General features: G+C 37.0%; 1 protein-coding gene across 5 annotated transcripts; it reads left to right on the forward strand.

Annotated features, from left to right (window-relative positions):
• The first annotated feature begins 4077 nt into the window (after positions 1–4077).
• CPSF6 (cleavage and polyadenylation specific factor 6) lies at positions 4078–36874 on the forward strand. Of its 5 annotated transcripts, none has more exons than XM_006064271.4 (11): positions 4078–4297; positions 12201–12410; positions 13789–13892; positions 17594–17739; positions 18644–18817; positions 18947–19057; positions 19505–20009; positions 22327–22442; positions 23234–23387; positions 25211–25403; positions 25484–36874. In XM_006064271.4, the coding sequence occupies exons 1-10, from the start codon at positions 4238–4240 to the stop codon at positions 25398–25400; spliced, it is 1770 nt and encodes a 589-aa protein (XP_006064333.1). In that variant the 5' UTR covers positions 4078–4237; the 3' UTR covers positions 25401–25403; positions 25484–36874. The 5 variants fall into 5 exon arrangements, with proteins under 5 accessions (XP_006064333.1, XP_006064331.1, XP_006064334.1 ...); XM_006064269.4 differs by having other exon boundaries at positions 4079–4297; positions 32091–36874; XM_006064272.4 differs by having other exon boundaries at positions 4083–4297; positions 25214–25403; positions 32091–36874.
• Positions 36875–52123: the final 15249 nt, after the last annotated feature.

Consider the following 52123-nt stretch of genomic DNA (forward strand, 5'->3'; position numbering starts at 1 on the left):
CTGTAAATGGGAAGTAACCTTTAAAAGCTGTATATGAAAATTCCCTGGCAGTTCAGTGGTTAGGATGCCACACTTTCACTGCCAAGGATAAGGCTTCAGTCTCTGGTCGGGGAACTAAGATTCTGCAAGCCACTCAGCATGGCCAAAAAAATTAAAATTAAGAAAACAAAACTGTATAAAAATTATTTTTAAAAATAAAATAATCAAAAAGCTAACCAAGAAGTGAGTTAGGAATTACCTGACCAAGAAGCAGAAGGGAATAGTGTCTATACATTCACAGTGCTTTTGTCCTAGGGGACATTTTAATTTAATTTTTGTTTCTTTCTTTTTTTCTTTTATTTCTTCTTTTTAAAAAATTTTTAATTTTTTAAAACTTTTTATTTTATGTTGGAGTCTAACCAATTAACAATGTTATGACAGTTTCAGGTGCACGGCAGGAGCAACTCATCCATATATATATATATGTGTATTCATTCTCCCCTGGGGAACATTTTTAGATTCAAAAGAGATGACCGAGAGGTTGAACTCCACTTTTGACAACTAGAAGAACAAAATATGGAGTCTTGGATCTGTCAAAAGTGTAATTCTGGACGCGTCAACAGCGGGTGATTTTTGGGACTCCCCTGGTGTCCAGTGTTTGGGGATCTGCCTTGCAGTGCAGAGGACGAGGGTTTAATCCCTGGTTGAGGAGCTGAGATTCTACATGCTATGAAGGAACTAAGCCTTTGTGCTGCAATTATGTGCACCAACCTGATGCAGCCAAATAAATAAATAAATATATATATGTATTTAAAGTGATGATCTTGTATACCATGTTTTGGGCTGGTCTTCACAAGGGCAGTACCCTGGGAAGTAAAGGCCAGCAAAACTAAAGCAGTCTCCCCAAGGTCCCCAATCACCTGGGTTAGGGTGATCGTGTTTGTTGGTACTGCAACATGCCTCAAAGAAAATGAAAATCTTCTTCCAATCATGGAAGAAAATCATATACATCTCACATTATTTCTTCAAATGTTTCAATTACGATGCCCAGCTTACAGTCAGGTAACAAGACAACATGAGTGAGAATCAGCACAATGAAGAATAACTAGAACAATGAAGCAATAACAAATACAACAAGACTCCAGATAATGGAATTATCAGAGACCAAAACCATATACCAGTGATGCCTACTATATACAAAGAGACAAAACCTAAGATTGACAGTTTGAGCAAAAAAAATTTTTTTTTGATGCCATTAATATGAACCTAAGTTTTAAAAGAATCAAATAGAAGTTCTAGAACCTAAAATTAAAAAAAAATTAAAAAACTAAATTACAGTTCAGTAGATGAATTTAACATATAGGAGAAAGAATTAGTAACCCAGAAGAAAAGGAAAAAGCTATTCAAAATGAAGCATAGGGAGATAAAGATGTAGAAAATAAAAGAGAGAAGGTAAGAGAAATAGTGGATAGAAATGATCTAACATTTAAATGGAGTTATATGAGAGAAGAAAGAGTGGGGCAGAAACAATATTAGGTAATATCTGAGAATTTTTCAAAATTCATGAAAGGCATCAATCAATATATTCAAAAGGCCCATTGAATTCAAGGCATCATTAAAAAAAAAAGAAATACACCTCCAGACATACATAGTAAAAGGGCGGAAAACCGAAGTCTAACAGAAAGAAAATCTTTAAAGCAGCCAAAGGGGGAAAAAACTCCAATGACCTTCAAAATAACAGTCACACTAAGAGCTGACGTTTCACAGGTAGCAATAGAAGTCAGAATCTTGAAATGATTTTTAAGTGTCCTGAAAGAACAGAAACTACTTTTAGCCTCATGGTCTCCTCAGACTCTTGACTTGCTCTTTCACTTGTAAGGACTCTTGTGATTTCTTTGGGCCAACCCCAGGAAATCCAGAATTCAAGGTTCTTGTTTCAAGGTCCTTAACTTAATCATATCTGCAAAGTCTGTTTTGGAATGTAAGGTAACATAGTCCCAGATTCTAGGAATTGGGATGTGGACCTCTATGACAGGCCATTATTATACCTACCACATTACCAGTCTAAAAAGTGCTCTTGCCTTTTATCAGGAGTGGTTCTTTTTTCCTATAAAGCCCTTTGGAAAAAGAAGAAACTAAGTGTTTCCAAGAAACAAAAGTGGGTAGGCATTTTTTTGTACATTAAACCACTATCAACCTTCAACCTTGATGTGGTAAACATTACCACCCCAATTTTAAAGATTCTGAGATTGAACCTGAGAACCCGTAGGTATCTTGACTGAGGTCATCTAGCTGGTAAAGTAGCTGACTAGAAATTTGTATCCAGATCACCAGACCTGTCTCTAAAACTTCAACGAACCAAGGTTTTCCACCATATCAAGTACAGTTATCACTTTTGCTTACCACTGTATCAGTAATTTCTGGGCAGGATGTGTCTTATAAACCCACTCTAACTTGGTGGGTTTTTAAAAGGATGAAAAAGAATAGGAGGAGGTTTCAAACTGGAGAGACTAAGGCGATGGCACCCTACTCTAGTACTCTTGCCTGGAAAATCCCATGGACAGAGGAGCCTGGTGGGCTGCAGTCCATGGGGTCGCGAAGAGTCGGACACCACTGAGCAACTTCACTTTCATGCATTGGAGAAGGAAATGGCAGCCCACTCCAGTGTTCTTGCCTGGAGAATCCCAGGGACGGGGGCGCCTGGTGGGCTGCCGTCTATGGGGTCGCACAGAATCGGACACGACTGAAGCGACTTAGCAGCAGCAGCAGCAGTCTCCATTTGGGGCTTCTCAGGTGGCTAGTGGTAAAGAACCCCAGAAGGGATATGCTCCAAGACCCCTAGTGGATGCCTGAAACTGCTGCTGCTGCTGCTGCTAAGTCGCTTCAGTCGTGTCCGACTGTGTGACCCCTGAGACGGCAGCCCACCAGGCTTCCCCATCCCTGGGATTCTCCAGGCAAGAACACTGGAGTGGGTTGCCATTTCCTTCTCCAATGCATGAAAGTGAAAAGTGAAAGTGAAGTCGCTCAGTCGTGTCCGACTCTTAGCGACCCCATGGACTGCAGCCTACCAGGCTCTTCCGTCCACGGGATTTTCACACGCTGCAGTAGTACCCAAAGCTAAATATAACATGTCTTTTTTCTGGACTAACAGGTAGTGTATAAAGGGTGCTAGACAAAAAGATGATTCATTTCCAGGGATGGTTGGTGTAGGACGGCTAAAGATTTCTTGGATGCTACTCAGAACTATAGCTACTTAAAACTTAGAAACTATTTCTGGAATTTTCCATTTAACATTTTTGGACTGCAGTTGACCCCAGGCAACTGAAACTCTCTCTCAGGACAGACTACTACATTGGCTGGCAAACGCTTTTTTTATTAACCACGTGACTCCTGTTAAGCCACTTAAGATTCTTTAGGCCTCATTTCCCTTTATCATCTGTAAAATGAGATGTTTGGACCTAAAGTCATCTTTTCTAGTTCCCTTCCTTCTCTGACATTCTATGAGTCTAAGAGAGGAGTCCCCTCGTCTGAAGATACCTCCATTTTATAGGGCGGGCCCAACGGGGACCGCATTCAAGTTTGAGACTTTTAAACTATCCCAGGAACAACCAACTGCAGCTCAAGGAGGTTAAAAATGACGGGTGATGAAAAGGGGGCGGGGGGAGGAGATGAAAGAAGACGATGCAGAAGATACAGATGGAAAGATAAACGGTATGCAAATGACGTAAGTAGCATGCAAATAACTCAAGAAAACCATCAACCGGTAACTAGCATTTACGAGGCAGACGAAATTCTGCTGGTCTTTTGAGGATGCAGAGGTAAGACATCCTCTGGAGGCGCTCACGGAAAGCCGGGCTACATTTTTGGTGTTTCATCTAGACATAAAACTTCCACCTCCCTAAAAGCCCTGGCTGTGAGAAAAGTAAGAAAAACTGAGAAATGAAAATATCACAAAATGCTTAAGTGTGCCAAAGACAACGTGGAAACTGTCTGGAGACAACTGGGACCACCCCTGCCCCGCCCCCCCAAGCCTAATCCAGACACACAAAAGAAACCGCCAGCGCCTTCGGAGACGCAGTTTCTCTTCTCCGCCAGCCAAGCAAGCGGTGGCGGAGACCCGCGCCCCCGGCTGCCCCCGCCTCGGTCCTCGGGCCTCGGAAGTGACGCAGCGCGCCCCGCCCCCGCCGCTAGATCCGCTGCTGCTGCCGCGGCGGGCGGACCTGCAAGAGGCGGCGGCGGCGGCCGAGGCCGAGGGAAGATGGCGGACGGTGTGGACCATATAGACATTTACGCGGATGTGGGCGAAGAGTTCAACCAGGTACGTGTGGGCCCGGGCTCACGCCGCCGAAGTGGGCGGTGCTGCGGCCGGGACGCGGACCTTGGGCCAGCTGCGGGCCACGAGACGGCGCGGCTGCAGACCGTGCGCCCTTGGCGCCTTGGGCCGCGCCGCCCGATCCCGGCGCAGCGCCCGCCTCGCCCCTCGTTCTACCGCGTCGTTTCGTGGGCGGCGGGCGCTGCCACCCTCCGCGGGGCCCCGAGCGCGGACGCCGGCTACTGTGCAGCCGCCGCCGGCTCCTCCCTCGCCGCCGCCTCGCTCCCCATTGTTGGAGGCCGGCGGGCGCTTCCCGCCTTGGTAGGCCCGGGCGGCGGGGCGGCGTGTGCGCGGCGGGGAGAACGGGCCGCCCCTGCGCCCCATCCCCCGCGGCTAGGTCGAGGAGGAAGCCCAGCGGGGCGCGCGCCGGCCTTCTCCTTGCCCCCGGCCCTGCCGCTCGGGCTCCGATTCCTTCGGTCGGTCCATTTTGTGTCTCTGTCGTCACTCGGTCGCCTCATGGAAGGCCGTGTTCACGGCCCTTTGTATCCCGCGCGCCTAGCTTCCTGAGCTCCCCTGCCCGCGTTTGCGACAGGTTTCGGCGTGGCGCCATCCCTCTCCTTCTCTCACTCTTTGGGAAGACGGCTTCGGTGCGGGCACGTTTGCAACAAGTCCTTTGACTTTCGGACCCATGGATCGTGTTTTGAAAGTCGGTGCACTGGCCGTACCTCGGTGGTCGAGGGCTTGCAGTGCCTCCGAGGCCCAGTCGTTCTCGGTCTTTGTGATGAAAATATCAGTGAAGATAGGTGGCCCGGGCCAAAAGGAAGACTTGGAAGCGCGAGGGTTGGATGGAACAAAAAAGGTGGTAGCTCACCAAGAGAAGGGATCAGAGTAGTGATTAAAGAATCTCACCCAAAATTCACATGGTGTTTGTTAGTTTTATAGCTGTTTCCTGATTTCCGAAAGCAAAATGTTTACTGTTCTCCAAGGGGTTTGGAAAGGCTGGAGAAAGTGAGAATGCAAGGTTTTTCCGGTATCTCATAGGCCACAGTTGCCTAGAAGGACTAGCCGCGGAGCTGTGATGTCTGATGTGCATCCTTGCAAAAGGTTGTTACTAGAGCAGTGACGTTTAAGCTGTAAGCATTCTGGTCACATCTGCTGTCTTTTATATAGTAACACATTTAAAAAAAGCAAATTGTAAAAAAAAAAAGCAAATTGTGTTTAACTGCAGTGTTCCTAATAGCTTTCTTACATTTTCCAGGTCCATGTGAGAAGCTTAGTAAAATTCTGGTTAATGTGTTTTTGTGGGGTTTTTACCCCTCCGTTAAGGATTTTATTTGTGCAAGGAGTTTAAGAATTTTTTTAAATAGGGAAAACTAGAAATCCGGTTTTTTTTTTTTTTTTTTTTTTGAGGGATGATGGTGCCCTTACGTTTAAATATTAGAAGAAAAGTTCAATTAGCTTTAAATGTTTTCTAATCCGTTAAAAAAGAGAGTATATTTAAACGTAACTCATTGTTATCAAATGTTAAGTTTTAAAATCTTTATTGTGTTGCGCTTAAAATTTTTTGCTATGCCTGAGTTGTGTCAGTGACAATTTAGAAAGTTACCTTGAGTGCTGAACACAGTCGGATTCTAATGCTTTTTTTAAGGTCAGTAAACAAAGACCTCTGGGAAATTTCTTTTCCTTTTATTTATCAAATGAGTGTAACATTCCATCGACAGGAGGTCCATACCTGCAAGTAAAAAAACAAATGTTCAAGGCAGTCTTCATTAGCTCTCTTCCAAGAAAATATATTTCCTTCTGTCTTTCTAGTCACAGTAAAGGAAGACAGAAGAGCTGGATTACAATTTTAGAAGTTGAGCATTGTTCACAACTTTTTAATGAAATAACTTCTTAGGCTTTTGCATACTTAATTTGGGGTGGGCATTTTTGTCATCTGTGTAGCTGGATGGAGTGATACTTGCTTATCCCTGTGCACCAGCTAGTGCTGACTGAACAGGAGGTAAGAAGAGATTAAAATTTGGGAGCCCTGATGAACTGCTTAATAGGGTTCTTTCAAAAATAACATTTTGTGGATTTTACCTATAGCATTATATTGCACATGTATTTGAATGGCATTAAATAGAGGGTTTGTTTTTGTTATTATTTTGTGTATCACTGGCCTTTGTAATCTACTGCTTGCTGTGATAATTCCTGTTCACAATATGGCCATAAAAGGATAGTTGATGGTTCTTTAAGGTTCGTTCTTAATTTTTAAAAATGTTACTAGTATTGAAATATTTACCTGAAATTTTATCAGAATTAGAAGCAACTACAAAATTGTTGGTGGATTTAATTTGCATTCTTATTAGCTGGTGACATTACTTCTATTGGTTGCTAAACTGACTTTATTTTGTTGTAGTTGAGTAGAATGTTTTGCTAAGTATAATGGGTTTTATTTCGGCTTCTAAACTGTTGTAAACATTAAAAAAAATCTCTTCATTGTGAGCTGTAGTTTTAATTGCATTGTGTACTTTGAAATTCTTTGTAATATATGTGTTTTTTATTTTTTCTGTTTTAAATAGTTATACTTGTATGATGTTTATTTCATGTATGTACTTTGGTAAAGAGCAGTGTAAACCTATTTCAAAAAGTGAGACATTCAGTTGTCTTAGAAACTGTAATTTGGAGATGGTGTGAGAAGAAAGTTACTGAAGCTATAGAACAGCCCCTTTCTTCACCAGATGAATTTAGAATGAAGAATAAAATTGGAGAAGGGAAGAATGCACAAGGGCCTCAGTTATCCTTCATAGCTGCTCTTTAGTTCTTAAATTGAAGATCTTTGGATGGAACCAAATTGAGAACAGTTGCTCAAAGTGGAAGAATTTGAACTCCTTCCAAACCTCTATATTACTTGGATTTGGAGTTGAAAAGAAAGCTGTTGGTTTCAGTCTCTCACACTGAATTGATAGTGTGTATCAGTTCAGTTTGAACTGGAATTTGTACTTGAAGGTAGTAGTTACTAGTCTCATATTTAATAATTACAGACTTTTATTTTGACCTAAACTAAACTAAATTTTTTTTAACTCAGTTGAGTATTTTATATGCCAGCAAGGTAGGGCTTCCCTTGTGGCTCAGAGGTTAAAGCGTCTGCCTGCAATGCGGGGGACCAGAGTTCGATCCCTGGGTCAGGAAGGTCTCCTGGAGAAGGAAATGGCAACCCACTCCAGTATTCTTGCCTGGAGAATCCCATGGAAGGAGGAGCCTGGTGGTCTACAGTCCCCAGGGTCTCAAAGAGTGGACAGACTGAGCGATTTTCACTTTCACTTTCAAGGAAGGATACAAAGTATATATAGTGTCTAGACTAAGTGCACTGTAGTGGGATTACATGAAAAATATGACACCCGGACAGGTCATGTGTTACAGAAACCACTCTTTTATGTCTGTCTCTTTGTGTAAACTTTTGTTGGCAGAGGAGAGGAGAGGGAAGTCAAATTCTGAACTTCAGGAAAGCTTAGCCTGGGTGCACTGAAGTAGTGTGTATTTTGCTTGTTTGGGGAGCAAAGCCCCTCATGTAGAATGTAGTTTTTGATGGACCTGGTGGTAGGTCACTGAGAGCAGTGCTCATTCAGTGATCTGACAATCAGACTTTAAAATGAAAATGTATGTAGATAGTGGGAAAAAATTCATTCGGAAGTTACAGACGTAGACATCCTTATAAGTGTACTTGTCTTTATCATGACTCATTATACTTTACATTTAGTTATTGTGTGTCTACTATAGCCAATGTTTAGCTAATTTTGGAAAATAAATTTTATTAGGCAGATATCTGTGAAATCTTATTTCTGCCAAATTTATATTGAATAGAGAACCCTCTAAGATAAGGCATGTAAGATGGAAACTGAAGTAGGTAGAGACTGAGGTAGGTAGAGACTGATTCAGAAACTTGGGTAGAAATGTTTAGGGGAGCTGTAACTCTTAATTATTTTATTATTTATAAGTAGTTCATTCTGTTGTTCACTTTGTGATTTATGTGCCGTATTTGTAGTACCAAATTGGCTTCCTTACCATTAGTTGAGCTTTTAACAGGGATTGGAAACTGATTTTAATATCTACTTGAAATGTAAACAAAATCAGAAAGTGAAATATTTTCTAAAAAGATAGGTATGTATTAGATTATCTGTTTTGTGGATTTTGTGGGTTAGTGTATTCTCTTCCATGGTATAGAAAACATTTTGTAAGTGCAAAACTTGTATTTTGCTTGTATTTCTCTAAATGGAAAATTTTTTTTTCCAATAGAGGAACTGTGAACAAGTGGCCCTTGCTGTGACATTGGTGGCAGTAACATAATGCAGGAGCGGCATTCATTCATTCATTCATTAATACAGTTGTAGGGGCACCACAGGTAGTGTTGTGCCTGTCAGGAAGCGCGAAGGTTACAGGACAGCTACCACAGTCTTGCCAGTGATGTACCGGATATCTGACATTAAAATTACACGCGAGGTGATTAACAAGAGTGTCCCTCTTCAGAGCAAGGGCATGGTGATAATGAAAAAAAGGTTGAGAAACACTGCTCTTAAGAGGAGCTAATTGAAATTTGGTTATTTTACTATCTGTCTTAATTTGAGTACTGTCTCTGACCTGGCTACAGCTACTCATTTGTCATGAGGAACATGATCTTGAGATGCAGAATCTTGAAAGGCTACCTTGCCTTTAAAATGATTATTGTAATTAAATGTAGAAAATGAAATAACTTAGTGGATTTTTTTTTTAACAAACTCTTAAGAGCTGTTGCCTACTGGAAGTTAAATATAGTGTATAGTTCTATTGGTTATTAGTTGCTGTGAACAAATTGGGCAATATTTGGTAATCTAAAATAATTAGGGGGTAATATTGATTATTTTTTGTTTTTGAGTAGCTTTAAAATTTCCCAATGGCAATAATTGAAAAGACTGCATATAGAACTTGACACTGTTGACTGTTATTCTTTGACAAAGTTTGTCCAATAGACTTTCAGAGCTCACTTTCTTTGTATGTGATCTGTGGTGGTATTGTTGTTGTTTAGTCCCTAAGTCATGCCCACCTCTTTTGGGACCCCATGGATTGTAGCCTGCCAGGCTCCTCTGTCCATGGTATTCTCCAGGCAAGAATACTGGAGTGGATTGCTGTTTCTTTCTGGGGATCCTCCCGAACCAGGGATTGAACCTGGGTCTCCAGCATTGCAGGCAGGTTCTTTACCACTGAGCCACCAGGGAAGCCCTGACTTGTGATACTCATTTTACATAATTTTAGAACGTGCATGTTTTCCCCCCTTTTAGAGTGGGAACAGAAAGTAGGATATGTTCTGTATATAATTATTTTTTTAATCTGGAGGATAGGTGTGATATGGTGAAGTTGAAAAGGAAGGTTACTGATACTACAGAAGAGGGTGTGTTTTAAGTTGCCTCTTAGTAATGGTGGTAATGTATTCAAATTCATTAATATTTTTTCTCCAAGTCCAAATGCATACCATGGGGCTAAAAGTACAGGCTGTGGCCTTGGAACTGAGCAAAGCTAACTAGTCTACTTGGAAATCAAACCCCAGGACTGTGGTCTCGGTTAGCATCGTATTTCAATCAGTTGGAAGCAGTCCAACTACCAGACCAAGTGACTGATAGTAAATATTGGTAGAATCATATCAGTATGGAAAATTGATTAGTATCAACATAGGAATTCATGGAGGGACAAAAATAGTAAGTTGTGACTCACCAGGTTAGTGTAGCTGCAATTATTATGCCTGTAAATTATTGTCGACTTATGTGAACATTTTCCTAGATTTATAACTAGTGAAAAATCAAATAATATTTCATGAAAGTATAGATTGAAATACTTTTAGTGCTACTATTAATAACCCTTGCATTCTGTTTTACTCTCCTTCAAACCATATATTGTGACTATAGTCTCTGCAGAGGAGGATGGAAATAATTGTACTTGATGTGCAAAACTGGATTGCGAACGATTTCAAAGTGCCTGCTACCCCTTGCAGGAAACTTTGGTATCTTAAGTGTGTGGAATCAACTGCTGCAGCCGTGCCACCTGAAGCTTTAGCTACACTGAAACTTCTTAACAAAACTCAATCTTCTTTTTTCTAATTTTTACTATCACTGCTTTTTTCTAACTTTTTTCTTTTTTCTAATTTTTACTGTCACTATCACAATTTTTACTATCATGTTCCTTGGTTTCAAAAAACTCAGTTCTCAAAGGTTATTTTGGTACTGCTGTGGAAACAAAATTATGGCATTATTCAGTGATTTGTGGTCTTAGTTTCTGCCCATTGCTAAAGAGGGCTTTCTTCTCTGACGTACCTTAAGATTTTGTCCCTTAATAAATAAGTTACATACATTCAGCCTCATAACAATATTGTTATGTAGAGATTCTGTTGCATAATCAGCAAATTGGATAACTTCATTATGCAGAAGATTACCTGATATGCCATGTGTTATGAACTGATAAGTGGTATATTTCCCCTTCTAGATTTTTTTTTTCTTTTCCTGTTTCTTTAAAAAAAAATCTTTTTCTGGCTTCCTTCTGAATAGCAAAACAAGAGCCATGTTCCCTTGGGACTCTTATTATAACAGTATTTTGTTGATCTGTTCATAGTCATATTATTCATGCCTTTTTTCAGTGTCATTCTTTATCCATAAAATGGTTAGTTCCTAAAACTATTAGTTTCTCCTTATCTGCCATTTGTGTTCATTCTTACTGAATTGTAATAATGGAGAAGATAAGAATTATATTCGTTTTCTAAGTGTAATTGCCTCTCTTTTATTACCTTGACAGAGGAGCCTGGTAGGCTACAGTCCATGGCCTTGCAAAGAGTCAGACAAGACTGAGCGACTTCACTTTTCAGAATGAAATAGTTCACATCCATTTAGATACTTTGTGGTGGAAAGGAAGATAAAAATAGAGCTTTTCCTCTGTTACTGGCTAGTTAAGCCAGTGGCCCAGTAACTGTTACCAAAGGCGATTTAAATGATGATCAGTGTTCTGCCACTACCTGCATTTCATTTTTCTTGTGCTTATTTACAGGTTGAACCCTATTTTTCTATTTTTCTCCTGTTCACATATTTGCTTATTTTTCATTTTCCTCTTACTTGCATATTACTTAGGCATGTAAGTGGCATCTACTAGCCTTGTTTTAATTCTGCTGGTGACACTCCATGGCAGAACTTTACTAGATTCTTCCTTGTTCATGTCCCCTTTCTCTTGACCATGTAGATGTTTTGCTAATTGACTATATATCTAAGAAGTCAGGTAAGCATTAACTCTTTGTTGACTGAGAATAATAAAACTTAATATAGATACTAATTTGGATAGTTTAACCTGTATTTTCTCTTTCCCTTGTTCATTTGTTGTGACATATAGAATCATTACCTAGCCATATTTCTTTATCCCTTTCCTGTGGCTTAGCTTACTATGCTTTTTCTAAAACTAACAGCTTCCACAGAATTGGGAAGCATGATCCTGAATACTATAGAAAATAATAGTTGTATTTTTCTGCAGTTAAAAATATTATTAAAGATTCATAATGGCTCTGATTTCTGTTTGTGATATTTGTGTATTGAAAATTTGTAGTCAGTGTTGTTACTTTTAGAGTATTTCGCTTCCATGAAAAGTTTATTATTTTATTTTGTCTACATGTTATTCTGTTCCTAGAGGAACATTAGTTCCTATAATAAGTATCAGTGGGGAAATAGGATTCATTGTATAGAAATTCACTTTATAGGCACTGTTCAAGAAGTGCCATAAAGTGAAAGATTTGTACTGAGATCTTTGACCTATGTCTTCTACCAAATTTTTAAAAGAAAATTGTTGAATAAATTTGCATTCACATCTGTTTTAGAAGTCGTCTGACTATTGTATAATCTAGAACATTATTTCTGTATCTCAGGAAGCTGAATATGGTGGGCATGATCAGATAGATTTGTATGATGATGTCATCTCTCCATCTGCAAATAATGGAGATGCCCCGGAAGATCGGGATTACATGGATACTCTCCCACCAACTGTTGGTGATGATGTGGGTAAAGGAGCAGCACCAAATGTTGTCTATACATATACGGGAAAGAGAATTGCATTGTATATTGGGAATCTAACATGGGTAAGTGACTTGATTTGAATTAAATCCTTGGTGATTGATTTCAAACTATTCCAGTAGTTAATTTTTTCTCCAGTATATAAAATAAGAATTTCAAGTTATTAAATTGGTTCTACATGCTTTGTTATGCACCAAGGGGGGGACATACATGTACCTTTTAAATATAGTAAGTACCAGAATCTTCTAGTTCTGAATTTTGTAGACATTCAACTTGTTTTGGTAGAGATTCCAGTTAAATGTAGTTCAATTATCTTATCTTTTACTACTCCTACACTTCAGCTATCTCAGTTTACAAAGGAAAATGCTCACATAAAGTCTCAAACCAGGATTCAGTAATGTAGAAGGAGAGAAAATACACAATATGATTCTTGTTTTTAAGAGTTTTCAATATCCAAACCATAATTACATACATGCTGAATTTCATTTTTGCCCTTAAATTTGAAATCTGATTTACAGAAATACTGCTATTATACATTGTATTTTAATTTGTTTATGATACTGTAGGTTTATTGATTGGAGTTTCATTAGCTGAATGTTTAGTAGTAGTATTATCTGTGTTTTATTAGCATTGAATCTTAAATATTTACTAAAATAGTCTGGTAGAGTTTTTGCATCTCTATTTAAAAACGTTTATTACACATACTTGAAAATTTAAAAATTTCCTAGAAATCAGTTGTTACTGTACATTTCCTTAATAGTATTTTATTTTAAATGTTTGCATATTTTAAAAACTGGCCAATCTCCCATTATCTGAGCAATTTTTATAATGTTGGAGACAGTAGCATTGTAGATAAAAAGAGTGTGGTTGCTAAGTAAGACTGAGTCTTGGCTCCTACATATGTTTTATAACCTTGGACAACTTCTTTAACCTCTCTATTGCATAGAGTGTAAAATAGGAATTATATGTAAAATGGGACTTCTATGTTTTGAGAATTAAATATTTGGTAAAAGGGTATGGTAGGCACTGAATACACGTTAGGATTTTGTTTTGTATACTTAGAAACATAAGGTGGAGTTTATTTCCCCAAATAATTTCTTTTAAGAAAAAAAGCGGCAGGTGAGATTGGTTTACTGAAAATTTAAAGTCATAGCAGTTGAAAGCTGGAAGAGACCAAAAACTCATTAAGGGTTTTCTTTTTTTAATTCTATATTCTCTCTGAGGATATGTACCTTCTATTTCCAAAACTCTTATCAAGGGACAAAAGTATGTCTTCAGGTGCTTTTGTGCTATTTAAAAATTGGAGACTGACTGGCGGTAATTGTACATAGTTTGCACTAAGGATTAATTTTGTCTGTCCTGAGTTTACCCTTACAAACTAAATTGAAACAATAAAAATCTTAGCTATGTTATGATGGTTAATGAGGGGGAAATATCTTGCAGTGGACAACAGATGAAGACTTAACTGAAGCAGTTCATTCTTTGGGAGTAAATGATATTTTGGAGATAAAGTTTTTTGAAAATCGGGCAAATGGCCAGTCAAAGGGGTAAGAATTTTGTTTTAATTCTTTTTTTTTTTTCACCCAATGGGAGTTAGTAGCTAACAATTACAATTTTAGGGGTGACTTTCCTTGAAGTTAATACTTATCTACACATGGGTAGGATGTTTCTTTTCTACACTGACAGGAGGTTCTTGGGCAAAGATTCATACTCGTTTAATGTATCCTGTGATCTACCTCCTTAAAACTAGTGGAGCTGGGAGATTAGGTCTCTTTTCCAATTTTCCTGCGTTTTCTCCATTGTGGTTGAACAATGACAGTTTGAAGAAGCATCACTATCCCTGTGGTTAAGGGGTATTGGAAGATGGGCCACTGAAGAATAATGTAGCGTGGATGTTTTGCATTGTTTGTTTAACTATTAAACTACACAGATGAGGTAGGATACTTATAAAATCCAGATGTCCAAAAGTAAGAGAGTAAAAAAATAGAATGTCATCATCTGTAGGTGATTACTCTTGTCATTTTAGTGAATATACTTTCAGGTATTTTCCTAGTGCTTTATTTTTATTGCAAAAACAATAGGATTGCAATTTACATTTTATAGTGTGTTTGATATGCGGTAAAAAAAATTAACAATAAATATACATCTTCTCCGAAGAAGGCAATGGCACCCCACTCCAGTACTCTTGCCTGGAAAATCCCATGGACGGAGGAGCCTGGTAGGCTGCAGTCCGTGGGGTCGCTAAGAGTCAGACACGACTGAGCGACTTCACTTTCACTTTTCATTTTCATGCATTGGAGAAGGAAATGGCAACCCACTCCAGTGTTCTTGCTTGGAGAATCCCAGGGACGGAGGAGCCTGGTGGGCTGCCGTCTCTGGGGTCGCACAAAGTCAGACACGACTGAAGTGACTTAGCAGCAGCAGCAGCAGCAGCAGCAGCATACATCTTCTCTAATGTATTAGTTCTTTCCATCATACTTTGCTACTGTAACTAATTTTACCATTCTTATTTTTGGTTATTTGAGTTTTCAGTTTTTGTCTATTAGAAATAATGTTTTATTTAAATCTCTGGTATAGATTTTGGATTTTTTAAAAGATAATTTGCTAACTACAGAATGATAAAGTAAAAATATATGCTTAATGTGCTTATTTTATATCCAGTGTGCCAGTGTGCAATAACTAGGAATATTTTCAAACATGTGCAGAGTCTGACTGCTTTTCATGAACTTCACTCTACTGCCTGGTCCAAGTCACTGTTATCTCTTACTTGAACAGTAGCTTCCTACCTGATGTACCTGCCTTCACTCGAATTCTGTACAGTCTATATAGAGACATAGCAGAAGTTGAAAAAAAAGTGACATCAGTATTTGTCTCCTGAGAATGTTCTATTGATTATCCGTTTTATTCAGAGTAAAACCCAGAATCTTCACTGTGGTCTGTAAGGCACAAAGACCTGTTTACCCACTACATCTCTGACCTTATCTCCTACTGCTATTTACTTTGCTATGCTGCTTCAGCTACATTAACTAGTATTAGTTAATGTATCTTTGCTGTTCCTCAGACATACTGCTACTTAAGACCTTTACACTCTTTCTTCTGTTTGACTTACTTTTCCCCAAAATATCCACATTTGGGATCTTTTCACTTCAATCAGGATTCTCCCTGAATTCCCCTTATCTGGCCACTCTGTGCAAGATCTTTGGCTCCTATCACTGTTTCCTTTTTCCTCCGCTTTTCTTACATTGTATGTTATTCGTTTATGGTCTTGTCTCCTACTAGATTTAGATTGTAAATTCCAAAAGAGCTTTGTTCACTGTTGTATTCCCTAACCCTAAAATGGGGCATGGCATATAGGAAGTGGTGCTCAATTAAATTAGTGAATTAATTAAATTTTTTCTAAATGTTGTGACCCAAGGTAATCTTGAATCAAACAGCAGACTTTGTTGACCAGGATCTAATTAAAGGACCATTTTGAATACTAGGCAGTAAAGGCTCCTAAGAGACCTTCTGAGAATAATTTAGAATATTATATAATTTTATGAATTGACATTCATTCATTTTTTTCTGTTCTAAATTTATTTTTCCTAGTGAGATACAATTCACATACTATAAAATTCACCCTTTTAAAGAATTCAAATCAGTGGACTTTATTTATAAAGTTGTACAACCATTATTATTGTCTATTTCCAGAATGTTCTGATCACCCCCAAAAGAAATCCTGTGTCTATTAGCAACTGTCTTTGTGGATTTGCCTGTTCTGAAGTGGTATCATAAAGAATGTGGTCCCATGTGCCTAGCTCCTTGCTTTTAGCATAATATTTTCAGGTCTCATCATGTTGTAACATGTGTCAGTACTTATTTTTAAAAAATATTAATATTCCACTAAATATTACACTATGTGAATACATCACATTTAAAATGTCAAAAATTTAGAAATTCTGAAAATTTCATCCATCATTTGGTGGACATTTAGGTGGTTTCCATTTTTGCTATTATGAATAAGGCCCCTATGAATATTCATATATGAGTTTTAGCATGAGCATTTTTTTTAAGGAAATTGTTTCTTTTATCTAAATGGATTACACTGTAGTTCCCGTATGATTTGCAGCTGTTCCAAAGCCACCCTTTTATATAGACAGAAAAATCTTCAGTGAAAGAAGTTAAATTTATCAACATTTATAAAAATTTCTAATTTTGTTCTTAAGAATACTCCTCCTCTGTATTCATGTACCAGTTTGTATGAACATAATATTTTCAGTCAGTTCTGTTAGGTACATGTATACACTCAGGAATTTTGTTTTTTTTGCTGCCATAAGGCTTGTAGGATTTCAGTTCCCTGAGCCGGGATTGAACCTGGGCCATGGCTCTGAAGAAAGCTCCAACTCCAAACCACTAGACCGCCAGAGAATTCCCAGGAGATTTATTGGATCATATTTTAACTCTCTTATATTCAACGGTTTAAGAAGCTGCTGGGATATTTGTCAGAGTGTCTGTACTATTATATATTTTTTCATCAAGCAGTGTATGAGGGTTCTAATTTTCCCCACATCCTCACTAGCACTTGTTAATTGTCTTTTTGATTAGTGGGTGAAGTGGTATCATTACGATTTTGATTTACATTTTGCTGTTAGCTAATGATATTGAGCATCTTTTTATGGTGATGTTATTCGTAATAATTAAAAAGTGGAAGCAACCCAAATGCCTGTCAGTTGGTGGTTTTGAGGAAATGTGGTATATCTATATAATGAAATATTATTCAGTCATGAGAAGGAATTAATGACTGACACATGTTTTAACATGCATTAAACCTTGAAAACATGCTAAGTGAAAGAAGCTAGTCCCCACGAAGGACCACACACTGTGTTATTCACATTTAATGAAATGTCCAGAATAGGCAGATGTACAGATTTGTTCTTTAGGGTTGGAGGATGGGAGGAAATGGAGTGACAGCTGACAGTTATGGGGTTTTTTTTTTTGAGTGATGAAAATGTTCTTGAAATTGATGTGGCTGTGATTGTAAAACTCTGAGTATGCTAAACAAACAAAGCATTGAATTCTGTACACTTTGAATAATATGATGTGTTATTATAAAAAAAGTTAGAGGTGAAAGTGTGACCATTGTATTCTAAGAAATAGTTTGTTTTTTTTTGGTAGGTAAAATTAAATTCAGATCATTTCATTTTTAATAACTGCAATAACAGTTAATCCCTCCTCACTTTCTACCCACATCCCTTTAAACACCTTTTAGGTTTGCCCTTGTTGGTGTTGGATCTGAAGCATCCTCAAAAAAGTTAATGGATCTGTTGCCTAAGAGAGAGCTTCATGGTCAGAATCCTGTTGTAACTCCATGCAATAAACAGTTCCTGAGTCAATTTGAAATGCAGTCCAGGAAAAGTAAGCACCCCCCTCAGAGGCTTTTATTAACAGATGTGCATTTTAACCAGTCTTGTTAGCATTTGTTATATGTTGTATTGGAGAAGTCATCTTAATATTTATATTTAGTTCATTGGAGAATCCATTTTAGAAAATCCATGCTTTGAGTTTGATTTAAATTACTGATTATGACTGGTTCCGTGTACTGGAAACCTATGCCCATTTTTCTCTAAATGTTACAGACCCAACATTATACAACAGTGTGCAAGTTTTATAGCCCTGCCATTCTTATCCTGTCATTCCCATCCTAAAGAAAGGAAGAAACTACATTCTAATCCTTAGGTTGAAGGAAAGTTATGTGGATGTCTGTTATGGTTGGGGAGAAACTACTGATAACCAGAAAGTATTCGTTGATTTTCTGCTTGGCACCAAGACCTATCACCACTTGGTAAAGTGACTATAGAAAAGATTTGCCATTATATACTTAAAAATGTTATCACTTAAAGAGATAAATGGATGATAATGTAATTAATAGAAATTTGAGTGGTTGTTTTTCTTAATGTTCTAGCACTTTTAACTGATGAATGTTAAAAAGTTTGAATGATTTATACTTACTGAAATTTAGATTTCTGTTAGAGAGTTTTGGTCTTGGCTGCTGCAGAATACTGGTATTTTGAAAGTAACTCATTATTTATCAGAAATACATTTAAGCATAGATCTTTGAGACTTCAAAAGAATTTAAATAGATGTGAAGGTTTTCCTAAATGGGTACTTCTCATGTAGTTTGGACAGGCCCAAGGCATCTGGAAGTTAGTAAGCAGTATTCATAAACTTTGATTTAGAGTTGTTTCTAGTATCTAACAGTGGTTACATATCAGAGAACTATTTTAATAAATGCTATTTATGAGTATTTGGATATTTGCAGCTACACAATCAGGACAAATGTCTGGGGAAGGTAAAGCTGGTCCTCCGGGAGGCAGTTCACGTGCAGCATTTCCACAAGGTGGTAGAGGACGGGGCCGTTTTCCAGGGGCTGTTCCTGGTGGGGACAGATTTCCTGGGCCAGCAGGACCAGGAGGGCCACCTCCACCTTTTCCAGGTAAAATTTTTCTTAAATTGCCATGGATAAAATGTGTCTACCTAATACCTCTTTTCCTTTTCTCTCTTTTTCAAGTAATGCATTATTAATGTGACTTACTCTCCTTGTTATGCTATTTTTGGAATCCAGGAAATTTGATCAAGCATCTTGTTAAAGGAACTCGGCCTTTGTTCCTGGAAACTAGGATTCCATGGCATATGGGGCACAGCATAGAGGAATTACCCATTTTTGGCCTAAAAGGTCTTTATTTTTCTCCAAACTTGCTTGACTTATATATAGAATATTTACATCCGTCTTATTTTCTTACCTCTTAAAAAATCCTTTCAAGACCATTTTTCCTTGTTTCACTTTCTAGCTTGACATCAGAGTAGACTATAAGGTGGGTGATTTCACTGTAAGAAGTGTGTGTATGCTGAAAGATGGAAACTATCTCTAAGCATTGTAATCTGTTAAAGTTTTTGTTTCAGTAGTTTTTCTTAAGCATTAAATTGAGCTAGTTAAATGTGTAAGGATATACTTCATCCTTGTAACTTGTTAGTGTAGCATTTACCATATGGGTTTCATTTAAAGAGAAAGAGTCTTGGTCTATGAGTTATGCTTTAAAAGTATAATTGTGGCATGAAGATTAAAACACCTTATTGAAGTGTTTTTTTTTTTCTCTCTCTCTCTCCCCCCTTTATTCTGTAGCTGGACAGACTCCACCACGCCCACCCTTAGGTCCTCCAGGCCCACCCGGTCCGCCAGGTCCTCCACCTCCTGGTCAGGTTCTGCCTCCTCCTTTAGCTGGGCCTCCTAATCGGGGAGATCGCCCTCCACCACCAGTTCTTTTTCCTGGACAGCCTTTTGGGCAGCCTCCATTGGGTCCGCTTCCTCCTGGTCCTCCACCTCCAGTTCCAGGCTACGGCCCCCCTCCTGGTCCACCACCTCCACAACAGGGACCACCTCCACCTCCAGGCCCCTTTCCACCTCGCCCACCTGGCCCTCTTGGGCCACCCCTTACACTCGCTCCTCCTCCGCATCTTCCTGGACCACCTCCAGGGGCCCCACCGCCAGCTCCACATGTGAACCCAGCTTTCTTTCCTCCACCAACTAACAGCGGCATGCCTACATCAGATAGCCGAGGCCCACCACCAACAGATCCATATGGCCGGCCTCCGCCATATGATAGGGGTGACTATGGGCCTCCTGGGAGGTAAGTTAGTATGCGTCTGTAAAAGTAGACTTGGTATATTTGATCTGCAAAAGCTATTTTTCTCTCTTGTCTGTGAAGTTTTAAAAAATTAGGAGCTTTCCCGATATATAATGTTGTGTATGTTTTTTCTTACAAGAAGCAGTATGATACGGTGAAAAACATACTTAACAGGGTTGGGAATAATCCAGCTCTACCACTTCCACAGGCTTGTGATTTTAGGGCAAGTCACATTATTTCTGTCATTTTTAACATAAAAGAGGTTGATAAAGATACCGAAGCAAGCTAATGGTATCCTCAAGCTACTTTTAAAATTTTAACGTCAATATCATTCATCTACCATTGATGACATTACATAGAAAGCTAAAGTTTCTTCATTGTTTTAGAAATTAGGTCAGTTTATTGGATAGTATCTCATGCTTATCAAGAGTCCTGTATAGCAAAATTACTAACTTTTAATTAAAGTGGGGACATTAAATAATTTATAAACATCTTTGGGTAGACAAAGACTTGTAAAACACAGGCTTTATGGGAATTAAAATAGTTAATGGCAATCTTTAGAGAAAAGCTGCATGGAAACTAAAGTACTTTTAAAGCTGCTGCTGCTGCTAAGTCGCTTCAGTAGTGTTCGACTCTATGCGACCCCACAGACAGCAGCCCACCAGGCTCCCCCGCCCCTGGGATTCTCCAGGCAAGAACACTGGAGTGGGTTGCCATTTCCTTCTCCAATGCATGAAAGTGAAAAGTGAAAGTGAAGTTGCTCAGTCATATCTGACTCTTTGCGACCCCATGGACTGCAGCCTACCAGGCTCCTCCGTCCATGGGATTTTCCAGGCAAGAGTACTGGAGTGGGGTGCCATTGCCTTCTCCGACTTTTAAAGCTATCCATGCTCAAATCGTAATCTGGAGAGCTGTGTTAATCTTTAAAAACTACTTGAATTTGTCCCCTTCAGTTTCTTGATTTTATATTCTTTTACTGTTATCGTTGAATTACTCTCTATTTCATTTTTTTTGTCTGACAGTGTCCTGCAGGGATGGATTTGAGCATCTGCCTAATTTCATTCAAGTGTACAGGGCCAGGGAAATAAATTTGATGTTGTAGATAAAGTCTTCTGACAGTTATCTATCCATAGACGTTGTGTCTTTTTGAGTGCCTGAAATATTTCGTTTTATTTTGAGAAATGTTATATCTAGGAAGGTAGCACAATTTTTCTTCTATTCAACTTAATTCCAGAGAGCAACTATCTGTTAAGTGTTCATTGTGTGGGGGTGGGTTAGGTGGCTTGGTTTGATAAGTTTAGTTTGAATCACATGTCTTTTTTCTAACATAATAGAATGTCTGTAGTACCAGTTTTTCTAAAAATATTTGTGTATATATACTTGGTTATTATTGAGTAATTTTTAATTGGAAGTGGGAGAAAACTGACTTTGTTTTTAAAGAAATAGGATGGGTATGAGTCACAGAATTTATCTGAAATCATACATGGATGTTGGAAAACTTGTAATTTGGTTAGACTGCTTATAAAGTTTTGAGAATAACAGTAATACTTTATAAACATGCAGAAGGTTGTATTAGCTCTTCCTCATCTCATCTGAATGAACTGCTTCTGCTTGCCTTGATTCAGCATCCTACCTAGTAACTAATAACTAAGATGGCAAAATGTTTACCTTTTCTGTACTACACACGTAGTCACAATTTTTTAAGTTGTCCAGCAGCTTTAGAAAATCTCGGGATTTTGTTACTTTTTTTTCAGTAAATATTTGTAGGTACTGAGGGTCTTTGATTTGCCAGATATCCTGGGGATTCAGTGGGGCATACAAGATAGGTCTAAGATCTTGTCCCTCCTGAAATTTTATTAGTTAGACATTTATTATTCTTCTGTTGTGAGTTGGGCTCTGCGCCTAAAGGATCCAAATATAAATGAAACCAGATTTTGGCCCTGGCTTGTGTAGGGTTGTATTTTTTGCAGTTAGCATGTTTTACTTAGATATACATACATATATAGACAGACATCAAAACAATTTTTTACATGGTTTTGTATGACTGTAAAAATATTTTATTGCAGTTATGTAGATATAGCATTTCTGACCTCCAGAAAGATAGGGTTTTTAAGTTGCTACTTTATTTCAGCTGAAAGATAATAATTGTACAAGGGGATTTTGCATACACCTGCTCTGTACGAAAAATAGCATATTTCAATATGAGAAAATAACTGTTAGTTCTGAGGCACTTGTCAAAAGCAGTTATTTGAATTGCATTACACTGTTATGACTAATTTAGAATTTTGAGTATGATTTAAGGTTTATTTTGATTTTATAGGGAAATGGATACCGCAAGAACGCCATTGAGTGAAGCTGAGTTTGAAGAAATCATGAATAGAAATAGGGCAATCTCAAGCAGTGCTATTTCAAGAGCTGTGTCTGATGCCAGTGCTGGTTTGTATATTTCTTTCTGTATTAATATTTCTTATTTATGTTATTAGGAATGACCTAAAACTTTTAAAAAATGATTTTAGTTTTGGCTGTGGGCAGGCTTTCCCTGGTTGCAGCACGCAGGGGCCACTCTAGTTGCGGTGCACTGGCTTATCATTGTGTGGCTCTCTTGCTGCAGAGCACAAACTCTAGGCACACAGGCTTCGGTAGTTGCAGCACCCCGGGTCAGTAGTTGTGGCGCGTGGGTTTAGTTGCTCCGAGGCATGTAGGATCCTCCTGGACCAGTGATCGAACCTGTGTCCCTTGCATTGGCGGGCAGACTCTTTTTCACTGTACCACCAGGGAAGTCTAGGCATGACCTAAAGCTTTTAAGTACAACTTTGAAGATGGGTCATCTACAGGTAGTAGTTATTTTTATATTTCCCAATCATTATCTGTCTTTTATTTAAAAGGCATTGAAGGAAACTATATGTCACAGTGTAGTGAAATACCCCTAATTTAAACATTTTAGGTATAAATTTAAGTATTAGCCCTGACATTTAATGGCTTAGGGGCCTCAAGGCAGCTTATTTATTCCTATATTTACTAAATGATCACGTGTTTCATACAGCTATAACAACAACAAACTTCATGTACATTAAAGCCTTTCCCAAAATGATGAAACTGAAAAAATTAAGACATCATCTATAATCATTTTGAAGTGCATTGCTTTTTTAAAATGGTTGCCTCAAATGGTTAGGTGATATTTTTGAAAACAACATTTGTTTGACTTAAACCTCTCTTTCCACTCACAGGTGATTATGGGAGTGCTATTGAGACATTGGTAACTGCAATTTCTTTAATTAAACAGTCCAAAGTATCTGCTGATGATCGTTGCAAAGTTCTTATTAGCTCTTTGCAAGATTGCCTGCATGGAATTGAATCCAAGTCTTATGGTTCTGGATCAAGGTAAAACTTTCCTGTCTCATGTCTATTTAAAATTGCTGCTTTGCAAATAGAGAAAAATATTGTGTTTGGGACTCTATAGGACTTTGATTTTACTTATTACTGTTTATTTAGCAGCTAATGTGATTTTGTTGTTGTTGAATAAATGTTAGGTGTTTGCTTGCTTAAAACACCTCAAAGACTTTCAGTTGTTCTTACAATTCTTATTCTTAGAATAAGTGTAATAATGCAAATGTAAACATTGTAAACAGTATGATACAGTTTGCCTCATTATGTACCTCTCTTGCTCACTATTCTCTAGCAATACTGGTTTCCCTTTTCTTCCTCTTGAAACTCTTGTTTCTGTCTTAACACTTGGTATTTCTTCTACTGGGAGCCCTTTTCCTTGGCTCTTCACATAGCTGTTCCTTGTTCTTTTCTCAATTCAATCTTTCTAGGAGGGGGTCTTCTCCCAGGTTATTCTGATTATTTCTTTAATAATTCTTCTTGCAATCTGTTCTTTCTTATTGTTGTTAAGTATTGTTACTTATTGTTCTTATTTCTTTTCACTAGAACACATTGAAAAATGGGAGGGGTCTTATTTACCTGTCTTGTTGATTACTGTGTTGGTAATGATGTAGAGAATGGGTGCTAAATAAGTATTTCTTGAACAAGAGAGTTTATGATCTATTTCTTAGGGTTTTTTTAAAATTAGGCAATTCTTTTTTTGGCATTACTGCTAACATTGAAATTTTACATATTTTAGAAAGGTAAAGCTTAATCTTGACATACTTTCAGGTCTTTAGTATACTTACCAGGTGGTAGAGTCCTCTTCATTAAGCTAGGAAAAGGAGCTTGTCTTTGTCATGGTCCCCAACTTTATAATTATTAATTTTGTGACCCTGTTGAAGGATCTTTAAATCTGAACAAATTTTCATAGCTAAAGACTGTATCTTACATAGTCTTTTAACTTTTTAAGTCCAGAATAACTTCTACCTTGATCACAAGCTTAACACTTAATAATGTTTGCTAAGTTGAGCTGCCTGGTGCAGAAATACAAAATAGGGATTAAACTAATAGGCAGTTATTTCCTAATTGTGAATTTTAGAACTTAGATTAGTAGGATTTCTAAGATACATACTTTGGTTAACGTACCTGTTTTTTGTTTGTTTCTAAAGGAAGTTCATGCAGCATTTCTCTTTATTAAATAACAGTGTGAATAATTTCTCAATCTTTTCTAGTGGTCGTGTTTACTAAGTTTCTTCTTTGCTTCCCACCATGCTTCTCAGCACTACCATCCTCCAAGCATACATATGTATATATTTCTTCGGAAAGTTTCTTAGCAGGGTAGCACTTACGATGAACCATATTTTGGCTAGTTATAAATGTAAGATTGATACTTAAATACATGTTTACAGTAATGGGTGATAATTTTAAGTAGTTAAGTCTCATTGTGTATTGAGTGATTTCATGAATTTTATTTCTAAAAAACTACTTTTCTATATATTCTTTTGATTAAAACACAAGTTCAATGAGATTTTCTCTACTTTACCTTTCTGCTTTTCATTCAGTAAATATTGCATGTCTCTTTTAGGCTTCTGGTTATAATAGATGATATGATGTATTGTCATGGTGTGTCTGGTTCCCAATTTTTAGGTGAATATTTTTTAAAATGGGATTTCTAGTTTATGCTTGTTGCTGAGTTGATAAATCATTATTGTCTGTTCAGGATATTTTAGTCTAAACTATATTTGTAAGTTACTTTTTTGCCTTGGGTATTTTTAAACATCAAAATACTAAATTTTAAAGCTAATTATGGAGAGCATTAATCCAGTAATTTCTTTTAGAAGACGTGAACGATCAAGAGAAAGGGATCATAGTAGATCACGAGAAAAGAGTCGGCGTCATAAATCCCGCAGTAGAGATCGTCATGATGATTATTACAGAGAGAGAAGCCGAGAACGAGAGAGACACCGGGACCGGGACCGAGACCGGGATCGAGAGCGTGACCGAGAGCGCGAGTATCGTCATCGTTAGAAGGTGGGTATTCCTTGTTCCTGTTGTTTTTAGCATACCTATTATTAATAGTAATTATAACTCCAAGGCTATTGTTTATACAGTATATACCCACATTTTATATCGTCCAACTACTTGTTCTGAGTTTAATCTTCTGGAATCATCTGAGGTAAATGACAGGTGAGTAATGACAGGTAAACATTTTGACCTCTTATCCTTAAATATTGCTTGCTTGAGTTACAGCTTTTAGGTTTCAGACTGTTAATGATCCTAAGAAAGCAAGAAAATAATCAAGAGGACTCATTGTCTACTTCTAAAATCTAAAAATTGGAATTCTCTTAATCACATACATAGTTTGCATGTGATTTAAAGTATAAAATATGAGTTAATTCTTATTATAATATGCTTGGACTTCAAAAAATAAATTTAAAGTTTCTCTCCTTGAACTAACTTTATTTATCCCTAAAAATTTTATAGACAATCTGACACTTGTTGCTAGTTGGAAGGTGGTTTGTTAGCATTGAGAAAAACTTTTTTTTTTTTTTTAAGAAAAGACACTTTTCCTGCCATCTGGGCTTTGTTTTTAAAGGAAAAGAAACAGTATTCTTTGATTTGCAAAGAAGATAAGAAAGTTACTCAGTTAAAATGAATTCAAGTATTCCATGTAGAGAATTTTAAGTTGTATCAAATCATACATCTCAGGTTAGAATAACCTTGAAGTAATCTTCTTTGATGTTTCATTCATAAACCATAATCATTGTGTCTTTTTTTTTCTGTATTTTAAAACTATTGTGTACATTTTTCATAAAGCGGGAAGAGTTTGTCTGTTTATACTTCATTTTCACGTGTAATTTTATTTTTATATTTGTGAACAGCATTTATTCATGTGAAGAGTGGGAAGAGGGCACTTTAAGGCTTGTGCATGTGACACAAAAGTTATTCTGTAAACAGATTTTTTTTCTTCATAGGTTGGTGGCATATCCAAATTAAATTAGACTAAAACAAATCCCTTATAGGTTACTACTCTTTACATGATTATTTTCCGTAACTAAAATTGGTAAATACTTTTGAAAATTCAGTAATTGTTAGTGTTTAGATTGTTATGGGCAAAACCAAAGACTTGTATGTAATTCTGTGGCAGAATAGCAGTTTCTTTAAGTAAAGTAGATATATTTTAGCAAATGAGATCATTTTTTAAGTAATACTACTTAGAAAACAAGCAATGTAAGTCTTATTTTTGTGGTTTACAAATAAGTTATATTATTTACAGTTTTAAGAGCTTTTTGAAGGGAAAAGGCAAGTTTGAATACTTTTCCTTGCATTTTGAATATGCATCTTGAATATATATCAAACTGTAATTTTAAAATAGTTCTCCATGTACTGTATTATAGAATTTAATATGATTTTCAAAACATTATTTTAATATAAGGCAAAATTTTTTTTACTTTTAAAACTAAGGTTTTTGGAATTGATACTGTTCTTGGATGTAAGAATTGAATGTTGTGTCATGTAAAACTAAACATTAGATTTTTTAGATGTAGTCCCCCTCCTCTCCCCAAGTTGAATGGGCCTAATCCCATCTTAAAAAAAACTCGCAGTGCTCATCAGTTGCTTTAGGTGAATTATGGCCACCTTAGTGAAATGCTTAATGTTCATCAGTCATTTCATTTAAAGTAAGATACAGGTCCTTCAAGTTATATTTTTACTTAGACTTTGTCAGTTACCAACAAGCTTCTAGTTACTGAAGTCATGAGAATGGAACTTGCATACCTTTTCAATCTTCTCCGGGACTGGACATGCCCATTAAGGGGCATTCTGAACCAGTTTATATCCAAAGTTAATTAACAGGTTTTCTTACTGGTTTTAGTTAAAACTAGCATAGACAGATAGGTAAACTCTTTCTGAAAAGCCCATTGTTAATTTTAAATACCTTAAATTAACTAACATTACATTCCAGTAATGGGTACACCTAACTATATCATGGTTTGAGTTTCATTACATTCAGACATTAACTATGAATTCTTAACTTGCAAACTAAATATTGTCGGCATTTTTTCTTAATCGCTGATGTGTACCATACCAAAATTCCCATGTTTTGTTTGTACATTATAATCAGAATTGAGTTGTAATATTGTTATGTGCCTTCATCCAAGCAAAATTTTACATATGCATTTCCAGTGCAAAAAATTTTGTTAACCTGGAATATTGTACCTTTGCTATATACCAAAAAGTATTTATTGCTGATGTAGACATGGAATAAATGGGGTGGGGGGAATTGGGATTAAATATATCCAAGTGAAAAACTTTCTTAAGCAAATAAAAATATTTTCACATTTAATCACCATCAAAATAAGGTCTATTGACCTTTTTTAGAAGTTTTAAAATATGAGTCCTTTTGAACTTTCATGTAAACCTTAAATGGACTAAATGGAATAAGAGTAATTTGGAAGCTGAAGTGAATGTCACTGTTAAGTCTGTATACAAATAAAACAATAATGTGACCTATTATTAAAGTTATGAATGGCTAAAAGGGCAAGTTCTTAATTTAACTGGAAACTTAATGATGTTGGCAAGCTGTTAATGTCTGTCCCATCTTAATTTTTTTGTGTTTGAACTGTTGGTAATGTTAATTGCATTCTCTCATTTAAAAAATGTATTAGTTTTTCTAAAAGCATTTAATATCTAAGTTCAAATATATAATATTTTAATGAGAATATCAATATTGTGAATTTCAGCATGTAAATACATTGTGCTTCATATTCTGTAATTTCTGCCTCAATTCTCAGACCACTCTGAGCAAAACAAAAGTAGTTCAGTGTTTTTAATATTGTATGCTTTTTACAGAAATAATTTTATTTTCAAAGTTATTTTCTTTCGTGTTTCTGTTATTACTTGTTGGGAACAACCCTGCTCAGCAAATTTCTGTTAATGGTTCTGCTTTTGTTTGTATACTGAAGAGTAATGAAAGGATTTTTAAAAAATACTTTTTATTCATGCTTTTCCTCTCCCCGACACATGACTTGACGCATTCTCAAATCATTATCCATTCCTTTGATTAGATTTTTAAGCATCATGTATGGGGTATAGGTTAAATAATTATACTTTCCTTTGCTATATGATTTCTCTTCTCCTATCGTAAATATTATGATCTTAGATTTTGTTGTCATTGTATAAGATTTAGGGTGTTTTACATTCCTTACTCAGTTTTTTAGCTTTGCATTAATTTGGGAAAAACAAACCAAAAAAGCCGAAAGAATCGAATGTTCTTTTTAAATGTTAAGATGTTTTATCTCCTTAAGAGTTAGTGTTACTTCGAGTCTTAGGTGAAAATTAAGTACTTCTAATTATCTGATGAATGATACCGGTGGTGATGAGATTTAAAAATTATTTCTGCAATTCTTAGGTCATCTGAGATCACTAATGTTACCCATCCCTGTGTTTATGGTTTCCCCATATATTTTAACTGCTTAATCTGGATATGCTACCTCTCACTTTTAATTTTCCTTGCTTTTAGTAGAAGTAGCAAACCCTGTGTGACTACACAGGTATGTTAATTGCAGTGAAAATAAGGTAGTAAGTGATCCCTAGAATGTATGTGTAGTGTGTTTTGCTCACTGTGGTTTAAGAATATGGTTTTATTTACAAATAATTAATGTTCCCTGTTTCTTTAAAAAAAAAAAATCAGTACCAATGTGAGTCACCTTGATCTCTCACCTTCATTTCAGTGTAAAATTTGCTACCATTGGTTTAGTTTGTGAGATTGTTTTGAATAAATACTTAATTAGAATGAACAGTTACCATTGTTTAAAAGAAGCCTAATAACCAAAAAAGGAGTAAGGGTGTCATGTATGCTATCCAAATTTACTAATATAATGCCTTGGTGGTAGCATGTTTTAACTCTCTGAAATCTAAATCATAGCTTATTTTGAAATGGCCATTTTGTCAGATTTTGCAGCAAAGATGAGTATTTCTTTGTGAAGTTTATTTCTGCCATTTAGTGGACTGCCTGGAGCAGCAGTCATGTTATATTTCATAGTGTAATAAAATTCTTTAGTTAAAATGAGGTAAGTACTGTCTCTAGAAGTGGAAAGATGAAAGTACAAAATGGTTTGGTAGTAGGGAAGTTTTTTTGTAAATATCTACCATAAGCAAGATTTTGTGTACTATGTTCTAGTCAATGCAAGAAGGGATGTTGATTTTAAAGAGTTGTATTTAGATACTTCTCTGTCTTCTGCCCACCTCATCTCCATTCCTCTCTGAAATTTTCAGATAAAAAGTGAATTTCGTTATACTGAGTTAATAAATTAGAATCCTTCAAATTCAGTATATTAATGTGAAAACCTGTAAAAGATCCATATCTAATATATATTTGAATCTTTTACTTGAAAGATGAAGTAACTGATACCAGTACATTTTCTTGGATAAATTTCTAACAGAAGCATTCATTATTTGAGTTGTTAATACTGACTTGATCTTAAATTATCTTGGGATTCCCTGGTAACTCAGCTGGTAAAGAATCTGCCTGTAACGCAGGAGACCCCTGTTTGATTCCTTGATTGGGAAGGTCCCCTGGAGAAGGGATAGGCTACTCACACCATCATTCTTGGGTTTATCTCAAAATCCAGGTGCTTCTCTGTATTGAAATTTTAACTTAGTGATCACTTTATATACTCATTAAAGAGCCATAGATTCCATCTGTCTCAGTTTTTTTTACATCTGTTTGCATAGATCTTCCTTCTATAACTGATAGCTAAAGCAAGACATTGTGTAGCTTTGACATTATAGATTTGACTGCATGGTATTCTGAAAATATGACCACTGAATGTATTTGTTACTTTTAAGCTTCTTTTTTATATCTTTGTTTATGTAGATTTCTGCCTAGAAATTTGAGACTATAATATGGAATTGGGTTATTGGAAATGGGTTGTATTGCCTTCAATTTTGCCTTTTTTTGAGATTGTAAAATTTGTATTTCCAAATGGATACATGTAAAGTGTTTAGAAATAGAAATAAAAACTGTCAGATTATCCCCCAGATTTTATGTCTGTATGGTGAAAATTAGAGATTTATTAGTAGTAAAAGTCTTATCTTTAAAGCAAACAATAAATGTGTTCATCCTAAAGATACATGTTGTAATTTCACAAACAGGATTCTTTACATATAAAGTAGTAGAACTTCTCCATTCAGAATGATATAAAATTGCAGAATATGCCATATGGTTTTTGGAAGGGTTGGGTATTTTTGTTTTGCTCATTGTGACTTAATTTTTCCTTCTTAATTAACCCTTTCAGTATGACAGAATAATTAGGGCGATAGCGTTCTCTTACAGTAAGAATTGTGGATTTCCTATTAATTTTTTTTTTGGTTAGAATATATGCCTTGTCTCTCTTTAATGCTTCAATACCAGTTTGTTTAAGTGTACTGAAAAGTAGTAAAGATATGTGAAAGCCAGCCATCTTCCAGATTTTTTCTGTGAAATAATTCCACCAAAAGCTTTATCAACATAAGATAAAGTACAATAAAAGTTAGCATTAAAAAAGGCTTAAGCATCTATATGAAAAGTAAGGGCAAATAGAAATAGTTCAAAAGTTTCAGGATTATAGTGTCTGCTTTTCTCTTTGCAGTTGTAAAATTTAGGTTTTTACTGTAGGCAATGTGAATATGTGTATTGATGCTCTTAATATGCTTACACCCTAGTTGAGGAGGAAAGGACATGAAAGAAAATTTCTAGTTAGTTGTGACAGAATACTAATTATTCTTAATTGTAGAGCAAAAAGTATTTTTCTTAATTTTACGGAAGACTGTCACTAAACATTGTGCCCTTTTGCCTCTTACATCATCTTATTATTGACATGCTCTCTTGGAATTTATATTTCAAATAACTGGTGTTTCAGTGGTCACTAATATCACATTAATTGAATATGTTTCCTTTGTGAACCTCTACCTGAAGTTTGCATTTTTATGTATTCCTAAAATTTTAGTTTATCTCATTTATTGGGTGTTTTTTTTCCTTTTTGTGAATTTTCAGTGAAATTTGTAGATTCCCATTTAGCTTGTTTTGGCTTAGTTTATTTACATTAGATATTTTGATATAGGTGAAATAGAGTGACAGTACTGTTATAAATTTGTATATGTCTAAAGATTGTACGTGAATGTCATTATATTTATTTACATGTGCATACTGAGCTTATATTTACAAGTTTTGTAACATGGAGGTCCGTTTGATTTATATTTGCAGAAGTTCCTGTATACTGTCAAATACAACTAATTTGTAAAATAATTTATTGCATTTATATTCAGTTCTCATTTGTTTATGAGTTATATAGAATTTATGTGGATGAATGAAAAATATTTACATTAAAATCATACAGGCATTTTCCATTTTTGTAGTATGAATACTTTAGAAAATGACTTACAAATGTTTCCATTTTCACAGAAACAGTAGCTGCTACAATTTCATTTGTTTCAGTCATTAAATTTATAAGGCAATAATACTTAAGAAGAAGGAAATCAGAATGTCTCTTTTAATCATCACATAAATTGGGAGCATTCTCCATCACAAAGGCAGCTACTGTTTCAGTTATCTTATTTTGTGTTAGAATACGTAACAGTGACGTAGATGCACGACTGTGTATGTATAGTTAAGCCAGCGTTTTTCTGTGTATTATGGGGAATAGCAAAATCTACATCATAAATTTTGACACATTACAGCTGAAGGAAGAGGAACACCTTCCAAGATAAAACAGTCTTCTGGAAAAATGACGCTTGTCCAGCAGTTTGCTTCTTGTGATTGAACTGAACCTGTAAGGATTCATGGATAAAATGAACAGGAATAGATCTGAATAAAGCAAATCTGCATAAATGGTAACCAGTAGCTCTACTTTTATTTTTTATGTTGCTTAACTGTTTTATTTGAAGGAAACCTGTGTGATTTAAAAAGTTAAAGCTTTTGCAACTTTATTACTGGTTATATACATTTGGCCATTATAATGTGCAAGCAATTGGAAAAAAAAAACGTCAAGTAAATGCTTGTTTTATAGTAGTTTGTTCTTGTTAAAAAAATGTTCATATGATAATGTCTGTAAACAGCACCACTTTGATTACAATAGATGTAGTGTTGTAATAAACTGTTTAATGGGGCTGATGTGTAAAGCTGTTCAAGTTATTTGATGTTTACACCTCAGGGAAAGTCTTGTGTTCAGCAATATCTAAAGATAATGTTACTATGACATTTATACTGTCGTTAAAAAAAAAACATTGCAATAGCGTTTTTGGATATGCATCAACCTAATCTTGCGTTCAGTTAATTAAACATACTAATTAAGTGTCTCTTGCCCTTGATTTTGATATTAGAATAGGTGATTACCTGGATATTTAATATTTCTATATTCTGCTTTTCTAGCTGTTTTTACCTAGTTAAGCTTGTGACTTTGCTGAATGGTATGTAAACTTGTAAAAAACTGAAATTTCACGACATAGCAATCCAGTCATTGTGTTAGGGGTCAACAAAGATTTTGTGATTTTAACATTTTAGTAGAAACCCACACGTGATTTGCTACAGTAATGCAGCTTAATTACAAGACACATGTACTGAAACGCTTAATTGTAAACTGCTAGCATTGAAGAAATATTTTGACAATTCTGATTTGATGCAGCAGTTATTTGCTATTTTATATTGATAGTGCTTATGGTTTATTTTTGAAGCCATGGGCGATGTAAATATAGGCAGCCGTGCAGCAGACAAATGTGAGTAAAGAAAGCCTTAGTTTTATTTTTCAGTTACAGAAAATAGACTTCTGAAGGGTGTGAGGCTTATTAACATTGGGTTGTATTCTCCTGTATGTGTAATGGGAGATTATAGGTGTACCTGTCTCCACAGTTTAAGGAGTTCTGTGTATTCATGCAGTCTGTTTAATTCATGCTAAAATTACCTAGTTAATCAAAGGTTTTTTCCAAACCTGCCTTGCATATGAGCCCACATTAAAAGCACCTGGCTAGCATGTGTTCTTAATCAGCATAGGCAGAATGTCAGTTTAGGAAGGTCATTCTGAATCACTGCTTCAAAAATTTGAGTTAAAACCTTTAAGCTTGTTTTTAATGTTTTTAAAATCTAATTATCTTTGAGAGATCTTCTGATAATACACATTTTTAAAGTATAGCTAAATTTTAGGACAATGCTAGTTTAAGCACCCTGGTGTAACATAACGTGCAACCTTAGAAGCCCTCCAGAGAACTGCAGTTCTTCACTTTCATGTTGTCCACTATCATACTAGCTCTTATAGAATTAGCTGTTCCAAATATTGCCAGTTTTATTTTAAAACATTTTGTGATTAGGGTGTTTATGCATGGAATCACTGGTGTTCATCAGAACTATTTGCTCTCAGAAATGATTTTTTAAGTGTTCTGTCTTGTTGAAAATGCAGTTGGCTTTTTAACATTTGAGAGTTGTATCAAAATCAGTTTTCTTGCTTTGTGTATAGGTGTTGTTGGTTTTTATTATTTCTTAGCTTTTTTAATATTACAATGCCGTAATGCGAAGAAGTATGGACATAAATATTACAAGGGAATTAGTTAATAGTTTAAAAGGTAAGTAAATGTCCATGAGGATACAATTTTCTCTGAAAAGTTTAAAAATGGAATCATAAAAATCTTAACTGTGCTTGAACTTGAAATGAAAACTGGAAGTTTTATACTAATTAAATCCTTCATATATGTTTTCATTTTTTTTTATCAGTGGAACCCTTTAAATTGCTCATTCTGTATCATTCTTCTCCCTGCTTGGCTGATCTCATTACGTACTTTTGTTGCAGACAGTGTGAGTGTTCTATACTTGTTTGCTGTTAGTCTATTATTTTTAAGTGTCATCAAAAGGGAATAACTTTTGATTTGACCAGTTTTTGCAAAGTCTTTATCTGATACATGAATGTATAGCAGTAAAGGTGAAAATGCAAGCTTTGTTTTATTCTTCATACCCCCCCCCCTTTTTTAATGGGCTGATGTTACTGAAAACTTTTTTAATGTTAAAAATAATCCAAAGAGATTAATCTTTACATAGACACCAAAAAAGAGTCCCAGATATCTTTTTTATTTCTTTTTAATAATAACTGTAATGGCTATGAAATCAAAACTTGAGTTTAATTTTAAGCCATAGCATTTATTAGTGCTATGCGGTCACATTCCTTTTAGCTGGTAAAGTTATGAATACAGTACCTAAATGGTATTGCTTCTGAAGCAGCCCTTTGAATTGAATGTGCTTTTGGTTAAAGGACATAGGTTTTGGAAAGGATGTTCCAGTATAAATTTGTGAGTGTTTTGTCGATTTTCATAAGCAAGATTTGGAGTAAGTTGCAGTGGCTAATGATCATAATTTAGCCCATTTACCTAGAATATTCTTAAGCAGTTAACTACAATTTGGAGTTCACAAAAACTTATGGATTGTAGCTTAAGGTATTATTTTCAGTTAATTCTCCTATGGAGATTATTACTTTGTTTTCTACTAGTTTATGGTCCGTTCTTAAAATAAACATGGCGGTTTTAATCAATGTTGTATAACATTTTATAGTGAAAGAGGAAAATTATTGGAATGGTAAAGACTTTCTTTCCTTTATGTGTTAAAATGTGCCAATAACCTAAATACAACTGTTTTATACAATGAGATACTACTGCAAGACTTTCTGTTGCAGTGCTCTCGACATTTTGGTTTTCATACCTGAATGATCATTGTGTTTTCTGTATCTTGTAAGATGGCCTCACTTTTGTGTTTTAAGCATTAGCTTGTTTTTTTAAGAGGAAGTTTATGTTCTAATTCTTTACTGAGAACACAGTATTGAGATCCTAGCTGTTTTACATATAACTGCCTTTTAAATTTTATCCATTAAGTTCATTTGCATCCCATGGCCATCTGTAATGTTTCCTGTAGTTGTATGTACTTTTAAGTGCACGCTTATCCATTGTACACATTAGACATTTTTTGTGCTGAAATATATTAAGTGGGATTTTTGTAGCAAAACATTCTATTTTTCTGTTCTACAGTATTTGTGGTGTTGTTTTCTACATTAACCTTCAGTTTAAACACTGGTGTATATGTTTTATTTTTTTAGCAACTTGACTCTTAGAAGCCTTAGACTAATTTTTTAATAAACACTAAACCAAAAATTATAAATTTATTAAGATGTGGCCTTATATATAGCATTCCTTGTGTTTGTAATGTGAGATTTTTGATTTAGAGATTTCAAAAGATTCAGGATTAAAATAATTTATTGTAAGCTGAAATAGAAAATGTGTTTTAAAATGTCTAGGCTTCTGGGAGGAAGTTCTTATACTCTTCTTTCTTGGAATCAGAAAGAAGTAATAGGAAGTTTTATAAATACTCAATAGGCAGTTGTATTGTGTTTGGATTGATTTAGGTTTGTCTTAACCAATTTCTTTAAAGTTTCAGGTTGTTGGTATTCACTCTGAATGTGCAGCTATTATGGTTTTTTATGGGACATATAAACACTTGGTTAGGTTTATATAGATTTTAATGTTTTAAAGACTTCCTGCTATATTAATTAGCCTCTTATAATGGGAGTTTTTAAAAATATTAAGTAGAGTTTAATTGAAGTCACACAAATCTTGAAACGGTATCTGCAGACAGTAAATACTTAAGAGAGTTTTTCATGTGGGAGTATCCTAAAACTCCGCCATAGATGTAAATGTTTTACATCAGTTTCGTAATTGGACAGACCCTGCATTTAGTGGAAACATTTCATTTGGAAGATGTGTTCTTTTCGTCTCATTGTTACTGCGTAATCCTTCCCAGCATTTGTAAGTTAAATTATTTTAAAATGGTGAATTCATGTTTATTTTTTTACTTTGAAAATTGTAGTACTCAGGTGGTATTTAATGGGAAAAGATCCTTTGGGGTAAATCATAATGTGTTCTAAGGAATGCATCTATAACATTGATGACTTTAGCCTTAAAAAAAAGGTCTATTATTCATCCTTCCTCTTCATTCCATGATATATTAGCAAAGTAGTTTACAGCCTTGTACAGCCTTACAAAGTTGTTTTACAATTTTTAATGGAAAGCCCTTAACAAAAAATTGTATCATATTACCAGTATACATGAATTACTGAACCACGGTTTGTAAATAATTTTATCTAATACCAGAAGGCCAAAGAAAGTCTTAAAATTTTAGCTATTGACTCTATGGTGACTTCACAATAAAATTTCTGTGCAAAAGGTAAGGTGATATTTGATCAAATAAATACATCTTTTTGATGTCCATGAGAAATAGACTTCCATATTAGCTTCTATTAAAAAGCTCATTCCATTTTATTAAAATGATTGTAATTGCAATTTTGTGTTTAATGTTTACTTTCTGTCTTTTCTTTCTTTAGCATTTAGGTGACTGTTCAGCAGTTTGCTATATGGCCATTGTTGGCCTTTAAACTGCACTAGTAACGAGCATGGTATTTATCTTGTATTGAAAATAAAACACAGTTTTTATAAGACTTTGCAGTTTGTCTTTTTTGTTTGACTTATGATTTGTTAACTGTTGTGTATGGTGTGAATAATAAATCCATATATCTGCAGTATAACAGAAATTGCTGGTATTTTATCTTTAAGCCACCCTCCTGGATAGTGGGGTTCTGGTTGTTTTTTTTTTTTTTTTTTTTTGCCATTTTGATGGTCTTTAAAGCAGATGATATCTGACTAAAATTAGGATTTAGAACCTAAAAGATTTTTAGGCTGCTTTATTTTTAAATCTAAGTTTCAGAGAACATTTGTTTAATTTTAAAGGATTTTAACCTTACTAGACTTTAATCAGACCTTTTTCTCCAACTGGAGGCTTAACTGGCAGCTAGACATCTCTACTGGAATGTCTGCTAGGCATCTCAAAGATAACATGCCAAGGCTGAATTCTTTTACCCTTGTGCATTCCCCACCACCTGCTCAGCACCAGCAATGAGCATCAGCATCATTTCAAATGTTTAGGGCCAATACTTTGAAATTATTGACTCTTCTCACACCCTACGTCCAGTACAGCAAGAAATCTTTTTGTCTACTATATCTAGAATCTGACAACTTGATTACTACTCCCACTACTTTAATTTTTTGCCTGTATCACTGGAGTGATTTCTAACAGGTCTCCATGCTTTCTGCTCCTGCCTCCCTATAGTCTGTTCTTGGTACAGCTGTCAGAGTTTCTGTCATATCTCTGTTCAAAGTCCTGCTATGACTCCCCATTCCTATTAGAGTAAAGCTTCAGTCCTTAAAATGTTCCTCTGTGATTTGGCTCCTAGTTCCTCTCTGGCTAGACCTCCCAGTACCTCTCTCCCTGCTCACTGCATTCCAGTCATTCTGGCCCTCCTTTTTATTTATTATTTTCGGCTACATCACATGCCTTGTAGGGTCTTAGTTCCCTGGCCAGGGATTGAACCTGGACTCTCAGTAGTGAGAGCTTGGAGTCCTAACCACTGAACCACCAGGGAAGTACCCTGGCCTCCCTTTTCAGTCCAGGTGTGTTCCTCTAAAATTCTTAAGGAACAGGGTGACGAAGGGTGAGATTGTTGGATGGCATCATTGATTAAATGGACATGAACTTGGGCAAACTCTGGGAAATAGTTAGGGAAAGGGAGGTCTGGCATGCTGCAGTCCATGGGGTCGCAAAGACTCAGACATGACTTGATGACTGAACAACAGCAAATGTTCCCTCAGCATTTAGGCCATTTTCCTTGCTTGGAATGCTTTGGATATCTGCTTGACAGTGTCATCTTAATGAGGTCTATTTTCACCTTTCTATTGAATGGAACCCACTGTCTAACTTCATTCTGCTTTTTCTAAAGTGTTTTTTAGCTAACAATACATAATATTAGCACAATATGTTACGTTTGTTGTATGTAAGACTGTAAGGCATATGAAGTCTCAAGTGCCTACATAAATAAACAAATTGCATGTAGATGTTCAATAAATAATGAATGAATATCCTGAAAGTTTAGGTCTACCACATTATCCTGTTAACTTAAGCTTAGGACAGTACAGTGATAAGAGCTAATTCAGCATCTTTCAAATTTTAAAGTATACAACACAAAACACTGGTCATGGCAAACACACTCTTCCAACAATGCAAAAAACGACTCTACACGTGGACATCATCAAATAGTAGTACTGAAATCAGATTGATTATATTCTTTGCAGCTAAAGATGGAGAAGCTCTGTACTATCAGGAAAAATGAGACCTGGAGCTGACTGGCTCAGATCATGAGATCCTTAGCAAAATTCAGGCTTAAGTTGAAGAAAGTAGGAGAAAACACATAAGCCATTCAAGTATGACCTAAATTCAAATCCCTTACCATAATACAGTGGAGGTGACAAATAGATTGAAGGGATTAGGTCTGGTAGACGAGTCTCATCTGAAGAACTATGGACAGATACGCAGGAAGCAGTGACCAAAACCATTCCAATTGCCTCAGATACACAGTTGATACCACTTTAATGGCAGAAAGTTAGGAACTCAAGATCCTCTTGGGGGTGTCAGAGGAGAGTGAAAAAGCTGGTGTAAAGCTCAACATTTAAAAAACTTAAGATAATGGCATCCAGTACCATTACTTCAAGGAAAAGGGTGAAAAAATTGAAGCAGTGAAAGATTTTGTTTTCTTGGGCTCCAGAATCACTTGCAGACGGTCACTTCAGCCGTGAAATTAAAAGACCCTTGCTCCTTGGAAAGTTACACAGGCCGAGATGTATTAAAAAAATTAACACTTTGCCAATAAAGGTCCATATAATCAAAGCTATGGTTTTTCCAGTAGTCCTGTCCAGATGTGAGAGTTGGACTATAAAGGCTAGTGAGTGGAAGAGTTGATGTTTCAAATTGTGTTAGAGAAGAGTTCCTTGGACTGGAAGGAGATCAAACCAGTCAATCCTAAAGAAAAAGAAAAGAAAGGGAAGTGACGTCATTCAGTTGTGTCCAACTTTTTGTGACCCCATGGACTGTACCCTGCTAGGCTCCTTCGTCCATGGAATTTTTCAGGCAAGGATACTGGAGTGGGTTGCCATTTCCTTCTTCAGGGGAATTTTCCTGACCCAGGGATTGAACCTGGGTCTCCCACACTGCCAGCAGACTCCACCTTCTAAGCCGCCAGAGAAGCCCTTCTAAAGGAAATCAACCCTGTATATTCATTGGACTGATGCTGAAGCTCCAGTATTTTGGCCACCTGATGCATAGAGCCATCTCATTGGAAAAGACTCTGATACCAGGAAAGATAGAGGGCAAGAGAAGGGGACACAGGATGAGATGGTTAGATAGCATCAACAATTAAACAGACATGAATTTGAGCAAACTGGGAGACAGTGGAGGACAGAGGAGCCTGGCTTACTGCAGTCCATGAGGTTGCACAGAGTTGGATATTTCTTAGGGACTGAACAACAACCACCACAAAATAATGAAAATTTGCCATTTAAACCATTTTAGTGGCCTTAAGTATATTCACAGTGTGCAATGCAGCCATTACCTCTATACATGTCCAGAAAGTGAAAGTTGCTCAGTTGTGTCCTACTCTTTGTGACCTGATGGACTAGACAGTCCATGGGATTCTCCAGGCCAGAATACTGGAGTGGATTGCCTTTCCCTTCTCCAGGCGATCTTCCTAATCCAGGGGTCAAACCCAGGTCTCCCACATTGCAGGTGGATTCTTTACCAGCTGAGCCACAAGGGAAGCCGTACATGTCCAGAACTTCATCCTAAAGAAATCCTGTACCCACTAAACAATAACTGACCATTCCTTTCCCACTTCTAGACCCTCCCTGGCAACTTCTATGCTTTCTATGAGTATGTGTATTCCAGATACGTTATATAAGTAGAATTATAGAATATGTTGTCTTACGTGGCTGGCTTATTTCACTTAGCATACAGTTTTCAGGATGCATGTTGTAGCGTGAATCAAAATTTCATTCCTTTTAAGACAATATTGTGTTGTATGTCAATACCACATTTCGTTTATCAATTTATCTGTCTGGCCATTTGGGTTGTTTCCACCTTTTGGCTGTGGTGACTAATGCTGCTTTGAAGATCAGTGTATTAAGTATCTGTTTAAATCTCTTCTTGCAGTTCTTTTAGATGCATATATGGGAGTGGAATTGCTGAATTTTATAGTAATTCCCAGGTGGTGCTAGTGGTAAAGAAGCCACCCACCTGCCAGTGCAGAAGCTGTAAGAGAAGTGGGTTCAATCCCTGGGTCAGGAAGATCCCCTGGAGGAGGGCATGGCAACTCAGTCCAGTGTTTCCTTGAGGATTTCATGGACAGAGGAGCCTGGGGTTGCAAAGAGTCAGACATGACTGAAGCGACTTAACATGCACACACATGATAATTCTATAACTTCCCACGTGGTGCAGTGGTAAAGATACTACTTGCCCATACTGGAGACACAAGAGACATGGGTTCTATCCCTGGGTTGGGAAATCCCCTGGAGTAAGAAATGGCAACCCACTCCAGTATTCTTGTCTGGAAAATTCCACAGACAGAGGAGCCTGGTAGGCTATACAGTCCATGAGGTCACAAAGATTCAGACGCAACTGAGCACACAGACACAAGGTAATTTTATATTGAGCTTTTTGAGGAACCTTGAAGCCTTTCCACAACAGCTGTACTGTTTTATATTTTCCATGAGCCATGCATGAGAATTTCAGTTTCTCCGTATCTTGAATAAACTTTTTATTTTCCGTTTTTCTTATAATAGCCATCTTTTGGGTGGGAAGTATGACACTGAACTGTGATTTTTATTTTTCCTTGAGTTTTACCATTTTTGCCTAATGTAGTTTGACAGTGTTGTGAGAGACGTACACATAAAGCGTTGTTATGTGTCTTGGAGAATTGACCCTTTTCTCATTATGTAATGTCTCTCTCTATCAGCTGTGATTTTTAAAATGACTCATGTTTAGCCAGTCTTTCCAAAGCATTTAATTAAGTTTTCTTTGAACCACTTGTGTTTGCACTCATATTTTGTTGCTTCCAGTTCAGTTCACTTCAGTCACTCAGTCGTGTCCGACTCTTTGCGACCCCATGAATCTCAGCACGCCAGGCCTCCCTGTCCATCACCAACTCCCGGAGTTCACTCAAACATGTCCATCGAGTCAGTGATGCCATCCAGCCATCTCATCCTCTGTCGTCCCCTTCTCCTCCTGCCCCCAATCCCTCCCAGCATCAGAGTCTTTTCCAATGAGTCAACTCTTCGTATGAGGTGGCCAAAGTACTGGAGTTTCAGCTTTTAGCATCATTCCTTCCAAAGAACACCCAGGACTGATCTCCTTTAGGATGGACTGGTTGGATCTCCTAGCAGTCCAAGGAACTCTCAAGAGTCTTCTCCAACACCACAGTTCAAAAGCATCAATTCTTCGGTGCTCAGCTTTCTTCACAGAAAAACCATAGCCTTGACTAGACAGACCTTTGTTGGCAAAGTAATGTCTCTGCTTTTGAATATGCTGTCTAGGTTGGTCATAACTTTCCTTCCAAGGAGTAAATGTCTTTTAATTTCATGGCTGCACTCACCATCTGCAGTGATTTTGGAGCCCAGAAAAATAAGGTCTGACACTGTTTCCACTGTTTCCCCATCTATTTCCCATGAAGTGATGGGACCATATGCCATGATCTTCGTTTTCTGAATGTTGAGCTTTAAACCAACTTTTTCACTCTCCACTTTCACTTTCATCAAGAGGCTTTTGAGTTCCTCTTCACTTTCTGCCATAAGGGTGGTGTCATCTGAGGTTATTGATATTTCTCCCGGCAATCTTGATTCCAGCTTGTGCTTCTTCCAGCCCAGCGTTTCTCATGATGTACTCTGCATATAAGTTAAATAAGCAGGGTGACAATATACAGCCTTGACGTACTCCTTTTCCTATTTGGAACCAGTCTGTTCCATGTCCAGTTCTAACTGTTGCTTCCTGACCTGCATATAGGTTTCTCAAGAGGCAGGTCAGGTGGTCTGGTATTCCCATCTCTTTCAGAATTTTCCACAGTTTCTTGTGATTCACACAGTCAAAGGCTTTGGCATAGTCAAGAAAGCAGAAATAGATGTTTTTCTGGAACTCTTGCTTTTTCCATGATCCAGCAGATGTTGGCAATTTGATCTCTGGTTCCTCTGCCTTTTCTAAAACCAGTTTGAACTTAAAGTTCACGGTTCACATATCGCTGAAGCCTGACTTGGAGAATTTTGAGCATTACTTTACTAGCGTGTGAGATGAGTGCAATTGTGCAGTAGTTTGAGCATTCTTTGGCATTGCCTTTCTTTGGGATTGGAATGAAAACTGACCTTTTCCAGTCCTGTGGCCACGGCTGAGTTTTCCAAATTTGCTGGCATATTGAGTGCAGCACTCTCACAGCATCATCTTTTAGGATTTGAAATAGCTCCACTGGAATTCCATCACCTCCACTAGCTTTGTTCGTAGTGATGCTTTCTAAGGCCCACTTGACTTCACATTCCAGGATGTCTGGTTCTAGGTGAGTGATCATACTATCGTGATTATCTGGGTCATGAAGATCTTTTTTGTACAGTTCTTCTGTGTATTCTTGCCACCTCTTCTTAATTTTGTTGCTTTACATCATATTAAGTCATGAAATAACAGGAAATACTATCAGTGTAGTTTCAGAACACACACACTGAGTCTTGTGTAATTAGTACGAATTTTTTTCTATACGAATGTGTAAATGAGTTTTATAGAGACTGTACAGCTAGGTTAGGTGCAGGGCATTTTAATCAGTTCTTATCATTGGGTACACTCAGATTATTCCACTAGATTTTTGACTTGTATAAAGGATACTATAATGAATATTCTTATGAGTAATTATAAATGCACATATTCTCCAGAAAGTAGTTTCTTGTGCTTGATTTAATAAATATGAACAGTTGATGTTTTTGACACATAAAATTGCCCTCTGACCACAGCTGTATGTGAAAATGGATATTTCTCCATTTCCTTTTGAAAAATGAATGCTTTTAAAATTACTGATTTTAGAGGTGAAAATTAGTATCTTTTTAAAAAACATGTTTTTTTTACAGTATAATATTTTAAAATATTTAGTTTTAAAAATATCTTACACTGCTGCCATCTAGTGATAATTTTATTTAAGAAATAAAAGGGTAAGTCATAATTTAGTAATTTCATCTTATAATTGAGGAAACAGTTAAGTGTATGCATTCAGACCCCAAGTAATATACCAATTAAGAGCAAACTCAAGAGCTGAAAAATCCAAGCCAAGCTCTCATCCAAGATCTGAAAGATTCTTTTCTAAGCCGTTGTTCCTCTTAAGTCACAGCAGTACAGTAAAACCAAAAGATCAGATGATGATGAGATAATACTCTTGATCATTCTGATGAAAGCCATTAAGAAAATTTTATATCTTTATATTGTAAATATTTAAAAATTTATTCACTCACTTAAGTGTTACTTGAAGGGAAGGAATTTTGTACCTACATAATTTGTATTTACATGTAGATTATTTATTTGGAGAATATATTTAATTTTTCTTTCAAGAGTATATAGTATTCTAATGCCATTCTGAATAGAATTCTCAGGGTAGGTGTAAGAGCGTGGGCTTAATTTGACTTAACTACATAATACCTGTTTTATTTTTAATCCTAGGTGAATTGCCTTTTTTTTTTTTTTTTAGCATTTGAGTGTCCACTCTGTGCTATATGTGGCATTCAGAAAGGATATATAAGCCAAGGGATATTCATTTTGTCCTTTGAGAGGAAATAAAATAATTTATAACCGATGAATATTCAAAATGACTGCAAAATACCATGAGAACACAAAACCATGTGCTGTCTGGAAGAAAGCAGTTGAAGCGACAGACATCTACTGGCCACTGTCCCATGTGGTATTTTTAAGAAATCAATTCCACTGGAGTTCCTCATTTTATAGGTGAGGAGAGAAATTTAGGAAGATTCAGTAGCAAAGCAGTAATCCACTTTTGGGTCAAAAGAGCCAATATCGAGACTGTGACAGTGGGACTTAGTGGTTATTACTTACAGAAGACAGGAGATGGTGTGGAAGACGACAGTTACTAGAGTCAAAAGACTATGAAGCTCTGTGAACATCAGTGTAGAAACAGATTAAGTAGTACTAAATTTAATAAAAGATGTGCAAGTCCTTTTGAAGGAAGTTTTGAGTATTTGGAGTCCTTTTGATTTGATATGGACTCAAATCACTGGACAAACCCATGTTCGTGAATCAGAAGGTTTAATGTAAGTATAACAATTCCCTCCAAATTGACTTAGCATTAATACAGATCCAACTAAAATTTCAAAAGGTTTGTCAAGTCTTACTGTATATTACAGTCTGATTCTAACCTTTATGTGGAATTAAAAGCAAATAATAGGGACTTCCCTGGTGGTCCATTAGCTAAGACTCCTGTCCCCAATGCAAGGGGCCCGGCTAAGTTCCATGGTCAGAGAACTAGATCCCACATGCCACAATGAAGATAGAAGATCCATCTTGCCACAACTGAGACCTGGTGCTGCCAAATACATTTTTTTTTTTTTAGTTAATAAAAATTAAAAAAAACGAGAGGAAGGGAAGAGTTGCTGTCACATACCAAGACCTGTAGTAAGATAGTGCAAACTTTATACGGCAATAAATTAATAGGCCACGGAACAATACAGAGGGACCAGAAACCATATATAAATGAAAAGTAGAGTTTATGCTAAGATAGAAATTGTAAGGATTATAGTGAAAAAGAAAAAATTAACTCTTTACCTAATGCTACACATAAATATCAATTCCAGGTGGATTAAATGTGGATTTAATGGGACAGACAAAGCTAGACTATTAAGAAAAAATACATAGGAAATAATTTCATGACCATGGATTAGACAAGGATTTCTTAAGATATAAGTGCAAATTATAAAGGGAAAGATTGATAAACATGAATAAGAACTTCTGTTCATTAAAGACACATTAATAGAGAAAAGACAAGCCCCAATGTGGGGACTTGCCAAAGAGCTGACTTGTTAGACCCTGATACTGGGAAAGATTGAAGGCAGAAAGAGAAGGGAACAACAGAGGGTGAGATGGTTGGATGGCATCACTGACTCAATGGATGTGAGTTTGAGCAAGATCCAGGAGATGGTGAAGGACAGGGATTGCTAAGAGTTGGATGCAACTGAGAACTGAACAACAAAGTGGGGAAAAATACTTGACACATAAAACTAATAAAGGATAGTATCAATATATAATAAACTACAGCTGTATAAGAGAATAACAAAAATCCAGTGGAAAAATGGGCAACAGACATGAGTTAATATTTCACACAAAAATATTCCATAAGTACATGAAATGTTCAACTTCATTAGGAATCTGAGAGATGCATATTGAACTCACAGGTGCCATTTCACACAGTATATAGGCCAGGAGAAAAAAAAAGTTTGATAAGTTCTGTGTTGGCTATGATATGGTGCAAAGAAAAGTACTGCTGTAAAGGATGTAAATTGTTCTAATGACTTTGGAAAACAGTTTAGCATTACTTTCTAAAGTAAATATGCATATGTATACACCAGGGAAACTTGATTCTTTGTGTGTGGAGGTTTTACAAGAATGTATATAGCAACATTATTTCTAATAGCAAAAAACTAGGAACAGCACAGATGTCCACCGACAATAGATTAATAGTAGGACATCTGTACAGTGAAAATAACTACTCGAGCTGAAAAGATAACTCTAGCTGCACACAGCAACATAAATGAATCTTAAAATTATGTTGACTAGAAAAAACAAGTCACAGAACATTCACACAGTATATTTCTATTTATATAATGTTCCAAAACACGCAAAATTTTGAAACTGTATTAGAGATTCCAATACAAGGAAAACGGTAGAAAAGTTCAAGGAAGTCATGAACAACATTTAGTATAGTACTGGAGGCAGAGGAATACAGTTAAGGGAGCATGCCACAGGAGGCTCATGAGGTGGCATATTGCATTGTTAATTGTATGGTTTGAACTGTAAATATACGTTAGATATATTTAATACAAAATAAGATTGCAATTATAGAAATTGCCTGTTGTGTAAGTCCAGCTGAATTCTAGATCATGCTATCATACCTAGATAATGCCACTAACAAGTATTTAATACTTAAGGTAGATCTCCAAAAACGTTGCAAATGCTACTTTACAACAACTGATTTCCTATTTGTGTTTGAAGATTCATTTGAGTACCAGTTTACTTGAAGTAACTAAATAAATTTGGTGGCTCAGAGGTTAAAGCATCTGCCTGCGTCTGCCTGTAATGCAGGAGACCTGGGTTCGATTCCTGGGTCGGGAAGATCCCCTGGAGAAGGAAATGGCAACCCACTCTGGTATTCTTGCCTGGAGAATCCCATGGACAGAGGAGCCTGGTGGGCTGCAGTCCACGGGGTTGCAAAGAGTCGGACACAACTGAGCCACTTCACTTTCACTTACTTGAAGTATGAGTTAGCACAATCTGTTGAGGGCATAATGATGGTGGACAGATAATGTTATAACCAGTCTCCTGGTCTAATCAGATTCTTAACAAGAAAGAAGCATGTATAGTCTAGAAAAATGTATTTTAAACTAATATTGCTTTTGTGTTTTATTTCAAATTTTCAAATAATGTAAAGCATTGTTTTTGTTCAGTTGCTGAGTCAGTGTCTGACCCTGTGACCCCATGGACTGCAGCACACCAGGCTTCCCTGTCCTTCACTGTCTCCCGCAATTTGCTCAAACTCATGTCCGTTGAGTCGGTAATGCCATCCAACCACCTCATCCTCTGCTGCACCTTTCTCCTATTGCCCTCAATTTCCCCAATCATCAGAATCTTCTCCGATGGGTTGGATCTTCACATCAGGTAGCCAAAGTTTGGAGCTTTAACATCAGTCCTTCCAGTGAATATTCAGGGTTGATTTTCTTTAGGATTGATTGGTTTGATCTTGCGGTCCAAGGGACTCTCAAGAGTCTTCTGCAGCACCGTAAGGTTTATGTTTATCAGAAGTGAGCTAATGACAATACTTTCTCTCAGAATAGCCTTAAAATACAGTACAGGCTAAGGGAAGCCAACTGCCTGGTGACCAGTGTCCCAGGGTACTGGAATAGGCAGTTACCAACAATGGTCAGTAACAAGTAAGACGTTCTGAAATTTCAGTTAGATGTGAGGCTACACAAAAGTATAGTCTGTGTATCCATTGTCTTGGAGGGAATGCAGTGGGCAATACAATCAATGTACATGGATGTAGACTGAGAAGTCACCCTCCCTCACTGAGCAGACTATTCTGGAGTTTTCTGCCTCCTAGAGCCACTCTTGCCTGGAGAATCCCAGGGATGGAGGAGCCTGGTGGGCTGCCATCTATGGGGTCGCACAGAGTCAGACATGACTGAAGCAACTTAGCAGCAGCATTAGAGCCACTCTGCATGAAATTTTGTACTTAGTAATATACCTGTGCCAAGCCATTTCTGTCCTCCTTATGTGATGTGGTGCCTCCTTTTTTCAAAAACTGTTTGAAAAACAACTATTCATGCTAATGACTCCCACATTGGAATCAGTCTACTTCTTGAAGAAATTAACTAAGATGGAGATAACCAGAGCTAGAGTCATCTTGAGACAAAGGGGGCTCTAGCGTACTGTTGGAGAAGGCATTGGCACCCCACTCCAGTACTCTTGCCTGGAAAATCCCATGGGCGGAGGAGCCTGGTAGGCTGCAGTCCATGGGGTCGCAAAGAGTCGGACACGAGTGAGCGACTTAACTTTCACTTTCATGCATTGGAGAAGGAAATGGCAACCCACTCCAGTGTTTTGCCTGGAGAATCCTAGGGACGGCGGAGCCTGGTGAGCTGCCGTCTATGGGGTCGCACAGAGTTGGACACGACTGAAGCGACTTAGCAGCAGCAGCAGCAGCGTAGTGTTGGAAGCACCTGCCACTAGGTGGCAGGCCAACATTGGTTAGGGAAGCTGGTATATGGATGGCAGCGAATAATGTCTTCCAAATGAAAGGCTTCAATTACCAATTACTGAGTGCTTACTAGATGCCAGGCACTCTTCTAGGGCCACATTAAAAAAAGACAAACACACAAAAAACAAACTTCATCTTAAGATTAGTGAAGAAAAGGTAATTTTTCTCTGAAGCAGTGGATTTATTTTCCTCACTTTGGAGGGCTCCTGTCTATGAGTTCTGTTTGAATATTATGGAGCTAAATTGGCTGAAGAAGACATAGCTCAGGAACTTAACTTTTTGAGTGTCTTTTATGTGCACTTTTTAGGGTTAGTCCCAAAAGAGGTGTTGCTGCAGTATTTAGGATATCTTGGGAAGAGGGGTTTATGTGAGGTCAAATATGGTGTTCAAATCAGAATTTGTATAGTTAGCATCCCTCTCCAGGTAGGAAAGATTCATTCATTTAACAAGTGTGTTGACCACAGATCTAGGAGCTAGACATGCAGCCCTGGGTGTGACAGATAACATGCTTCTTGGAGCTTGTTTTTAATGTCAAATTTACCAACTGGTGTTAAAGTTATTAAGTGAAGTAAAGCAGGGTATTTTTATACAGGTTCATCAGGGAAGGCCTTTATAAAGTGCAGTTTGAACATAGATGCAAAGACAGGGTGTCAGCTCTGTATATATCAAGGAGGAGACCATTCTCGTGGAGGGAATAGCAAGAGCAAACACCCTGAAGGGTAAGTGAAGCAGCAAAGGATAGGAGAATGAAGGAAGAGGAGAATGGTTGGAAATGGATTTAGAAAGATGTTTGGGGGCATGGTTGGGTAGGGCTTTATAGGGAATGGTAAAGATTTTAGTTTTTACTCACAGAGTGACAGGAAGCATGGGAGGATATGAGTAGAGGAGTGTCGTAATGCCCCTTTTATCACTGGTCACTATCTGGAGAAGAAATGGTTAGGGAACAGTTGTGGAGCAGGCAGACCAACTGGAATGATTTTGCATTAGTGTAGTGAGAAATTGAAGTGGTTTGATTGAGGCAATAGTTATGGAGAAGCAGTAAGGCAGTAAAGGTAGAGCTGACTTCATTTGTTGATGGACAAAAGCTGAATGAGAGAAAAAGAAATCAAAGATATCTCTATAGTCTTTGACCTAAGAAATAAAAAAATAGAATTGTTTTCTACTGAGATAAAGACTGGAGAGTTGGGTGGGAATTTTTTTTTTTTTGGTGGGAGCAGAAATAAAAAGTTTCATGTTGGGCATGTTGAGTTTGAGAGCGCCGAATCCTAACCTCTAGACCACCAGGGAGCATCCGGGCATGTTGAGTTTGAGACAACGATTAGGCTACCAAGTGGAGCTAGGTACTCATTTGGATGTACATATCTGGAATTCAGGACAATTTCATGACTAGAGGTACAACTGTGTGAGGTATCAGTGTCTAAATAATATTTAAAGCAGTGGGACCAGGTGAGATCACCAGGAGAACAATGATGGATAAAGAAGAAAGGTCAACAGTCTGAAAAAGGGGGATCCTATACCTAGAAATCGGAGAAGGCAGTGGCACCCCACTCCAGTACTCTTGCCTGGAAAATCCCATGGATGGAGGAGCTTGGGAGGCTGCAGTCCATGGGGTCGCTAAGAGTTGGACACGACTGAGCGACTTCATTTTCACTTTTTGCTTTCATGCATTGGAGAAGGAAATGGCAACCCACTCCAGTGTTCTTGCCTGGAGAATCCCAGGGATGGGGGAGCCTGGTGGGCTCCCATCTGTGGGGTCGCACAGAGTCGGACTCGACTGAAGCGACTTAGCAGCAGCAGCAGCATACCTAGAAATAGGGAAGATAGAATGATGCAACCAAAAAGATAGGTAGCCGCTAATGAGGTAAGAGAACCAAGGAAGAGAGGAGAAAAAGGAGAGAGAGATGGAAGTGTGGGGAGACAAGGAGGGAGTGTGGGATAGAGAGGGAAGGAAAGGTGAGGAAAGAAGGAGGGAGAGAGGGAAAGAAAAGGAGGGTGTCTCGGAAGCCTAGTTTCACAAAACGGAGTGAGGTGTGTCACACGCTACTGACAGTTTTGATAAAATGAAGACTGAGTTGACCTTTGGATGTGACATCTGGAATTCATGGTGACTTGGAGTGGAATGATATTAATGGAGTGGTGAGGATAAAAGGATGATTGAACTGAATTCGGGAGGGGATGATTGGAGAAAACATTTTATGGGAAAGTAACTGGAAGGGAACATTGCTAATCAGTGGATGTCTGGGGTCTTTCACAATCTGAGTGTCATGTTGTATTCAGGAATGGCCGAGCCACGTTTGAAAGGCCATCTTCCACGTGTTGCCTTGTATAAAGTTGAAGCTCCCAAGGAGCCCACAGTTTTACAAGATAGCCACCTCCCAATGAGCTGGTCAGGGAGTAGTGAGTATGTATATAAAGTTCTGGAATAGTGACTTCATTAAGGCCTCCACAGTCCTAATGATGGACTTTCATTTTGTTCTCACATAGTAAGCCAGTGTCCTCATAGGGGACTTGGAGGGCATAATGAACTTTTACCAGAATTTGGTGTCTATCTACTTAAAAAGAGCCTCTGTTTCTAACAATACAAGCACTTGGCAAGGACACAAACTCTCACCATAACTCTAAACTCACATATTGCAGTCACACTTACACTGGGGAAGTTATTTGCCTCCAGGAATGTGGGTTGGGAAGATCCCCTAGACTAGGAAATGGCAACATAATCCAGTATTCTTCGCTGAAAAATCCATGGACAGAGGAGGCTGGTGGGCTACAGTCCAGGGGGTCTCAGAGTTGGACACAACTGAGGGACTGAGGATGTGCGCACGTATACTCCTTATATTTTTATTTATTTAGGATAATTTGTGAGTTAGCATATGGAATTAGAATCTTTTGGGGAAATCATGTAGGCAATTCTAGTAACAGAATTCTTTTGTAAAAGTGGAGAATTATACCTGAAAAGAACACAAATAATAGTTGCAAGATGTTGAATCCAACTCAACAAATCCTAATATCAAAGATGTGACATTTTCTCCAGTGAATTTAAAGAAACTAGACAGAGCACATATTCTGTACTTGTTCATGTTTTAAAAGAATGCTTTATTCACATCTTTCATTATAGCTTTCTTATCATACAGCTGACTACAAATACCATTCAACAGCAGGTTGAAGTCATCCAGAAGTTGCTCCACTTTGTTGAATAAAGCCATAGCTAGTTTTCAGTTGATAAGAAAGTTAAAAATCACTCAAGGTTTTCTATATTAACCATATTACACAACAATCAACAACTGATCAGGGCTGTTACATCTGAAATAAAATCTCCAGTAATGGACTATTCTGTCTGATTTGTTTATTTACCAGTTAATTTTATACATATTTTTCCATTTTAATTTTTAATAAAGTGTTTTGGATAAATATTAATTAGCTTTTCTCATTTTAGTATTTTTCTGAATACTCCTGGATTAAAACAGCAGCTATTTTGATGATTCCCATGAAATATTTGCTATTTAATAATGCCGCTGTTCATTATGAACTCTGAAAGAAAATTCTTTTGCTTTAAAATCTTTTTTTTTTAATACAGTTGAACTTCCTTGTAAAATTTATTTGGCTGTGATGTGTCTTAGCTGCTGCATCCAGGATCTTTAGTTGTGGCATGTAGGCTGTTAGCTGCAACATGCAGGATCCAGTTCCTTGACTAGGGGTCAAAGCTGGGCCCCCTGCACTGGAGCATGGAGTCTTAACCACTGCACCACCAGGGAAGTCCCTTTTGCTTTAAAATCTTCATAGCCACAACTATTAGCACTTCAGAAT

Source organism: Bubalus bubalis, chromosome 4, assembly GCF_019923935.1.
Source record: "Bubalus bubalis isolate 160015118507 breed Murrah chromosome 4, NDDB_SH_1, whole genome shotgun sequence".
NCBI classification, from domain to species: Eukaryota; Metazoa; Chordata; class Mammalia; order Artiodactyla; family Bovidae; genus Bubalus; species Bubalus bubalis.

What these genes read in the sequence shown, in the direction of transcription:
- CPSF6 (XM_006064271.4), top strand. Translation starts at nt 4,238, where the DNA reads ATGGCGGACGGTGTGGACCATATAGACATTTACGCGGATGTGGGCGAA. An exon ending in GCAAATGGCCAGTCAAAGGG is followed by an intron (nt 13,893 to 17,593) that starts GTAAGAATTTTG and finishes AACACCTTTTAG; the next exon opens with GTTTGCCCTTGTTGGTGTTG. An exon ending in TCTTATGGTTCTGGATCAAG is followed by an intron (nt 23,388 to 25,210) that starts GTAAAACTTTCC and finishes AATTTCTTTTAG; the next exon opens with AAGACGTGAACGATCAAGAG.